Raw genomic sequence first — 70,135 nt, 5'->3', positions numbered from 1 at the left:
CAGCGCAATTTGATTATATGATATACCAGCATTTTCCTGGATCTCATGAGCTCATGAGTCAAAACCCACACTAAAACTACTGAAAACACTGGGAAGTCTATTTCAGGTGCAATTTTTTTGGGACCAACAACTCTGAGGTGTAATCCAGTGGAGGCTGGTGACTCAAACACTAAAGGAGGACACGGTAAAATGGTGTGGCTATTACATCTACTGTACTTAAGACTTAACTAGGAATGTGCAAAAGTCAATTTTTTTCAAGTTGGACTAGTTGGTAGGTTGTCTGAATGATAAGTCAGTCTCAAGAAAGGCCTATATTTAATTAGGCTGTACTGTGGATAGGCTTAAGATGGGAGAATGCTTATCAATTTAATCTTAATTAAGGAAAAGGGCAAAGAGAAATGTAAAAGATCTTTCTGGTCTATTTTTTAAAATCAAAACTGGGGAGTGTCATCGTCACTCTCTGGGCCCCCCTCACCTGAGTGCCGGTCTCGCTCCAGTCCCAGGCCCGGCTGCCTCCAGGCCAGACCTTACAGTCCTTGTAGGTGGAGGAGCATCCCTTCACCTTCATCTGACCCCAGGACACTGATGCTATCTCTGGTGAAGACATGGTGGAGTGGCGCCTCCTGCTGACTGGCCGAGGTAGAGGTGGAAGGCAAAACAGGACTGTTGCTGTGGTGATATGAGGATGTAAACAAGGATGTAGTGGAGAGTAAACCCACCTAAACTCAGCTTATCCAGCTTTTTATTTGCACAATTGAGTTTACCTTATTATTTTAGGCTAACATACATCTTAACAAAAGGGTAAATGAAAAGGGGAGTAAACTATAACCTACAATCAGTGAACCTGTGGTTATATAACTTGCATCAGTTTGATACATTTTACTATGTTGTGCATTGTGACTTTACATCATTAGGATGTAACAGTATGTCGGCCTAAACAAGTTGGGTAAACGCTATTCCACAAATTCAAAGGTGGGTAAACTAAATCAAGTAACGTTAGTATCAAACTGATGATGTGGGCTTTTAAGGGAATGTGCATACATGAATGCTTTGCTGACATGTATTTTTGTAGTTTTTTGCCCCATTTTGATCACTGACTGGAGGCCGTAGTTTACTTTCCTTTCTATTTAGCTTAGCTAACTTGCTACTGAGTTACATTACTGAATGTAACGCTAGCAAAACGGCTTTTAGTGACCGCTGGTGCAATAACTAATAACTGTTTCTGTTGCCAACTCATATGCTATTCAGTCAGATAATAGTACGTGTTGTGTTAGTTATGTAAGCGTTAGCAGGCTACTTGTTGTTTGAGCCGTTATTTCAACAATAACGCTTATTTCGTTTGAGTTACTAAGTTGCTTGTTGTTATAACGCTAACGTTAGTTAGCTAGCTAACGTTAGCTTGTTAGCCAATAAAGCAGCTATTAAACGAACAAAACGTTTAAGTTCCTGTTAAGCAACAAACAACTTTATTTGGCTATCTTTCGGTATTAAAGCAGCATGTTGAAGTCATTAACAAAGAAAATGTCAGAGAGATTTCAGTCAATCGTTTAATTTGGACAGAAACGTAGGCAAAGTCTCCCTCTTACCTCTGGATGAAGTGAAGTCCCACCCAGTTAGACTCTGACCTTTAAACCTTCATAAACTAATCTGACGATATAAAACTCAACAGCAATCTCCTCCAACTATTCTGTCTTAACCTTTCCAACAATTCAAAAAGTGTAAATATTACAGCATATTACAAACACGACCGGCAGATGTTTATATCAAATTATCCGTTCTGAAATTACCAAATGCAGACAGAATAAATGTCACAAGTATCATAACAAAGACAACAGCAGTTTCTTTCAAGATTGTACATTTAAAAAATGTCCCAATGCTCAAAATGGGATCCCAAAACATTTACTTGAAAAAAAGAGCAGAAAAGTGTATAAAACATGTCAGAAACGCACACACCAATGTAAACACGAAATCCTACCACAGTGGAAACTACATGTCATGATAATAATCCACTTACTGCAGCATATACAGGCAGGCAAAATACACAAGAAGTCTGACATTTACAGTGACAGCTGTTTATAGTGTAATGAGATGGGGTTTTCCCTGAGATTCCCAAGCAAATATTATATGAAGAGTTCAATTTCAGGTTGAGACATTCAAATATTGAAAAAAAAAATTTGACACCAACTCTGACAAGTTATTACCTATATTAAGCCCTTTACTATTATGTTTTGGAGGATGTAAACAGCGGTTAAATATTGGGCAATGAACATAGCATTTTCAGATTAAATCTCCCCGTTTGTGCCGCTGTTGGCTGGTTTTATATGTAAAAGAATGATTAACATAAATCTGCAAAAGAGAAAACTATCCTGTACACATAATCTGGCTCTTAAAAGGGAATACCACACAATTTAAGAATTCATATATTATTTTCATAGTCTGGACAGTCCAATCAATATTTGCAAAAGCTGAAAACTCTCCCTTAAAAGAAACCAGAGAACGAAGACTCAGACTCATGCGGTGACATGTAAGTCCACAAGTTCATGTCTTAGCTCTCTGGTTTCTGGCTTTGGGAAAATTCACATCATGTTCACAAATATCCATTGGCGTGTTCTAGACCGTACAACACATGAATATCATGAATGAACTCCTGATTTAGTGGTAATCCCCTTTAAAATCTTTTTATTGAAATGTGATCGATAATCTCACAAAATTGCATTCTCCCAGAATGACAGTAGTGCAAATAAATACCCCTGCTGTTGCCGAAAACCACATAATTGCAATTTTGGTGATTTAGTTAGTTTAGTTAGTTTCATGACCCTTTGGCCATGAAAACCTGGTAAAACCCCCACTGTATACTTTCATTACATGTATGAGTGAATACAGCACTGTTTTCTTCCTCCCTGACAGATGTAGGTGTTGCAGATATGTGGTTTTCTTGCGGCGGCAGCGATACTCCGCTTAGTTCAGTTCGTAATCTCATCAGTTTTTTTCCCCTCATATCATCCCATCGGTTTAGGCAGCAAGGCTATGGTTCATGTCGGACGTGACCAACCTCTCGTACTGCAACAGTATCTACTGCATTTACTGTAGTAGGTAAACAAACATATCAGGGATGTGGTCAAACCAGGAAGTCATGGGGAAAGGAAATAAACAAAAAATCTCTCTCAGAATTAAACAGGTTATCAGTAAAAAAAACAACAACCCAAAAACCCATAAATCTTGAAAAGACCTGAAAAGTCACATCCCTGATAGGTGTATAAAGAAGTACGAATAACATCCTGACATTTTCCGCCAACTAGTTTGCATTCGAAGGCAGGATGCTGAGACGGCCTACTGTAGTCAGTCTGATGTCATTATATCCCATAATTCATAGAGCAGAATAGTCACATCGTTCTCTCTATTTTGCCCTTGGCACCAGTAGTATTTGAAGCATGTACTTCAACTTGTAGCACCCACAGGCTGGGTTCTACATGGTTCCACACATTCGAATAGTACCAAAATGAGTTTTCCTCTCAGTTAGAACCAGGTGTCTAGTAATATTGCCAGACCTTTCTCCTCACTTTATTTACCTTTTTATTTTTGTTTACCAATCACTGTGCCGGGCAGGAGAACGGCCTGGCTTCGGCTGTGAGTAAAGGCAGTAAAAAAAAAATCCAGCATTTCTATTTCTTCAGCCAATCACAATTGAGGACATCATTCAAACCTGGGAGACTAAAAGGTTTTGTTTTTGTGTATGTCAGGCAGTTGAATATCTTTGAGGTGAGATTAAACGTCACCGTGTTGTTTCACTATGTCCGCTGAGTTTTGTCCGCTTTGTTCGGACTGAGTTGTGGGGAAGACGGCCAGACTTGAGCTTCCATCAGCCCCGGATCAGAAGTAGAAATCGCTCTTCCCCCTTGAAACACAGTCTCAATGCCATGCCGGCAGCCAATCACATCGCTCGCTGGCGGACAGTCCCTCCCTCGCTCTGTTTGTTGCCGCCCGTCGTGTCGCTGTTTCCCGGCAGCAATGGAGTGAACTCTGGAAAGAAAAAAAATATTTTGTGTTACTTCAGAACTGATGATGGTCTCTACCTGTTGTGCAATTTCTTAGTTCTTAGTCTTTTTGTCCTTTTTTTTTTTTTTTTTTTACATCAGTGGGCTTCTTTTTGATTTCTTCCTTTTTTTCCAGTTTGTGAGTTCTGGCTGATTTCTTTTTGCCTATGATTTTTGAACCCACACAACTCAGATAAACCTCCTTTATCATAGCACTTTACCTGACTGCTGACATGTCTCACATGCTCTGTGTTACTTCATGGACCAGATAAAAGAAGCAGCAAGTGGGTGTTTCAGTGTTTTGCTTAAAGGCTTATTCAGTTAACAGCATCCATCCATTACTGGAAGGTACAGACAAAGAAAAGGTACCATCTAACCATCTAAATTTGACCATTTTCTTGCCAAACAATTCCAAAAAATTACAAAGATTCAGTATTTCCCCTTGATTTTTATTCTTGTCAGGGTAGAAAAGCCTCTGAAACAGCATTTAGACCCTCATGGGACACTAAAACTCTACATTTAAAGCCAGAGTAATGACATTTCTTTTTAGGTGGGTTAGCAGCTCATTAAGGCAGGGTGAGGCAGGTTTCATTTCAGGTTTTACAGACTGAAGCTGTTGAGTAAAATCATATCCTCACCTCCATTATATCGGCAGGGGAAAACAGCGACTGGCCGATATCCAAGTTTTATCAAAAGGCCAATATCAGACCGATAATGCAAATTGCTCAGGATAAGAGCATCAGCTGAAAAAAATGCCTAAAATGTTTCAATCAGTCATCGAGGGGAAACTCCACCTTCTTCACACTCACCCTTCATCTCAGTTTCTATCCTGCTGTCGTTAAGCGGGGCTGAGTTCGGACCTCCGGCGCCGGTCTTCACGGCTCCAGCGCTGGCTGCTGTGGGGCTGCCGTTCGGGTTGGCTACGTTAGCTTTAGTTTGATCCGGTTTCCCTGTGGCAGCGGAGGCTTTGTTCCCGTCCACAGCGTCCGTCTTCACCAGGCAGAGCGTCTGCAGCAGACCCATGGAGTCAAAGTCTTCTCCGGAGCATTCTCCTCGTCTTCTCAGCAACTCCAGCACCTACAGGGAGAAACACAGTACATTATACAAACAGGATAGATATGTAGGGCTGCAATTCATTTTATAACCATGTATTCCAATTTTAGTTTCCATAGTTAATAATTATATATTGGCAGATCAGCAATAATAAAACATTTAATTTAATATAGAATGTCAGCTGTAGTTGAAAGTAGTCCAGATAATGCAAGAGGGCCTACACATGGATAGACGAAGATGGAAAATATAAAATGTCAATTTAATTTACAATTTACACTTGATTACATTTGATTTAATAAAATAAAATAACAAATAGAAAAGACTGAAAATAGTCAAGCTGCTGACAGAAGACACAAGAAGTTCAGCAAAATAATCATCCAAGTAACCATCAAGACGAATAATCATCATCACAAAATGTAGAAAAACAATCAATTTTGCATTTTAGCCATCATTGTGCAGCTCGATAAATAGGATAGATTAGATTGAATAGATACTTCATTAATCCTTTGGGGGATTTGTGCTGCCGCCAGCACCATGATAAAACACAGCAAAGTAAAGCTGGAAAAAGATAATGAATTATTTTTTTATTTTTTAAATATCCATACAATGGGGTTACTAACTGGGGTTATCCAAACAATCTGACTGTTGAACACACATTCAAACTGTGCGGATAATTCCCTTAAAATATAGGAAAACGACCCCAAAAGACTGCAATAGAAAAAAGTTAATTTCCTGCCCTGTTACTCAGGGTTTCCAGAAATATTTAACAGATTTTATTTGCATCTGTTTGTTTTTTGTTAACTGATAATCTCTCATGTAGGTACTTGTGTTATTGACTTGATGTGAAATTACTGTTATTACACCGCTATTGTGTTGAAAGGCCGTGTTTTAATCGCCTTTTTGGGGTCGACTGTTTCTGTTGGCTACTTTGGGCTGTATCAGAGAGTAGTGCTCCTTGCAAACTGAAAGATATGTAGCTCTACAGTGAGGCAATTGACGAAATTTTGATCAGAATCGATCGCCATGATGGCAAAAATTAGAAAAATAAGACCCAGGTTGAAAATAACTGGAATTAACCTTTAAAATGCTGTCATACCTGATCAGAGTTGACACGGACACACACGAATGCAACACACATACCTTGATGTATTTGTATGACTTGAGTTCGCTGAGGTTCTCCTCCAGGAAGAGCAGATACAGAGAGAGGTCGTCCCATTGGCCGCTGGGGCTGGGCAGGACGCTCACGGTGGGCAGGGATTGGTAGGTTTCCAGGAAGCGGGCGTATCCGTGGCAGAAGAGGGGGCGGAGACTGGCGTAGATCACCACAGGAACCAGCGCAATGAACAAGACCAAGTTGACGAGGCTGGAAACAGAATCAAACACTCAGAATCAAGTCAAGCCCTGCTGTCGTATTCAAACAATATGCTGCGCAGAAAAATCTCATCCCACCGCAAATACCTCAGCAAGGAGAAGACTCCCACGGCGATGAGCTTGCACTGCACCTTTTCGGGGACGGTGGGGTCGGAGGCGAGCAGGCCGGCGCGCAGCGAGCAGCCGAACTCGTCGGTGACGGAGGCCAGGCGGAGGTAGTAGGCCAGGTAGACGCAGGCACACAGCAGGGTGAGCAGCGTCAGACCGCGACACAGCAGGTAGCGGAACAGCAGCACCCGCGAGCAGCGCTTGGTCATCAGGTACTTCTCCACCAGCGGGTACATGAAGCAGCCCTCCGTAGGGTCGCTGCTCAGGGAATAGGGGAGGAGAGAAAGAAAGAGAGAGGGAGAAAGAAGAGTGAACAACATAACTTGGTAGAGGAACACTTGGTTACAGCGTGGTTCGCATTTGGCGTCCAGAGACTGTGAAGTTGCGTCACAAATCTCTGTATGTTCTCTCTTCTCGCGTTCTTGACAAGTTCGTTCTGTCCAAGACAACTTGAAGACAGTTCTCCACGTAGACACAGGTATCCATTCTTGGATTTACTAATCATTAGTGTGTGCCACTGGGTCAGATTTTGCAGCAAATCGGCTGGATTGATTCATGGCACAAACAGTGATTGTTTTATGGCACAAAGCAGGAAGAGGGCGCAAATGGAGCTAAAGCTTTCAGAGTGTGGTCTTAATTTTGAGAAACACTAACACTAACAATTCAACTGGTGTGAGTTAGAGGCTACCATTGTTTAGAGTAATTATACCAAGGTATCACAGCTAATTCGACAAAGAGATGTTGATGTTTATAAAACCGGATCTGAAAAATCCATACATTCAAATCACGACCCCAAACCTGAGCTGGCTGCAGGCGTCCTACCTGTCTGCGGAGGGCAGGCCGGAGGTGGCCATGCGTTTGGCCAGGGTGACAGCTCGGTTGTAACACCGGTCCAGCTCCTCCATGATGAAGCTGAGGTCCGACTGCAGGAGCGGCGCTGCGGAAAACCTCCAGAACAACGCCGGGGTGTACATCATCACCGCCACCAGCAACAGGATGTAGGGGAAGAACTGAGGAGAGAAAATGGGGAAAATACTGGAATGAATGGAGCCAGAAGAGCAAGTCTTCCCTTTACCATAGCTGACTGTCAGTACATGCTGTATGCTCATTTTACTTTACAGATGTAGTTATAATAATTTATTTTTATTGTTAGTGATAGTGGTAATATTTGAGGAGGAAAGGTTGGCAGGAAAGGGTGGAACACAGTATAACAGAATAAAGAGCGGCTTAGTAACAACAAAAACTGTGTGAATATCCATTGTATACAACTTTATGCCTACTTATCAAGGTTTCTCCCTGACTTTTAGAGAGGCTCAGGCGGCAGCATCACCATTTGGGTGGATTTTACATAGAGACAGGGTATTCAGGACTCTTTAATAACACACAAAAACCCCTGAGGCTAAGTATAATGGCAGAAATGGACTCAAAGAGTCAGATGTGGGTGTTTTCAAATATGCCAGTTCTTTTCAAAGGCCCACTGTGCACTTGAAGCATCGAGTGGCACAACAAACCACCTTCACACGTCTGGCTCTGAACTTCGCTCAGTTTCGGAGCGTCAGCAGAGGAACAGAACAAAACGGCTGTTTTTGTGAGATTTCTGGAACTGCAGAGACCTTTCATGTATTTCAAAGCAAAATAACTTATAAAGGTGACACAGTGATTTCAAACTAAGCAAGCAATTTCACAAGTAGCATACAATTGTTCAGATGTATGGACAAAATATGAACACAATACAGTCGAGCTGGTCTTCAAATATAAAAAGCGAACTGCAGATCAGGCTGTGAATCATCTTTTACGTCACTCACTCACGAAAATATGATAATGTAAATTTACCCATGGCAGTGGTGAAATGCAAGTGCCAGCGCTGCTGCCGCTTTAAATCTGCTGCCTGCAGTGTCGCCATGATAGAAGATCAAATTAGGAACATCAAATGACACGTCATGTATCACGTCAATTATCACACCCTGTAATTAGCGTTACCCTTAGCCTACAACATCTCACTCAAAAAATTAAAATAACACACTCAATCTCGACACAAGAGCCTCCTGGCAGGGCTGACTCTGCTGGCTTGAAACTGTATCACTGTCACTCAAATGCATCATGGAGGAAATCTAACATAATCTGGAGAATATTTCACATTTGTATCATTCTCAAAACACTGGCAGGCTGACAGGGAACACCCTGCTTTTATCAGGTTAAACCAGTGGATCCTGTTGAACAAATACAAAAGTTTTAAAAAGGTTTAATGAAGTTGTTGCTATACCTTTATTATTTCCACAAGGCATGGTGCCCCGAAAGACTCATCAAAATGCTTCCTGTTCCAGCAGTAAAGGGCAGTTTATAGTACAACGAGTTATGATCGCCCGATGCACATCACTACAAAGTCACCAACATTCCATCATCGCTCCACTTTGATTTTGGACGCTGTTGCTCATAAAAAGTATAAACACTAGAGCGATTATAGAACGCATCGCAGAGGTTCAGTCATTTGCTCTCATCTAGTTACTTTACTTTGTTACTATAGTTCTAAATAGCAACTAGTTACTTTACTAAGTTAGTCTTTATTAAAAGTAACTCAGTAAAGTGCTTTCAAGTTACCTGCTTAAAAACTTCACAACCTTTATGTCTTCTGGTGATGTAACTTCTCACTAGTAGGCTATAGAAATCATCACCGAGTACACTGCTGTTATCTACTTACCTGTTATCTACTTAGCAGCTTTCATTTATTCGGGGTCTGATCGTCTTTATGGTAAACTAGTATGATCACAGAGGCAGCTTTGATTAATCATGTCTGGTCTAAAAAATAAACAGCAGATAGCGCTCACAACACATGATGTACAGGTAACAATAATGTTTTTACCCTTTTCTTCCATCAGTTCAAAGTAACGCAAATATTCCCAGGTTGTGAAGTGTTGTGTCTGTTCTGAAAGCGAGTCGGAGCCTCCAGACTCCACCGCCTTCAACCAGCTGCTGCAGTCTGCTTTTAATAACGCCATGTAACCAAATATATTTTCTTAATTGCACTAATTGAAAATTTAACCATTTGAAAGGAAAATAATAATAATACAGTTTGTAAACCAGCCTGCAGAATAGCCTAATGTACCTACATGTTATGCAACTGCTTTTGCAATGTTATTTTTCACTCTTTCTTTTTAAATAAGAAGTTTCATTCAAGTAAATCTATTGTCTTTATCCAGGTCTAGATAAATAGCATAAATTGTCTCCTCAGTGTACGTTTTATTCTACAGTCCATTACAAAAGTACGGTCTTCCAGAGCTGTTGATTACTGTTTAATTTGAGCTCAGAGAATTAATCGACGTTAGGATAAGAGAGTTCCATAATGTTGTCATGACAACTGTGCCAGCGATGGGGTCAAAGTTCAATCCAGTTTAAGTCTCAGCGTTGGGCGCAACGACCATCGCAACAATGACAGATTGCCTGTCACTGGAAGTATAAACAACATGTCATTGCGACCGACGATAGAATATGATCATCGCCAGTGGTGACGATCATAAATCGCTGTACTATAAACTGCCCTTAACACTAACTCCCCTAATACTAAATATTATGCAAAATATTGTAGTCTTTAATATGTTTCTGTGTGGTGTGTGCGAGTGTGTGCAAAAGTTAAATATTCAACATAACGACTAACAGTAAAACTTTCAATAGTATGGGTAACCATAACCCTGTGTATGTGTGTGTGTGTGTGTGTGTGTACCTTGTGCAGCCACAGAGGTAGAGTGTGTGTATGAACAGCTGCCCAGCAGTAGGAGTCAACATAAGCAGCCTGTCTCCAGGAGAAGTTAGAAGGAGCAAAACAGCTGATCTGAGTACCTGAGAGAAACACACAGAGGCACAGACAGCATGTAATAACAAGTCACACCCAATTTATTCAAAAAGTGCTTTTAACAAACAGGTTTAATCACCAACTGCTTTGTGAAAACAAAGACCATAAACGCACAAAAATGAGATAATTAAAATGAAGGAGGATAGCAAGAGATCAGGGTTATCAGGTGTGTGAACACTGGGAAAGAGTCAGCGAGCATCGAACAGTTGATTTTTATCTCTATCAGTTAACATTTTGATCTGTAAACTCTTCAAAACATACAAGGCGGGTTGTCTCTTGGATATAGGAAACTGTAATAATCTCCATTAGAAATTCGGGTTTTATGGCCAAAAATGCCATCCTGAATCACATTTGAAAAATCTCATCTTTGTATTATTTACTCTATATTTCCTGCCCAGGGACTGCGGACGAAAATTAGCTCTACAGCTAAATCCAGCACAACAGTGTTGTGCATGGCACCTGACGAATAAACAATAAACTAAACTACCCAGACTGTAAAAAGACAATATACTCTATTCAATCGCCTATCTAATCTGATCACCGCCTGCATGCAAAGCCAGTCGAAGGGGCAGGCTGACAGGTGCAAGTGAAAGCTGTCCTACCATCTTAGCAGCATAGGGATCTGCTAAATTACTAAGTTACTGTGAAATAGTAAGGAAATGTTATTAAGAGCTGGAAATGGAAATGGTTTTAGTGGAAATATTATTAAGAGCTGTTGCGCATTTGCAGCCAACACTTTGTACTTCTGAGGAAGCGGCAGTAACAAGGCTGAAACTTTGAACCAGGCCCGACATGAAGCCAACATTTTTTGTCTGCATCAAAACTGAGGCAAAAATAAACGTCATGTCCAACCACGTTCCTCTTCTCCGGCTTAGTAGAGTGTGTGTGACCGACAGTGAAATACAAAATATAAAGTAGTCCGTGTGCTAAGAGAAAAACAGGCTGAAAAACTCTATTCTTTTGCTTTGTTGTGCCTATTTAGAAGAATTTAAGTTTTCCAGCCTTATTTCCTCTTGGTGTGCAGACTACTTTACTTATACTGTACTTTGTATCAAAACTAAGCCCAGCAAGGAAACAGCGTTTTATGAGTTTGTCTACTCTGACAGCGTGGAGTTTTAGGGATTTACCAGCCACCTGCCTATGGATAAAAACAGTTTAATTTCCTTCCCTGTCAATTATTCATGCCTCCAGTCAGAGCTGCAGTACCTGAGTCCGGTCTCCAGACCATTTTCCTGATGTCTTGGATTTCTCACAGTTTTGTGCTAATTTTAACTCGGACTTTTCTTAATCTTAGCCACTATTGGATGTTGACTCGACCTTTTCCAGCCTATCTAAACATTTTCAAAGATACGTTTCTCTCCACCTGGTCCATCTTTGTGTATTTTCTCCCCTCCACTTCAAACCATTTGAGGGATTACACCTGTGTATGGTATGTAAAATTTATATACACTGATTAGTAAAAACTTTATGCATTAATCAGCTGGATGTTGAAGGGTTTAGAGATGGTTTACAGACGTGTCTTCAGTTTTGTGCCTGTAAAGCTCTCAATACATTTACACCTACTGAATTTCACAGTTCCCTTATAAGTAGACTTGCAAATCTGCATTCTCCTATTTGCAAATTTTGTGACTCTTGTGACTTGTCAGGATCTGAAGGATCTGTGTGAACCTTTTTGGAATGGGAGCAGCCCAGTTTAGCTCATCAACACTTAGCCAATCAGAGAAGACATCAAGAAGAGGGAGGAAGATACCCACTACACCACGACTCCCTGTTTCAAAGTCATTTTGCCTATTAAGTGAAATTTGTGTCTCCCAAGATGAAATTGGGGGAGATTTTTAGATTGCTTACTTGTTAGATTGTTTGTTGGATTTTGCTGAAACTTGGGGGAATGATGCATCTCACCAATGCGTTCTCATATTTTCATAATTACATATTATGGGGGGGGGGGGGCATATTTGTTACTGATTGGCCCAGACAGGGACATGTTTACTGTTACTTTGTTTCTAGCCGTCTTCAATATAGTTTTTGGCAGCGTAGCTAAATGCTTATCATAAACGTTCGTCGTAAACAGATCCCAAGACAGACTATTGAGCATTTGGAAAGACATGTACACTGTTTACTGTCTTTTTTGGACATGAATAGGACTTGATTTGCTCTGGTCTCAGTCTTGACTTGGTCTCGACCCCCTTTGGACCTGGCCCTGACTCAAACTGGTCTTGGAATAGCCTTGGACTCAAACTCAGGTCGCCACTCACCGACAGAGACTTCCTGAGCGAAGGCCAGAGAGATGAGGAGGAGGGGAAGGCCCACCGCCACGCAGGTCACCATCTTGTCCACAGCCAGCTCGGTCCGGACGCTGCGGTACCGAGCCTGGCTGGGCTCCTTCAGCAGGAAGTCGCTGAACACGTACTCTGTGGCCACGTGGGCGATCGCCATCTCTCTGCTCAGGTGTTTACCTGCAGCTGACGAACAGTTACGCCTGCGGACGCAAAATCAAAACCTTAGTTTAAAATATATTTGCCTCATTCTCTGGGCAGGAAATTGACATGTTCACCCACAGTGCCTGGTGGATTCCAAAATACAGCAGCTACTGTCGTCATTTTACCAGCCAAATTTGATTTGTAGAATGCAAAGCAGCCTCTGGACACTGGGTGGTGACTGGTAAAGTGGCTGGTAAAGTAGACAAACTCACCAGGCAGAATTTACCAGTATTTGTCTGGTGGCTATTTGCAGAATACAGTTTACCACCTTTTAAAGCTGGTATAAATATTTATGATGTAATTTTGTTGGAACTGTCACTTTAATTTGTTTATATAAATTATTTGCTATATTTTTAGTTATATCCTATTCTTCTTTGATGGATCCTATTACTACTTGTTGCTGCAACGGCCCAAATTCCCCACTGGGTTCATTAAAGTGCCATCTGATCTAATCTAATCTGATCTAATATTATCTAATCTAGTCTAATCTGATCTAATTAATCCAATCTGATCTAATATTACTTTATCTAATCTAATCTAATTCATAGCATACATCATATCAGGTAGTATCATTGATTGATATTTACCACTGACGATACATCTTAGATTACTTTACGGACTGTCCAGAGGAATTTTAAGAAGGATTAAGGATAGGATGCTGATTTGAAAGACCAGGACTGAAAATAACAGGACAAACAGACTGAGTGGATTTTACAGTGTTGTTGACGAGCAGAAGTGAAAGGCAGGCCCGGTTAACCGCAAATTCAAATCGCTTCTCAAACAAAATTTGCATTTTATTGAATCTGTGGGGTGTGATCAGGTTAACACGAGAAATAAGAAAAAAAAATGCTAGTCCTTATCAAGTAAATGAGACAACAAGACGAATTTCTTTTTCGGGAATCAAACGAGAATCACAAAAAAATGAATCGTTGTGTTTGGCAGGCATGGATAGACAAAACACTTACTTTAGCTCCAGCAGAGTTACTGAGTTATTCACAGGGCGGTTATTTTAAAATCCCAGTAACGTTAGTCAGTACCTCTAATCTGCTGTAATCAAACGGCTAGACAGACGTTAGTATCTGGATCATGATAAAACTTGATGTTGAACTTGAACTCACCTGCCGGCCGACTGCTAACGGCGGAACAACATCACTTCCCTCTGGTTTAATCAGTCTGTTTGACTAGCATGGTTTTAATTAAACAGCACTGGTACTGCAGCAGCGAGACGAGACGAAACACATTCAACAGATGAGACAAAAACAGAACTATCGGGATGAATCTTCTTCCGGTTTGACAAAGAACTCCTTCCTCCTGCTGCTTCCCTCAACCAGTGCTGCTTTCACGGGATCCTCGTCAGCTCCGACTTCCTAGATTTAAAAGTTGCAAATCTTTTTCTTTTTTTTTCTTGTTTCTTCTTCTTTATTTTACTCTTGTCGTGTTAATCTGTATTTTATTTGTAGATGTTCTGTCTTGTGCCGTTGCCTTCTGTATTTTATATTGATTATCTTTGATTACTATACACATTGCATTTGTAATGCAGATTGTCAAAATAGTTTGTTAAAAAAAAAAAAACGTGCAAATTGTCAGTACAGTCATTGAGCATGAGATCATTTTTTGAGAGCATTTTTTGGCCCAAATAAGTAATTCTGGATCCCGCCCCCTTTCAGTCCAATGTGAAAATGAATATGGGTGTAAAATGATGTTAATGCCTTTGACTACGTCCAAGGCTAAAATTGACTATTTTTGCTTTCAGGTTAATCTATTCTGATGGGTTTTGAAGCTGCGATGAAAAAAACAAAAAAAATCGCTAGCCATACTTAGCTTAGCATTCCAGCATTTCATAGCCATGTGAAATGAGGATAAGTCAACATCCGTACCATGGTTGTTAGCACAAAAAAAAAATGTAATTCAGGAACGTGTTAAAATATATAATAACTTCATCATATTTCACTTCTACTTATATAATTTCACCAATTTTAATAATAGAACGACTGGCACAAAGGATCCAAAAATCCCATTCATTTTCCACAGTTACTATTGTTTGTTTGATTATTTATTATAATATTATTAATATTTTCCACAGGGATTCTGGACTACACACCAAATGATCGAGATGCTATCATGGCATACAAAATGACGCAAAAATGACGACTTCTGCTTACGTCCTCCATCCATCTGCATTCTAGTCTTAATTGTGATATTTCCCACGGCCCTGAAGGCAGCATCCCTCAGTGCGCAGCATGCAGCAGTTCAGGTTGGATGTTGATAGTTTTGTATGTAATTCTGCTGCATGCTAACCTGTGTGGCAGGTACAACACAACACGATCCACAGCGCTTTGAGTCACAGTGAGTGCTGTTGACTGATAATGTAAATATAATTTCATTTTCTGGCGGTTAAACACCGCCCCTCCGGGCTGTACCCGCCCTCGCCCCCTTGTCCAACATTACAGCCAATGATAAGTCAGATTTCCACCGGCACCCTCTACGTCACAGCTGCGTCAGCCAGGCCCGCCTCACATGCTTCTTCATAGAAAATAAAAATGTATTGTTTTTTCCCCATACGCCCAATGTATGTTTATGTTTTTACTGTAAATACAAAATTATGAGAATGACAATTAATGAGATGTGTTCATTATCAATTTGTTTTCATACCTTTTAAACGTCACTTATATCAGGGTTATAACCACTGTATATGACTGATAAATACTGATCATAAGAGTCGAATGTATTTTTTTTTCTTCTGGAAACTCTGGGGTTTCTACCTGGAATAAAAATAAAAACCTTTTCAACTCATGATGTTATTCTAGCGCGATGAATTGTGGGCACTTCTCCCTCTGCCCTCCCTGGTCCTCCCAACTTCTCTCAGCTGCGTCAAGCCGTGTAGAAATAAGCAGAGTACGACGGGAAGTTTGGCGACTTCGCCTTCAAAATAAAGGCGGAAAATGTGTCACTTTTGGAAATCTAGAAGAATAAGCCTGTGTTCACACTGTTCAGTGCATGTTGGTAGAAAAGCACTGTCTAAACCACATTTTGTGCTAATAATATGTGTGATTCCCACTTTGCTTCCATAATAACTGCAGTGGCTGAGGTCCAACTCTCAAATACTTAGCGGAAACTCCATCACATTACCATAAAACTACTCCCAACTTTTCTACGCCTTCTCCATTTTCAATCAGCCTTTTGCTGCCTATGCACAGTGAAACCTGCCTCTTCTTCACTGTGATTAATCATCTGACAGAAAAAGTGGTCAACATGGTTAATGTGCTTTTAACAAGTTTAACATTTCTCAAGTTTAGAAAGCACTCTCTGCTCTTTCCATCTACCTTGTGTACGCTCCATATATTTCACGTAAAAAAGGCAGTGGCTATTTGAAAAAAGCAAAATAGTGTGAACATGGCTTAAGTCAGTTAAGGAAAAAATCAAAATGTATTCTATTTGGCTATTCATTATGAGAAGTTTAAAAACTGTGGCCTTCATCTGAGAAAGAAAGGTGCTACGTTTCCTGACCCTGATGAAGGCCATGAGGCTGAAACACGTTGGGCACAGTCTTTTCATACATGAACAGCCTAATAATAAAGGATTTTAAAACTATTGTGCCTTGGATCTGTTTTATTTCTCATATCTAGGAGACCCTTTTCCATAAAGCATCCAACTCTATTATCTTTAAAATTAAAAGCAAAGAGGTTTTCCAGCCTCCTATCTGTTTTCTATTGCCTACGTAAATATAGGGGTGGACCGAGCAACAGAAGATAATCAAAATACTCAACAGAATTACTAAAAAAGACATTTTGAAACATCATTTACCACAGTTTCCTTCTAAAATATATTCTTTATTTTATTTTATTTAGGAAAAAACGTAACCGGAAGTCATATGTGTTCATTCTACCGTGCTTGACACTGGTACTTCGCTCCGTTCATTTCATTCGCAGTCGCATCCTACCAGCCCTGTTTCTCAGCCTGGAAAAATGGCTGCTCCGGCGGCGGTGAGGAGCTCCAGTCCGGGGCTCTGCCCGAGCTTCGCGGTGGTCTGCTCTTTCCTGGAGCGGTACGGAGCGGTGCTGGACCTGCCCGAGATGACTTTCCCGCAGATGGAGAGGTATCTCCGGGAGACATCGACAGGTGAGACCGGGGGGAAGAAGTGGTAGAAAGCTGCGACACTTGAAACCGAAGGAGAAGGGGGCCTCTCTGCCACCACCAGCATCATCATCATCACGAAGAGAGGGAGAGAGAGTGTGTGTGTGTGTGGGTGGCCCGATAGAGCAGGAGATACAGGAGTTACTCTGCCAGCTCCTACGCTTCCTGTCTGGGGGTTTAGAGCTAAGTGACAGGTTGTCGATACATTGGCACGGCTGAATATTGATCTGTAAATGGTAAAGTTGGTGTGGAAGCCATGATGCAGTACTGCTGAGTGACCACACACACAGCCAGCTAACCAGTTAGCTCCAGATTGTTGTCAGGTGTAATTTTTCACCGGCCTAGGCTTGCATTCAGGCTGGAATAACGTCAAAGTCACGGTGTTTATTAGTTGATATTGTGCTCATAATAATGTTATTTTCTTGCTCAGATCCGCGTTTCTGATTGTTGTCAAAGCAGCGAGTGATAAAAACAGTGGATGTTATTTTTTGGCAAAAGGTAGGGTGGCTGTCAACTCTGCGCAGGCGCAGTGTGGATGTTAGCTATTACTGTAAGTTAGCTTGCTGGCTAACTAGCTCGCATTCGGTAAACTTTTCAGACAAAGTGCAACATTCAACACTACAACTAATTTAGCCAAACACTAGTTTACTATTAAAGAACCAGTTCTTACTGTGTGCCATTGATGTTTGGGACTCGTACCAGTGGTATTATTAATATAGGTTAACTAACAGCCATTGTCAGTACAGCTTGCTAGTTAGCTAGCAGTTTTCACCGGGTAAATTAACGTCGGTTCGCTTGCCTAGAAACCTGTGCTGTAATAGTAATAATAATATATCTGTGGGATTTAGTGGATCATTAACTCTACACATCCATCCCCTTTGGTTTCTAGGTCTTTATGATATTTTACCCTTTATTATCAAGTAGAGAATTTCAGTTTGCACTGCCAGCAGAGGAAACAGGAGTTCCCAAACTTCAAGGACCCCAAAACAGAAACAGCAGGCCACAGAGCCTCATTTGATAAGATTTAGTCCTTTGTTGTTAGATATGACTTTATGCACAATTACATAACTCTCTATACTGTAGGTGGACAGATAACCACAGTGGGCAGAGGGAAACCTATAAACAAAAAGCCATCCTTAGATATATTCTCCAATTGAGCTAACGTCTAGGGAGTGGCAAAATAGTGAAAACCATTCCTCAAAAACATTTAAACTAATCCACATTTTGCTGGGGACCCCCTTGGAACCCCCCCAAGGACCCCTGGAGGTCCATGGACCCCAGTTTGAGAACCTCTGACTTAGTAAACATCTTCATACTCAGCAGTGATTGAGCAACATAAAACATTCACAAGTCAACCACAGTCCCAGCTATGTTATTAATTCTGTCAGTGCAGAAAACGCAGTGCACATCATACTTAATACTGAGCGACATATGAAGACTGCATTCACAACTGTTTCCTTTTTATTGTTTGTTTCATGGCATTTCAATTCTCTCTGGTTGCAGCGATAGATTGGCTTTAAGCCCATCAGGATTACACGATTACATGGTTCATAAAAGATTTCTACTTTGAAATCGCCATTGGCCATGACTGGTTTGGGTCTATAAGGCTGCATTTTAAATTCATTCAACTAGACGCATAAATGTGAATGTCCAATTTTTTCATTCAGCATTGGTGGGCCATTTTCCCATTACTGCTACAGGAAATGTGAAATAACAAAAAACACAAACAAGAATAGAACCAGTGTTCAGATTTAAAAGCTGTATCATCATTAAACCTTCTCCTCTCATTTAAAAATGCCCACAGAAGAACAGTTTGAACACTAACAGACACCACAAGCCAAACATGGACTGTAACATGGATGTAGGCCAAACCAAAACCATATTTATCCTCGCCTACCATTATATTGTTTTGTTTGTTTTTTTGTGACACTGTATTGAATTGTATTGCAAAATTCTCTGTTCTCTTGCTCTCCTCCACTGGGGCGGCGGAGGTCAGAGGTCAGGCTCAGCCACAGCCACAGAGCAGCACCTCTGGACCCAGGCCGTCTGGTTGAAGGCCACCTCTCCTCACCCACATGTTATGAGAAGTTATTAGATAAGGAGTGATGTATTTCTAATCGTTCTGTGTGATCTGCAGTTCCCAAGCCGCTGGTGGAGCTCCATGTGAAGCTGCTCAGGAAGCTGGGGAAGTCCGTCTCTGCTGACCGCTGGGAAAAATACCTGGCCAAGGTAAGCTCTCTCTCTCTCTCTCTGTCTGTGTGTGTGTGTGTGTGTGTGTGTGTGTGTGTGTGTGTGCGCGCGCAGGGCTTGACATTCAGGGTCAGTGGCCTTTCAAAATCATTGGCCAAGAATTGACACACTGACCAAAAAGTAGAAAACGATCAGATGTGATTCAAAAAATAGTTTAATGATTAACGTGTTATAATTTGTAAACAAAGTAAACCAATGTTTCTCCAGTCCGGGGAACATAATGTTCAACTACCGGTGCGCGCGCATTGGAAGTGTCATCACATAGTAACAACCATAGCAACGAACCAGTTTGGAGACAGTCAGGTCCAGCGCTGGTTTCAATGGTGTCCATGCACTTTATAAAGACGAAACTAAACTAATACGGAAAGATAAACTGGCACATGGCTCATGTTAATGCTTTCACTTTCTGTGGTCCTAAGAGTTTTATATTTTGAAATGTAAATGTTCGTATAAGTGATTAAAACTTGCAATAATCGTCAATGGCGTTAGCAAGCTGAAAGCGGGCAAATGGCAATGTTGAACCCTGGTGTGTGTGTGTGTGTGTGTGTGTGTGTGTGAAGGTTTGAAGGACTTTATTACCCCCAATCCATGTAACGTGATGTCAGTAAACTGTGCACTTCTTGGACCTAAATGTCTTCTTCTCAGTGTGTCTGGTGGGGTGGCGCTTAAGTTTGGATTCCCCACATCCTGTGCTCCGAGTAAGATTTCCCACCAGTGAGCATACCTGCCACCAGAAATTAATTTGGGCAAATAGGGCGAATCTACGGCGCCTTAATTAGTGGGGATGGGACGCTCTTCTCTTGTCACAGCCCGTCAACAGTATTTTTACGTAAAAATCTTGCCTAATGCATCTTCAAGTAAAGACCGAGGACTGAGATTAGTTTCTGTTTGTGGTCAAGAGACAGAGAAATACTGAAAAGAGAAGGAGAGAGATGAAAAGGAGAGATAAAGTGATAGCTATGCATACAGACTATTATAAAATTTTCCTGCAGGTTTGCCAGGACCTGAACAGCACCTGGGCATGGGAGCTGGAACAGAAGGGCTACCAGGAGATGACCATGGAGTGCAAGTCAAGTATCCTCAAAGTACGACACCCTCTGCCCTTTCACGCAGTATCTTCATTTCATTCGCTACCATGTTGTGTAGTGTTGGCTCATCAGCTATGGTAATATTTTGAAAGCTGAAACATCTGCAGTGAATGCAACAACCACATTAACCATCTCTCTTTCTGTCACATCTTCCCTCCCTCTCCTCTTCCTCTCCTCCCTCCTTTTTTTTTACCCTACAGTATCTCTGCGAGTGTCAGTTCGATGACAACCTGAAGTTCAAGACGGCGATCAACGAGGAGGACCCGGAGAAGATGCGTCTGCAGCCGATAGGTCGGGACCGGCAGGGCCTGATGTACTGGCTTCAGCTGGACCAGGAGCAGAACATCAGGCTGTACACTGAGGAACAGGACGACCTGGACGGGTCCACCTGGAAGTGCATCGTCAGGTAGTACCGGTGTCTTAATCTGGTCTGATCTGGTCTGTTACATGTGGAAGTGTATTGCCTACAGTTTGTTTTTCTTTGGTCCGAACCAGAGTGGAAAAGTTCACTTTGTTGTATTTTTGTATTTGGTTTGTTTAGCTTCACACTGCCCAGTTATGGGCAAACCATGGCTTGTAAGCAAAAGTCACATGACTCACAAGTAGCTTGTTTATTGGACAGAGTTTTGGTAAACTGTCATCCTGCCAGGTTATAGATTTTGATGGCAGGGGGGTCAAAACAAATCTGATTCCAGTCCCTGTAATTTTCGTTCTTCGTCATAATTTTCCTTCTCTGGTGTTCTCCAGGTGAGAACACACAAATAAATAGCTGAATATGAATATGTTTGCCCTCGGTTCATTTTGTTATGCTAGGCTTTCCAAGCATTAGGAACTGCTGGCTATCAGATGTCAACATCCGTCTCCTTTTACCCAGAAAACCTTGAGTTTTAGGGTTGTTTCCTGTAGTTGGTTCAGGTTGTGTTCTCACTCCTAACAAACCGCATCGCAGTTCTCTTGTTAGAGGACAGAGACTCACATTATCAGGCTTCTCGGTGCCGCTATTTTGTACCACCCGAGTTTGAGTGGCGTGGCTCTTGCCTGATGAATCAAAATGTGAGTGTGGACATTCCTAATTTTTTAAATTCATTATGTCAGAGATTCTGGACCCAATATGGATTCAGAAGTTTTTGATTTTAAGGGAGTAAATAAGTTCAAATAAACCGATCCATATGTGCTTGTGTGAACATGGTCTTAACTTGGTGTGTTCTGTTCTATTCTGTGTGAAAATGTATTGTTTGGCCCTGCTGGTGGAGAGGCTGCAGATTCATATCTACTCTACCTGTGTTCTATTCTGCTCTGACTCTATTCTGAATTCTACTGTACTGTAGCATCGTGCTGGTTGTATACTGGCAGTGTTGGTGGTGAAGCCAGCCACTGACCCAGACTTTCTCTCCGCAGAACTCGTAACGACCTGGCTGAGGCTCTGGAGCTGCTGAAGGCCCAGGTAGAGCCGAAACAGAACCAGGACCAGGACCAGGACCAGAACCAGGACCAGATCCAGACCCAGATCCAGGGCCGCTCCAGGAGCGCCAGCCCCACTGAGAGAGACAGCAAGGCAGACAGAGATCCAGGTGTGGGCTGAGGAGGTGGATGGATGGAGAGTTTGATAGATGGATAGATGGATAGATATTGCTTTGTACCATAGAGTTAATATTATAGATGAATGGATGGAAGATTTGCGGATGGACACAGGATGTGTTTAGCAGCAGAGGGTGGCTTTTTGTAGTTGTTTTCAATGTGAGTGAAGCGTTTTACATTCTTTCTTCCGCTCTAGGCGACTTGCGTTTTTGGAAGTTGAAAGAAGTTCAACTAAGAGCAGAAAGGCCCTACGTCACTATCGTGTTTGTTTTCTCTACTGTCCGACTGGCTCAACGGAGAGGCGGGACTTCTCCGGTGACTCTTATGAACAGTAAACATGGCGGATCACATGAAGCTTTAGGACTTCACAAACTGGAGTTACAATGATCCAAACAGAAAACTGCAGCCTGAAGGCAAATTAGTGCTGCACTCTAAATTTCTGGTAACTTATCATGGATTTTTATTGTTTACAATTATTGTATAATTTAGCTAAATTATGTTGACTCACCATCACAATAAACGACAACTGGCTGAGTGACTGACAACGGGGATCATTGGTGATTCTGTCGTTGCCTAGCGACAACATCACAAAAACGCAGCAGGATGCTCTGCTTTGGAGGGTTCAACAAAAAAAGCAGTGCAGCGAACCTGACGTTCAGCCTTCAAAATACATGCTGTGTGATCTGGCCTTATGAATGCATGGAAGTTATAATTGTTTTTACAGCAACAGATGGGGACCAAGACCCCTGCAGTCAGGCAATCTCACCGTAACACGAGCTTTGTTTTTCTAGAGGGGACGACGGTACATCAGAAGAAGCCTGAGGTGGTTGAGGACGAGGCCCGTCGCAGAGACGAGACCAGAGCCAGCACCGACCCCGAACCCTCCAAGAAGGCAGAGGAACACACTGACGGCAAGATGGCCGCCCCTGTAAAGGAAGAGCAACCGCTAAAACAAGGTAATTGGATGAACGAGTGCATTGTAAACTGTTGCAAGGTATCCCACAATTCTTTAATTGTGGGATAAATGCGGATTTAATGCAGAAGATGCCCTTGAGATGAGACTAGATTTGAAGAATGAATTAGAGTCAAAAGACTGTTACATAAAAAAATCTGTAATCAAGATTGTTAAATCTCACCATCTTTGATGTATATCAAGTAGCTAGCTGACTGACACTCAGTGTTTTGTTACTATCACAGCTGGACAGGAAACTTTTTTTTTCCCTAAGCCACTTTGACTATTTTACCTGCCAAATATGAATAGAATAGGAAATTACCTCTTAATGATGGTTGGTCACCTGCTCAAGTGGCTGGTAGAGTAGACAGACTTAATAGCCACCAGCCAAAATTTACCAGCATCTGGATGGTGGCTGATGGAAATTTCCCACTCTGATTACAGGCAGTACAACATTTGATTTATGCTAATATGCTATCTCACAATATGATATCAATTCAATACACGATATGGGGTTAACGATTCGATACAACCACGATACGATGGAATAAATAAAAGTTCAATGACAATGAAGTCTGACTGTGCAGAATTATGTTAAATATTATCTTTCTAGGAATGGAATTGGCTTGCTAGAATGTAAACAACAATGCAAAAATGTCATTACAAAGTGACAAAAATATAATTTGGACGTAGAGCTTGTGAAATTGTGATGGACAAGCCGTCTCATTTGTGATTACTACAGCAGAATAAAATGGAGCTAATATCACGATTCATTTTTGCCCCACGATACGTATTCTCACATTTTTGTATTGCGATATATTGAATTTCGATATATTGTCCCGTCCCTACTATTTATGCTACCTGATATTTGGCCTCTATTAGTCACACCCCTCCTTGTTTTCTGTTCCTAGGAGTCTGACCCCTCCTTGTTCTTTTGTTTCCTAGTGATAAAGCAGGAAGAGGCGGAGTCTGTTAAGCAGGAAAACACTGAGGTTGAAGTGAAGGAAGAAAAGACAGACAACAAAGCAGAGAGGAGAGCTGAGGGGGCGTCGCCGGTCATCGACAACCGCGTGAGCACGATCACCGCCATCGTCAAATCAGAATCCAGGGATGCCGACGCCCTCAGCAACGCTGTTTCTGTCGTCATGGCACCGGCCTCGGTTGCCACGAAACAGGAAGCGAACAAGGAAGAGGAAGCGGAGCGGGCCGTCGTCAGGAGCAACCAACAAGCCAAAATACCACTGAAGAAGAGAGAGCTCAAGCTCGCCGAGGGTTTCCAAGGCAACCGCCATCATGGCAACCACCTTAACAACAGTAACAGCAGCAGTATTATCGTTTGTAACCCTTCGGTGATCCAGACCAAAGACGGTCAGGGGAGAGAGGGCAAGCTGCCGAACTCATTAGCACCGCCTCTTGGTCCGGCTGCCTCACAGCAACAGCAGCAACCGATGGACGCCGCGTCGAGGCAAGAGCTGACCAACGGGAGACCGCCTCTGAAAGACGGGCAGAACGGGGTCATAGGGGTCATAGGTCAAGTCGGGGTCATAGGTCACGTAGGAGTCATCCGCAGCCCGCTGGAGCGTCACAGAGCGCCGGCCGCTGAGCAACAGGAACGAAACGGGCCGAGTTTGGACCACCGGGGCGGTGGGGCTGGGGAGGAGAAGAAGGAGAAGGAGAAGGAGAGGGAGGGGGAGGGGGGGAGGAGGAGGGAGGACATGAGACGGGAGGGGGGAGAGAAGGAGAAGGAGGCGAGCCGGCAGTCAGTGCTGGTGAGGAAGGGGCCCGCTGAAGGGGAGACGGCAGCAGCAGCTCCTCCTGGTGTGCTGATGGAGGCTCAGACAGCAAGAAAACCACCACCACCTTCATCATTATCACAATCGTCATCATCCCTTGAATCTGACAGACTCCCTAAGGTTGTAGAGAGAGACGAGCAGTCGGTCTCTGTCAGCATTTCCTCTCTGTCCCAGTCCAGTGAGGAGCCCAAGACACGGACTGCAGAGGACGAGGGTAAAAAAGCGAGGGAGGAAAGGTTAGGAGAGGGGGGCAAAACTGGGTCCAGCAGTCGTGGAGAGAAGGACAAAGACCCGGGAGAGAGGGAGGAGAGGAGGAGGGAGGGATCAGGGCGTCCCGGGGCAGAGGGAGAGAGTAAGGAGGACCAGGAAGAGAATAAAAGCATTTTAGGAAAGACGGCGGCAGAATCAGAGAGCGCCGTTCCCCCTCTCAAAGTAGACCAGCGGGATCCAGGGGACCAGCAGGTGGAGGGGGCCGACGGAGGGTCGGAAGCCCAGGTTAGGGTGAAGGATGGCGGGCACGGATCGGAGGGCAGGCAGGTTCCCCGGGAGGAAGCCTCCTCGGAGCTCCAGAAAGAAGGGATCAGGCTGAAGATCAAGATTCCTCCCCACCGGAGAAACAAACTGAGGGGAAGAGAGGAAAAGGAGGAGGAGAAGGAGAAGGAGCAGGAGGCGCAAGGGGAGGGGAGGTCGCTGAGGAGATCTGCAAGGATTTGCAGGTACGTGTGTGTGTGTGTGTGCACAGTTTTTTGATTGTTGTCCCTCACGCAATGAAATCTGGGTTTATGGATCAGGCTTTGTCCATCTGTCTGTCTAATGTGAGACTTTATCTCCGGTGATAGCTCAGACACTGATACACACTTTTTTATGAAACTTTGAGGGATGATGCATGTTTGTACTGTGTTCCAGCTTTTAAAAAATTATATTGTTTGGTCTTATGGGGGCGCTATGATTAAAGGTCAAAATTTCAAACTTTTAAAGGCCATAACTGCCACACCATAAGTCAGATTTTTGATGAAACTTGGAGAAATGATGCATCTTGTTCCTGATTGGTCCAATGGGTGCCTGCATCATTTGTAGGAAAGGACATGTTGACTTGTTCTAAAGTTCTAAAGCACGTTATTGTGTTCATAGCTTATGCCATTTATTGCTTTAATTCAAAGCTTCTTACTATATTATGAAAGCATACATACTAAGGGTGATGCCAGTGGAAATTAACCTGGTAGTGTTAGTGCATTTTTTTTACCCATTGAGCCATAGGACCACACTCATGTTCATATATTCATACAGCTGTCATTTGAGGAGCTTCCTTACAACTTGTACAAAGTGAAGTGTGCACATCATGTTTCATTCACTGCCATTAACTCCTGTTCACTCCCATCCACACCTTTTCTCTTGAAGATCCTCTGCTTTGCCGATCTGCAGGCCGAGCTCAAAGGTGGCCGAGAGCCAGAGCAAGAAACAGGACAGGAAACAGGCGCCGTCTTCCCGAACGAAGGAGGAGGACGAGGAAGAGGAGGAGGAAGAGGACGAGGAGCAGAGGTCGACGTCAAAGAAAGACAGAAAAGCAGAATCTGATGGGCAAACCAGGAAACGGAAGGTAACTGATTTCTATGTGTATGTGTGTGTCTCTCTTGACAATGAATAAGTGCACATTGAACTCGTGTGTGGTTTTTGTTTATGTTTTTTGTCCGTCTGGTCATCTCTCTTTCTGTTGTATCTTCAGGGTAAACGGAGGCATCGACGCCCCCGGTGGTCCAACCCTCGGGCCAAGAGACGCAAACTGAACGAGGGAGGGGAGGAGGAGGAGAGAGGGAGGGAACGAAGGGAGGAGGGCGAGGACAAAGGGAGAGAGCGAGGGGAGGAGGAGTCTGAAGGAGGGAGCGACTCCGAAGAGTCCAGCCAATCAGAGGAGATTCCCAATGAAGACGCCTGCACTCACTGTGGCCTGCCCAACCACCCTGAACTGGTGTGTGTGTGTGTGTGTGTGTGTGTGTGTGTGTGTGTGTGTGTGTGTGCGTGCGCGTGCAAGTACTTGCGTAGAAGTTAGGTGTTGTGCAACACGAAACCATTTTACCGGTTATACCAACAATTGTCAAGTATTGTAGCCTAATTATCAAGACTAATAGTCCATATAGGACAGTAGCTTGTGTTGGTAGCATTAATATATTGCTGCTGTTGTGTGAAAACCTCCTAATGTTTTCATCTCAGTTGAAAGATTACATGCTCCTATGGTTGAAAAAATGGTTGAAAAAATTCTCTGAACTCTTGGGCCTATGAAGTCATTTCAAAGCCCATTAATGTCAATGTGCCAATGGCATTAATGCATTGCCATCAAACTAAAAACCAGACTGTTTCTCTTGGCTCCTGAAAAGTTTACATTTTGGAGATACATTTTCACCTGACAGCGATGATAGGAAAAATGTTGTACTTGTCTGAAAAATAAGATGAATTAGTTAAAGAGCCTGTTGTTTTATGCCATTACACCTAGAACAAGTAGATCTCTCTACTTTGTGTGATCTTGACAGCGCACCAAGTGCAGGCGATCGCTGAAGGATCAGTGCTGGACTTAGGAATCTAGCAGTCGCTGTCTGAGACTTAATAAGATAATTGTGAGATTGAAACTGAGCTTTTGAGTGAGGCCTGTCTCTTTTTCATATCCCCAAGTCATTAAGTATTAAAACACGTTTTTGACTTACTCCGTTTTGCAGTCAGGATTTCCTCCAAGGTTTTACATTGTCTGCGTTCATACTGAAGATGCAAGTAAATACAAATGAATAACAGCAACATATTTGGGCTACGCTGTGTGTGTGTGTGTGTGTGTGTGTGTGTGTGTGTGATTCTAGTGTGATTCTACTAAGGTAAAATTATGGTACCATAATTGTGTGTGTGTGTGTATCCACAGATCCTGCTGTGTGACTCTTGTGATAGCGGCTACCACACCGCTTGCCTGCGGCCACCAGTCATGCTGATTCCAGATGGAGAGTGGTTCTGCCCACCATGCCAACATGTAAGCCGTGTGTGTCTGTGTGTCTGTCTGTTTGTCTGTCTGTCTGTGTGTGTGTCTGTCTGTCTGTCTGTCTGTCTGTTTGTCTGTCGGTGTGTCTGAGAGAATGACACAGATTTCATTCCAAAATGCTATAAACATACATATAACAAATTTACACTTATATTAAAATGTAAACCTACGTGTATATATATACATTTTTTTGCCGGAGGGAAACTACCAGATGTTCGTTGATCTGTATATGACAAGTATTGATGTCTACATCCTCTAAAATGTTACTATTTTGTAAGGAAATGCCTTTTTCAGATAGCTGATCGTTTCAGTAATGGTTCATAGTGAATTTTGCTTCCATGTTGGTAAACATTTTGAAAGAGAAGGTGACAGATATCTGGTTGTTTGATTTTCCCTTCTGCTGCTGTAGAAGCTGCTGTGTGAGAGGCTGGAGGAGCAGCTACTGAATCTGGACAGCGCTCTGAAGAAAAAAGAGAGGGCTGAGAGGAGGTAAACACACACACACATACACACACACACACACACAGATTGACTTTCTAATTCTGACTAATCAAGAATCCCAAATTCAACTTCATGTGTATTTTGTCCCTCCTCTCTCCCTGTCTGTCCAGGCGGGAGCGGCTGGTTTATGTGGGAATCAGTGTGGAGAACATCATTCCTGTGAGTAAAATCTTGTCCACTGTGCCATATCAACGTCTAAGAAGGAAAATTTATCAAACAACTTTGTAATAATCCCTGTCAGGTTATACAAGCCTTTTACATTAATAGATTTGCACCCTATTGATCCATCCACTGCGTATAGTACAATAGGAATGAAAAGGGAATGCCAACAGTTGCAGTAAACATTGGTGTTTCTAGGGGAGGAGAAGTTGTTGTAACAGACTTCCCACTAGGAAAAATGCATAGGATTTCCCAACCCCAAAGTTTCTGAGATGCAGTTATTTGATGCTGTAAACGCTGCACAGCATTACTTTAAACATGTTAATAATCCTCAAAATCCTCAAAAAGGTTGATTTTCAGCATTGCACGACCTTAAATTTATCAAAACCTGTGTGGTACATGGCTGAGCTTATGAATTTAAAAGTTCCCAGTTGCTAATATTATTTGCTTACTAGCTAGCTAACGTTCCCAAATATCGTTAACATGGCATTAGCTGCTGCATGGGGAACGCTATTTCACATTCTAAAAAAGAAAAGCACAGAAAGTCTCGCAGGCGTCCATGTTTCTTACCTGTTTATTTCCCCGAGTTATGACCGACCAGCTGTGAATTTCGGACTTCCAACATTAAACGGAACGCAGCATAAAACTCCCCGTTGAAACCAATACTAATGAAATGATCTGAAACAGTATTCAGACTGCGTGACACTAAAACTCTCCATTGAAACTTATATTAATCAGTATTAACGGTTTTAGTTCCTAACTGAGACTGAGACACTGTAAGGGAAACGTTGGTTTACATCATACTGCACACAGTACTGAGAACGATTGTCGTAACTGTCTCAGGAAGGAGACGAGGAGGAAGAGGAGAAATCCGTGAAGAAGAAAGATTCCAAAAAGAGTAAAAACCTGGGCAGGAGGTCGACCAGAACCAGGAAGTGCATCAGCTACAGGTGGGTGTGGTGTTAGTTAGAGTTAGTCTAAAGGTTAAAGAAAGTTGTGATGATTTGCACGTTGAAAAAATGCTTTGGTGTGACTTTTGATCGTGGTAAAATATTGAAGTTTGGATGTTTGGAAAATGGTTAAAATTAAAAGGCTTTGTAATATATTTGCAAGGAAAATCGAATCTTGCAAACATTACTGCGATAGGAACATGGCAAACTCCCAGAGAGAGTCACAGTAGCAATTTGTGTGTGTGTGTGTGTGTGTGTGTGTGTGTTGCAGGTTTGATGACTTTGATGATGCCATCGACGAGGCCATAGAGGAGGACATCAGGGAGGTTTGTGGAGCAGGTGAGAAGAAGAGATGAGGAGGGAAAATGTGTCACAGAGTCACACCAAAAGGCAGAGTTCATGTTGACGAAGCACTGATGAATTGCAGCATCAGAAATGTTTTAGGCATTTCGACACTCTGATCTGGAGCAGCTTGTGATGGCTGAGCAGGTGCGGTGTCTTCCTCAAAGACACATCAGCTGGACATCTGGCTGCTGAAGGACACATTGACTGTTATGGGAGTTGAACCTGTGACCCTCCGGTTACGGGACGGTCTCTCTAACCACCGTTTTATTCATGCGTATCTGGTACACACAAGTCTTTGCTCTAGTTAACTTACAGAAAATCAAACTCAAACAAATTGTATTTTTTAAATGTTTTGATCTTTTGATGAGATATATATATATACTCACCGAGCACTTTATTAGGAACACCTGCTTATTCATGTAATTATCCATTCAGCCAATCATGTGGCAGCAGTGCAGTGCCTAAGATCATGCAGATAGAGGTCAGCAGTTTCAGTTCATGTTCACATCAAGCATCAGAATGGGGAAAAAATGTGATCTCCGTGACTTTGACCGTGGCGTGGCTGTTGGTGCCAGACAGGCTGCTTTGAGTATTTCTGAAACTGTGTATATATATATATATTATTGGCTCGCTGCATTATCCCACTTATTACACAGCTTCTTACCAAGGACATTAATCATTTGACACAAAATATTGATTGATTTTAAATTATTTTATTACAAGGTAATGTAATTTACAAACGTCCACCAAAATCTAGTCCAGCTGGACAGTCTGCAGTAACCAACAATTCTTTCTACCACAAGGGTTTGCTAGTCAATTTGATTAGAAATCAACAAAATCCGCCCAACTGCTGGATTGCAGCCTGATATGATTAGATGTAAAACAGCGGTCTGTTACTCAGAAATCAGAACTGAATATTCAATATAGCCATGTAGTCATTTACACTAACCTTAACCTAAACTTGACACTAATCTTAACCTAACTGGAGACCATAAAAACAAAAAAACAAGCACATAATTCAAGCACGTGGTTTATGATTGGCGCTTGGGGAAGCCAGCATGTGTGAAAAAATGGTTGGATCTCTGGTGTGGCAAACCTATTCTTTACCAACTGAGCTAAACTCCAAGTGATGCAGTTTTTTATTTTTTATTTTGGGGACCGACCGACCGAGTGGCTTCTACTAGCTGCTGGTCGCAGATTAAAAACAAATTGTGACTTTGTGGCTTGACCAGAAAGCGAGAACTCTTTTAACTTTGATTTGCTGATGTAGGTACGGGGCGGGGCAAAGACATGGCCAACATCCTATCAGAGGAGGGGAAGGAGACCCAGCGACCAATCAGAAGCCAGGCTCCTTCTGCCCAGAACAGGAAGAGGCGGAGACTGAACGACCTGGAGAGCGACAGCACAGCAGCTGAGAGCGAAGAGGAGTTCATGCTCAGCAACAGGTAAGACACACACACACACACACACACGCTTAATGTTGCCTTGTTCTCTCTCTCTCTCTCTCTTTCTCTCTCTCTCCCTCTCCACCCACTCTTAACATTTGTTTCCATCTGTGTTTTTTTTTTTCCTTCTTACAGCTCAGAGGAAGAGGAGTTCGTTGCATCGGGGGGAGACGAGGAGGAGGAGGAGGAGGAGGAAGATGCGGGCAGCGAGGCGGGCAGCGAGGCCAGCGGGTCCCGCTCCAGACGGGCGCCAAAACGGGCACCTAAACACCGACCCAGCAAGACCCAACACAGGGCCCGGAAACGGCTTAGACGACGAAGGAGACGCTCCTCTGAGGAAGAGGAGGAGGACAGCGATGAAGACATGGGTGAGTCGATGGAGAGTGGAAACTAGGCTGTGAACCTTTTATTAAATATAATGTGTTATATAATCTTTCCTTTTTGCATTTGGGCTGCACAATTATTACGTAAAATCAAATATCCTGATTTTACAATTAATTGTAAAATCAACTGTAAAAGTTGACAATATTGAAACATTTATTGGGCTCCTTTTGGGCTAAATGAAGGGAAGGGAAACTATATGACGTATTTTGTATCACCTAAAAAGACTGAACAAAAAAAATATTGAAACATTTTATTTTATTTCATTTTGGACGCCTGCTGTAGTTCTCTAAGTTCATCATCAAAACAAATAATAGTGATTAATCATCGTGATCTTAATATCCAGCAAAATAATCAGGATTTCATTCTTACTCTTTCTTTCACTCTTTCCTTCTCTCTTTCTTTCCTTCTCTCCAGACTCCGAGCGGTCGAGCGACATGACTGACAGCGATCTGGACAAGAAGAGGCGGGGCCTGAGGCGCGGCCATCGCCAGCAGGTCAACTACCGCGAGACGTCCGAGTCGTCCGACAACTCCCGGGCCTCCGCCAAAAAGGAGAAGGTTAAAGCCCGCGGCAGACCGCGCAAGCAGCGTCTCTCGAGCGACTACAGCGATGGTCAGTCGCCGCCGGCAACCGTAACCCTTTGCTGCCATTTTGGTCTTTTCCCCTCAGGACTAGAGTCAAATCGCTTTCAGTTCAGTCGATTGAGGAAGTAGATTTTGGAAGGGAGGGAGTAATAACCACAGGATGCGTTTCTAAACTTACGATTTGTCTGTCTTAACATTATGGAAGCAACATGGTTAATTTCTGTGCTGTTTGTGATAATTTCACCACCGATGCATCATTCACTACTTCTGTCAGCATTTCCCCAACCGGGATTTGAACTGGCAACCCACCGGCAAAAGTCTAATTTCGTCTTGTTCTAAACATTTCTCTTCTCATCCTTTCAGCGTCGTCTCCTTCCAGAGACTCAGAGGATGATGATGATTACGAAGAAGAGGAGGATGATGACCGGAGGAGGAGAGTGAAAAGGAGGAGGAGAGATGAGGAAGACTTCAGGAGAAACAGGAGGGTAAAGAGGAGAAGAGACGAAGATGAGGAGGAGGATTACGATGAACGGGAGAGAGGGAGGCGGGTGAAAAGGAGACTAGCGGAGGAGGAGGAGGAGGAGAGAGAAAAGCGAAGGAGATTAAAGAGGAAGGAGAAGGAAAAGGAGGAGGACTTGGAGAAGATGGGCCGGGGGAAGAGGAGGGAGATGCTGTCGCAGCAGCGCCGCAAACGGCTTGCTCTGATGCTGAAGAAACGGCGTCCCTCAACCGACGAGGAGGAGGACGACGACGAGTCTGAGGAGTCAGAATCGTCATCGGAAGAGGATCGTCCAATCCGCAAAAGACTCAACCGCATCGACTCTGATGACGATGAGGAGGAAGAGGAAGAGGAAGAGGAAGAGGAGGAAGAGGAAGAAGAAGACGACGACGACGAGGAAGAGGAAGGGCAGGAGACAACGACCAAAAAGTCTTCAGCCGTTCAGAGGAATTCTCGCGTTGCCGGAGCCGACGACAACGATGACGACGACGCTCAGGAAAAGGGGAGGGGCCGCAGCCCGTCTCCGTCAAACGGACATCGGACCTCCAGAGGCCCAACGAAGCCCGGGGCCGGGAGTCCTGCTGTACCCAGGGACAGTGCAGGGTCGGGCGGGCAGGGCAGGCACAACGGCCCCTTACATCCGGAGGAGGAGGAGGAGGAGGGCCAGACAGACTTGTTGAACTCTGTCCAGAACAGTCCACAGTCATGATGGCTGTTTGTGTGAATAATGCTGGCTAGTTTTTTTTTTTCTTTTAACTGTCATGCCTTTCACCAACAACCACCTTTTTAAAAAAACTGGATATCTCTCTCCCTTCCGATCTCTCCCTCTTCCTCTTTTCCTCTCTCCATCTCTGTTTCTTTCCCTTCTTTCTCTCACTCTTCCTCTTCCCCTCCCCTCTTCCTCCTCGCTGTTGTATTGTGGTAGAGTGCTATCCACCATAACATTCATCACAGTAGAAACTCACTAGCACCCAGTCTCACCCGCCGTCGCCCCTGGCAGACTGTAACAGCCAGCCCGCCGGACCAAAGGCACCCTCACACCAGGAGTGGCAGCACTTCATGTTTCAACGGACACAAACACACACACACACACACACACACACACACACACAGCCAGAGGTTGAGCTACCATCTCCCTAAACTCTAAGTCAGCCCAAGCCAGGTTGCTGTCTGGTGGGTGCACCGATGACAGAATAGCCCAGGATGAGACTAAATTCACTCCGTTTGGGCCCAGAAAGTTTCCGAACGTCTGGTCTAAATGGACACAGCGGTCCGTTCATAGCGTACCTCATTTTAAAGCACTTCGTCATTCTCATGGCACTTAATAACCCGCCAACAAGGCCAGTGAGCGTCCCAGTGTCAAACCGAACACTTGGCTAGTCGACCCTTGGCTCAGGTGGCTGCAGGGTGAGCTAGAGGTTAGAGAGACGTCCCGTGACCAGAAGGCTTGATCCACGCAGCGGCCAACTCTCCTTTCAAACTGTCCTTTAGCAAGACTCACTCATAGTAAGTTACCTTGAATAAGATTGTCTTTAAAATGCCCAAATGTTCCAAAGAGGTCACTTACCACCTTGTTTTTTCTAATTGAGATGTATGTTTACATGCACACTAACAATTTCATCTTAACCCGACTAAGGCAATAGTCTGACTATTGCTTTAACTGGGTTAAGCTCAAGCTCAGGCTTTTCCTTTATCGGGGCATGTGAATGCCTTCGATTTCTTTTGGCTTTTTCAAACTGCGCATGTTAAAGTTCACCAGATGCTTTAACCCAGATGTTGTATTTATAAAGCGAACAACATGGGCGCAGTGCATAGACAGATTATTAAAAAAATCATGTTAACCGGGTTATTAGAGAAATCGTGTTACTTTGAACCTTATAAATGTAATTGAAATATTGCTATAAGCTGATTACCCGCAGTAATCATGGTATTGGTGTACATGTAAACTTACTTGTGTGAACTCTTTGGCGTCATCCCAAAACACATGCACGACTCCGATCATGCGCTCTGATCACCATGCTAGGTTATAGTGATGAGACATCGCTTTGTATTTACTTGCGTCAAGTCCAGACACCGATAATGTAAAACCTTGTAGGAAACTGAAAACGTGCAAGGAGTGGCTGGTCAAAAACTGTTTCTAAAACGATCCCTTTCGCCATGGGATGTACTGCTGCTGTCAGGTGGAAACCACGCATCTCCAAAATGTCAACTTTTCGGGAACTAAGAAAAGCTTGACCACTTTTGAACACTTGAAAGCTTTTCTGTGAACCCATAGAGGAGATTGTATTCCTTCAATTGAAGTTTAAACATGAAAACCAGCAAAACTTAATTTGATTGGGGTTTTCAAATGACAACAGCGATATTAAAAAACAACAGATACATGGAGGGAAATTTTGCACAAAATCAGCTGCAGATTATTAGATTGTACGGTTCCATTTTAGAGTCCAATATTCTGCCCAAACATGGTTACATACATTTGAAGAGTGATACTCTGACAGATGTTTACTGTTCATTTGTGGCTAGTCCAAATGGCCTGTACATGTCAATCTTCATTTGTATTGACTTACAGGTTGAAGCCATTTTTCATCACCGTTTTTTGACCAGCCACTTCTTGCTGAATGGTATGTAATCAAGATTTCCTCAAGATGTAAGTGAACGAACAGTGGCATCTTCAGGACATTTAGGGATAATCCGATTGGTAATTTTGATATTTAGGGCAGGTAGAGGATCCATTGGCCAACTAGTAGACATGTAGCACTAAACATCCAACAGCTAAAGTGTTCGGTTTCAGATTGGTGACTCGACCTTTCCACATTTTCACAAAGCCTTGGGTTGGTTGGCACATGTTTGCTGTACATACTTTGCCTGTATGCTGTTCCTTGTAAGATAATAGATGTTCTGTTCTCTTAGTCCTCTTGTAAAATATAGTGTTATATTTTCTATATGAAGGAGAGGAGGATAGATGCTGCTGTGAGTGATGTGTGGATCGATAGGGTTTCAATTGCAAAAGTTCATCCAACGGTTAGGTTGTTTTGTTTGTTTGAGATTCCCCGGCCGTTGCTTTGTGTTGCGAAATTCGACCAGCGTGGAGCCCGTTCAGGAGCGCAATGTTACAGAACGTCACCGAGAACCGAGTACTGCTCATTTTAAGCCCAGCGTCTTCTCTTTCAAGTTTTTAACATTTCACATCCCTGAAGGAGGGAGATGAGGGAGTCTTGTAGGGATTTTTTTGTAGAAGTAATGGAGCTTCATTTTGTGTCGGACTCATGATAGGAAATTGGCCACCAACCAAATTCTCCCCCGTCTTTGTCATGGCTGGTAGCTTTGTCTCCAGCCTCCTTAGCTGGAAACCAGCCATCGTTTGAAGGTCCTCTACTTTTCTTTGTCTGGTAAAATAGCGAAAGCAGCTGGTGAATTTAAGGATTTACCAGACTCTGTGGCCCGTTGACAGAAATTATTCTCCTCACCTAGTTAGAATGGAAAGATTTGTTTTACTACATACAGTCAAGTCACTGTTTACATTTGAAATAAAATTTTTACTCTGCTGATTTCAAAATCAGAGTCACTGATAGAAAGAGTTTGGCCTGGTTTTACCATGTTGCCGCCTCCATCCCAGAACTAAGAAATATTTGTAACGACCCCCCACCCCACCCCACCCCACCCCCTTAAAATGCCGACGGTCTTTTTCTGTTTCTGTCTCTAAAAAGTCAATTTTCAGGAGCAGAGCTAAAAAAAAAACCCAGCAATGTCCAAACTGTTGTCTGTCTCTGGATCAGGTTGTGATCTCAGGAGACTGTAGATCTTCCTGATTTTCTTTGGATTCACAATTAATGCGATTAATTAGAGAGAGAACCTGCAGGATCGAGATGGTTTCAGATGGATCAGTTTCTCCCAATCTTAATTCTTCCTGCCTCGCTGAATTCTCTCTGAAGCTGTGTTTTTAAGTCTCTGATGGGTCTCTACTTTATATGAGGATGTTTTAATTAGTCCCAGTGAGAGACTAAATGCACTCTGTTTGGGTCCCCACATAACATATTAAGTAGTATGTATTGAGGATGTTTTAATTGGCCTGGGTCCTAGGAACAAACTAAATTTACTCCATTTGGATGAAGCACTGAAATAGTTGAAAGGGAATTTCACCAAAAGTGACCTTGAGGTTTTCAAGCTGCAAAAAAAAAAGCCTTTAATTCTGACTTCTACATATGAAGAAAAATGCAATTGTATGGTGTCATCAGATTGTATTTCCCGTCCATACAATGTTCCTTGAACCATCTCAAGAGGTTAAAGGAGTGTCTTCTGCTTGATGTTGAGAACAAAAAGCACACTCTACTACTAAACTACTGAAAACAATTCATTTTTTTTATTTTTATTTTTTTTGGAAAAGGTCTAGTTTTGTGCAGCAAGAACCTGGAAGACAATTTTGGTGTAATTCCCTTTTTAAGAACCGCTGCGGGGCAGAATTCATGGTCTACTGTCAGTAGAGTTCTGTACAGTCTTTCGGGGCCAGATTGACCAAGAGGAAGTGTATTTTCATAGCTGTATTTCATCTGTGTAAAAATGCATCTGTCACTTGTCACAGAGTTAACAGTGGAAGGATGAGAATTAAAGGTGTAGATGAAAACGAACTGTACAGCTGAAGGTGCACATAAAGAGAAACCGTACGACCGAGGTTTGTACGAAAAGGAGAGAATTTCTCAAGTGATTTTTATTTTCTTACTTCCATTCCATTTTAAAATTTAGATGTGAACTTTTAGTGAGTCTGGCGCTTTATTACAATTGCCTGTATGTACCAAGCATCTCATAACGAGTGCTGATATACGACCAGTAATAGATCAACTCATAGAGAAGTTTCTGTAGGCATGTGAGCTTACCAGTAATCTTAGATCGCGGCCTGAAGCCTAATTTATGAAAAACGTTCTTTGACCGTATCCTAGATCATATTGTATAATCATTTCAAAGAACACGAATTAAAAAAACAAATCAAAATCATGTTTATACCATCAAAAACCTCGGATAATGATAGAGGTTTAGTTTTAGTTTTTGATATATCGAAGAAAATTGGAGAAAATCATTGTAACCTGCTGATTTTCAGTGAGTCAGTTTTGGAGAAATCACACGTTTGGCTCCGTTTTGGGTTGTAAGCGCAAAATTTGTGCATAAGAACCTTTTTAGAAACGAGTCTGCCGGTTTACCAAAAGCATCCCAGTAAGACCATCGCAGTCTATTGGGTAAAAATTGAGTAGAAACATTTTCAGATACTTGGGGTAACTGGGCTGCTCCTGTTTTCCTTAAAGCTTGGTACATACTGGCCCTGCTCTCTCAGTCAGATTAATGGGCTGGAGGCAGACTTGGGTCAAACAGCATCCACAAATAGTCCTTTGTGCTTGTTTTGTCCTGCTTGGAGGACCAGGCGGGTGGTGTTTACCGCGTCGGGGCAAATCTGAGGTTTGAATTGTCGAAGTACACTAAATTTACTTTCACATATTTTCCTATGATTGCCTATAACAGTGATTCTGAACAACAGTCTTTTTCATATCAAGTACACTAGTCCACATTAGGGCCACCGACCCCCATTTGATGAGATTTTGTCTCTCAGACCCAAATCTGAGAATATTTTTTATTGTCAGATATGATTTTCTCCAGAATTCCACGACTATCTGTATTGTAGGCAGAGAGATAACAGTGAAACTATGATCAAAAGTCATTCTATATTCTCTAATTGTGTTAACTTCTTGTAAATGAAATAATGCTGAAGTTAAACAATTCATCAATTTGCTGTGGAACCCCCTCAAGGACCCTCTGGTGGTCCCCGGACCCCACATTGAGAACCACTGGTCTATAATACGGTTTCTGGGACTCATTACATTGTCCTACGTGGAAAACCTCCCGCCTTGTTTGGCTCCTCAGTAGACGACAACAAACCACACAAAGAATACCAAAATCCTGTTTGGCCCGGGTCTGATGGGGTGCATGGATGTGGATTAAGCCTTCTAGATGCCAGCGCGGATACAATATGTGTCTGAAACAGAAAAAGGACAGATGGATGTTTGGGAAAATCAGATTGAAATAAAGTGACTTCACTGCAACTCTGCAGAACTTGGAGTCGAGCCTCTTGAACATCATATTCGGAGGATTTACACTTTCAGTTTTGACCGATATGGGTTTTTGAAGGCCGAGATCAATATCTTTAGACTGAAGTCACTGATAGCTGATATTTTGTGTATTCAATTTGACCATTTTAATGCAAAAAAAATTCTGTATTCAGTGTTTCCCCCCAGAATTTTCTTCTTGTCAGGGTGGAAAAGCCTCTGAAGCAGCATTTAGGACACTAAAACTCTCCATTGAAACTCAGACTAATAACATTTGTTCAGTGGCTATTCAATTGTAGGGAAACTCTGGGATACATTAGGCCTCTAAATGAGGAGTTAATTGACCAAAAACAAACAATTAAATGAATAATTAAAATGTGAAAATGAAATAAAATGTCATTGCAGGTTTTACAGACTGGTTTTCTATAGCTGTGGTCAGGAGGAACCTCCATCATTTAAACCCATATTTAAATGTATTTTTTTACCCTATCTAGGCAGACTTGATAATAACTAATTAATTGATTCATTCCAGTAATAAATGGGGGTGAGCTGATTGGTTTGAACTCCACCCTAGACAGGATCTTGGTACTTCTTCTGCCTGACGGCACCGCAGACTGAACACTTTTTTGTTTTGTGTTTTTTTAGAGGAAATCTGTTCAAGAAGAAAGGAAATCCTTGTCTAGAACGAGGCTTAATCTGTGTTTCGTGCTGCCGGCCCATAATCGCTCCACTGAACCTGATGTAGATCTGTGTTCACTGTTTTTAAAAAAAAAAAAAGAAAAAGAAAAAGAAAAAAGCCTACGCGGCAGATTCTGTTTGTTCAAAATGTCCGGTCCAAATAATGTGGAATAAAAACAGGCACCACCGGGTGTGAATGCGGCTCCTTCCATTTCTATGTTGTACTGTACTGTAGTATCGCTGTAACATAGATGTTTTCTAAGTTATTAAAAACCAACATCCCAAGCATCTCCTCAAAACTCCACCTGGTCTGCGTCTTATTTCCTCTGCTGTTTGTGCCTGTTTACATGTTCATGAATCTGTCTTCTGGTGACTTGGGACTTGACTCTGACTTGTACTTTGATGACTTGAAAAGGTTTCTAAAGTCTTGACTTGAGATCTTGTGTTTGTGTAAATGACTTAGATTGAAAGTGATGAGATTTGTTCCAGCAGACGACTGAATTTAAATTCTGTTTTCTGAATTTGTATGGAGTGATTGAATTTATTGAAGTTGAAACTGATTATAGAAATCAAACTCATGATGCTCTTACCAAGTTTTTATCCTATTAAAACCATATTGCATTGAAAAGTCCTAGATATTTAGTTTTCTTTAAGATATTAAATTGATACTGGACTCTTGATTTGTTCTGACTTGACTTGGAGTTCTATATTTAGACTTGGGACTTCACTTGAGACTTGTACCTCAAGACTTGAGACTGACTTGGGACTTGGTCACACCTCTGCCTTATTTGTTTTCTATTGTCAATTTAACCAAATATGGTCCATTTTAAGCCGAGATGCATTTGTTTATTGTGTCTACCTTGCTTTCTATTGTGGAATAAAAAGAAGAAGAAGCAGCAGCAGCAGCGTCCTCCATCTTGGTGCAGTTGAAAATGTGATTAGATTGGGAGAGTTTTTGTTCCAGAAGTAGGGGGAAAGTGAGTTCAGAAAGCCATAAATCTCAGCAGATATATTTTGGTCATTTTGTGATATGGGACAGTAAAAACCTTCCTTATTGCCGCTTTAATCTCCGGCCCTGCAGTTCCCCCTCCAGCCTGCAGGGGGCGACAGGAGGTGTCCTGTGTGTTTCTGTTAGTGTGTCTGTCCGCTCCTGCCGCCGCTCCTCTGCTCGCGCAGCCAGTTCGCGCTTCCTGTGAACCAGCACGCCAGCCCAGCCAAACAACAGCAAGCTAAAGGAGATTTCCAGACTTTCTGCCTCTCTAATAACTTTCTGAACCACCCAGCCTGGTTGTGTTTAACCCGGAAAAGAAGCGCACAGATCGGCGCTCAGTTTATCCCCCCCAGCTGTCGAGCATTTTACTGAGTCTCACAGTAAATTAGCAAGATTTGTGGCACGAAATAGGTCACAGCTTCTTGTTGACAGCTTCATCCACAACCAAAAAAAAACGGTGCGGTTCTGTGTTTTTTTTCCTCCCAACCGCCACATCCAGCGGATCTAACGGCACGGACGATGGTTTTGCTGAAAAGCGTCCCTCCTCCCACCGAGGGAGTGAAGCATGAGCAAGCCGAAACCACAGCGATCCTGGACGGCAAGGGGCTCGGCTGCGGCACGCTGTACGTCGCGGAAACGTAAGTGATGCTGCTGCTATTTTACCGTCTGAACCACCAACTTTACTTAATTTCCCATGGACTTTTATACATACCCGAGGACCCGAGGAGGTTGTGTTCACTTTGGTAAACGGAAAATAGCGTAAAATCACAGGATACTGCCTCCCCGGGGTGGCCCAGGCCAAGTTAGACCCCAAACTGGGCAACCTGTGGCCCGTTTCCACAGCAGGGCCAGGTGGGGCCTGTCAGCTCCAGGGCATCACGAACTGTTTATAATAATTACAACTCTGTTATGTTATTACACACCATATTTCATCTCACAAACCATATTTGATGGTAACAAAGGTCCAAAAACAATCACAGAGCTTGTTTTGGGATAAATTGTGTTCAGATGTGTCAACTTTACTCGAGTCTCAAGTCTTGAAGCACAAGACTCAAGTCAAGTCCCAAATCTAAAGGTAGATTACATAGTGAAGTCCATGTCATTGATGTCAAGTCTAAATGTAGAACACCAAGATCTTTTGTCAAGACTTTAGAAACCTTTTCAAGTCATCAAAGTACAAGTCAAAGTCAAGTCCCAAGTCATTCAAGTCTCAAGTCTTCTCTTCATGCATCAAATCAAGTCTCAAGTAGTTCAAATTGTGACTCGAGTCCCCACCTCTGATTCTGTCACATCATGAATAACGGAGTTCCCGGAAACCCTGGAAAAGTCATGGAATTTGAACATTTTCTTTTCCAGGCCTGGGAATGTTTGTGAAATTGTAAAACATCATTAAACTTTTGGGAAAAGTCATGACATTTTAAATGATACTACCGGTAAGTGTATCATTTTTGGAAACATGAAAATAAAACTAAATGCAGTTGATCTGCAAACTGGTCGCTGTGATTCTCTAAACGAATTTTCAGTCACGCTGATGATCGACTGTCAGCTTTGGGCGCGTTTGTTTTCCAGGCGTCTGTCGTGGTTCGACGGGGCGGGGATGGGTTTCTCCCTGGACTACCCCTCCATCGGCCTGCATGCGATCTCCAGAGACCTCAGCGCCTATCCGCAGGAACACCTGTACGTCATGGTCAACGCCAAACTGAACGGTGAGGGGAAAACACACACTCTATAATGAGCGAGACACACAGCCAGTATTTCTTGGCAGTATTTGGCCTCAGCGGGGATTTCGTCTGGCAGGTCGGGTTGAAGTGAAAGTGGAAGACATGGTGAAGCGTCACGAGTCGTAACATGCGAGAGATTCTGTTTTGTTTTTGTCTCCGTCTTTGTTGCTCAGCCTCATTGCTGTGGTGTCTCTGCACTGCACTTCCCAGAGATCACCTGTCAATCAAACGGTGTGGGCGGAGCTTGGATGTTCTGTTGATGTTTCTGTAGGTCTCTCTTAGATCCAGAAAGGAAGGTGAAAAGTCATATTAGTGTGTTTTTCTCTGTCTGTTTCTGGCTTTGGGTGTGTCCGTCTGCATGAGTTTCTAATTCTTTGTGTGTGTTTTTACCTTAATTCCCCCCCTCCAGATGAAAACGAGGCGGAAATGGCAGAGAACGCCCATGACGATGATGACGAAGACGCCAGCAGTGGTGATGATGACGATGACGAGGAAGGAGTGATCACAGAGATCCGCTTTGTGCCCAGCGACAAGGCTGCATGTGAGTGGAAACACTGGAGGACAGGGTACAAGGGGGTACTGTGTCTAGACAGACTCTATCTGTCTACCAAACCGCATTTAAATCATCCGTTTAAATTAGGGTTCCACCAATATATCAGGTCAATATTGGTCATGTAGTCCAGTGTCAATATGATGGAGGTTCCTCCCTGATTACAGCTACAGCATAACAGTCTGGAAAACCAATGATGACATTTTATTTAATTTTCACATTTTAATTATTCATTTGTTTGTTTTTGTCACTTAATTCTTCATTTAAAGGCCTAATGTGTCCCAGAGTTTCCCCACTTCAATACCCTCCTTTCAAGAAATGTGAAAAATTTGACGTATCCACACTGACATATTGACAGTATTTGACGGTGATATTTACAGGTTATTGAAATGACCACAGAGGGGCAGCACTGCCATACTGATTAGTATGAGGCACCTGGTGGGGATTCATGTTTTTCTCTGTGTGTGTGTGTGTGTGTGTGTGTGTGTGTGTGTGTGTGTGTGCACGTGCAGTGGAGTCCATGTTCTCGGCGATGTGCGAGTGCCAGGCGCTGCACCCCGACCCGGAGGACGACGACTCGGACAACGACTTCGAAGGAGAGGAGTACGATGTGGAGGAGGCTGGTGAGAGGAACACACACACACACACATACACACACACACTCTCACACACACTCACACACACACACACACCATCAGGACGGACAACCAGGACAGCTGTTTTGGAGCATTGAGTCCAGCACCTAAAAGCATCATTACAGACCAATATGAAGAGTTTCAATACAAAATGAAATATTTATCTTGTTAAAAAAAAGTGAGACAAAACAATAGCTGGTATGAAACTACAACTGAACTTCAACTCTTTAATGTATTTTCTCACCCTGTCCCTGTCTGTCTGTCTCTCCCTGCTGATCTGGATTCATTGATTACAGAGGCAGGTAAGACGATCAGACTTATTACTTTTACAACGTTATTACTGGATAATTTTACAGATAATGTCTTGTACACAAACCTGCTCTGGCAGACAATCATTTCTCCCCTCTTTCTCCTTTTCATTCTCATTCCCTCCTTCCCTCCCTTTCTCCTTCGCTCTCCTCTTTTTTTCCCATCCTCTTCTCGCTTCCTTCTCCCTCTTTTATCTTCCCTGTCTTCCCTTTAACCTCTCCCTCCTTCTCTCGCCTTGTTCCCCCGTCTCTCCTCCTTCGCTGCATCCTTTCCTTGCTCCCTCCTCTCTTTCTCCCCATCTCCACTTTCACACCCTCAACCGCCACCTCCTTCCCTTTTTGTTCCTCTCCCCTCTTCTTTTTCTTTCATTAACCCTCTGTCCCTCTTTTTCTAACCCCTTTCTGCCTCGTTTATCTCCCTCTCTCCCCTTTTTTCCCTCACCCTACCTCCTTTCCTCCCTCTCCTCTCTTTGTCCTCCACCCCTTCCCTTTCTCACCCTCAACCTCTCTTCCCTTTTTGTTCCTCTCCCCTCTTCCTTCCCCTTCATTAACCCTATCTCCCTCTTTTTCCCCACCCTTTCTTCCACATTTATCCCCCCCCCCCACCCAGAGCACGGTCAGGGCGACATCCCGACCTTCTACACCTATGAGGAGGGTCTGTCGGCGCTGACCCAGGAGGGCCAGGCCACCCTGGAGAGGCTGGAGGGGATGCTGGCCCAGTCCGTCGCCCAGCAGTACCACATGGCCGGGGTTCGAACCGACGAGCCCAACGCCGACTTCGAAGGTACAGCTCACACACACACACACACACACACACACACACATAGGGGAGCTTGTTGGAGAGACTGGGTTTGATCTCCTGTCAAAACTGATGTGTTTTTCCATGTCAGAGTGTCCTTGCTGTCGTCTTGATTCAAACCAGTCAAATTTGGCTACCTGGCTAGTGGAAATAGCATAAATAGAGTGTATCTGATGCCCATGTACATTTCTATGCATACAAACTATAAATTAAGTTATTCTAAAAATTGTGTGACTTGTGGGCCTTGCTATGTTCTGTGGCACAACTTTGCATTGAAAAAGATTTCTTCACCATGTGAAAAACATCACGCCTACTCTTACAAAATTATTGCTGTCATGAAATTAAGCACTGTATGGGTTGCTGCGAAAATTATGCATCATCTTAAGACTTTTGCTCATAAAATAGTTAGTTTTAGAGGATACAATCATCTGTTTTTGACATTTAATTATGGATGACTTTCATGCAGCATTTTTTGTGGATTGAGTGTGTTGGTTGTTGTTGTTGTTGTTGTTGTTGACAGACGGTATGGAGGTCGACGCAGGAGCGACGGTGGCCGGTCAGTTTGAGGACGCAGACGTAGATCACTGGTGAGTCTGAACCAGTCCAGACCCGACATGGGTCACCAGCATATCCACCAGTATCTCACAAAATGATGGCTGGCATTAAAGTAAAGCACATTACTGGTTACTGTCGCAGTTCTGAGAGATCTTAAAGCTGCACTAGGAAACTTCCCTTCACTTATTTAGTTTGATTCTCTGGCTGAAGAGGTGGAAGAACCTCTGCTCTCCACACATTACATTTACATTTCAGGCTTTTAGCTGAGGCTCTTACCCAGAGCAGCTTACAGTGAGCACAGCAGTAGAATAAGCTTCACTTCCTGAATCACCAACAGTAATAATAAGAATAATAATAATGATAATAATACATTCTATTTATATAGCGCTTTCTCATGAGTCAAAGCACTTTACAGCTTAAAAACAAAACAGCATTAAAACACCATTTAAAAAGATGTTTTAAGTATACTTAAAAATAACAATGCAATCATAAGTACAAGCAACCAATAGTAAGGAGGTCAAAGGTCAGAGCCTCAGTACACAGACGATAGAAATTCTATATCTCATTGAGGAAATGTTGCTCTGTGTTTTCACCCGGTGTCCCAAACTGCTCCGGTCTGAAACCATTTTGCGGCGGCCATTTTCTGCAGAGTAAGAAATTTGGTTAAATCAGTTTGGGATGCAAATCATAGACAGAGGTGTTTCAGTTTTACACATTTGTGGAAACACTGTAGTGGCAGCTGTAGTCCATTCTGAGAACCAACATGTTTGCACAATCCATCATGCTTTATTCACTCCGTCAATATGTCTTCAAACTCAATCAATAAAACACAACTTCAGAATAAAATAGGCTATTGACAAAAATGTATAAAAATAAGTAAATAAACTACGATGATCAAAATGTGTTTACATGTTGTCCATTCATGTGTCTTATCTGTCTCTCTCTGTTCAGATGGAGCTCTTCTCAGCTGCCAATCAAAGCACCAGTGTTGCATCATGGGATAGGATGAGAGGACAGCAGCACTTCTCCAAGGCTTCCTGAACGCCTCTCGGCTCTTAACTCGTCTTCTCTTCCTGTCCCAACTCATCTCAATAGTCTTCAGTAGCTTCCTAAACTTGTCTGTTTATTATATATTGCATTATAGATCAGAAGTTGCATTCTGTGGTTGTTTTTCTGCTGATCTTCACATCATTTCCATCATGGCTTTGTCCTGGTCGTATTCAGAAAGACGACGGGGATGCATCAAAGTGAACTACTGCAGACTATTGAGACGCAGCCCCACAGGCCCAGTTCCTTCTGTTGACTGTAAAAAAAAAACAAAAAAAAAAAGACCATCTCTCTGTTTTGTGTTTTGTATCTAAAGACCAACTTGATATCTGATGTTCCCAGAAAGGGAGAGCTTTTGTCTTTGTATGAAATCGTCAATAAATGCATAGTTTTTGTATGAAAATAGTTTTTATCCGTCTTTATCGAACCTCTTGTCTTACCAGGTTTAGTCTTATTGAGATCAGGAGTTTCTGAGGAAGACCAAGACAGCAGCAACATAAGTTACAGACACAACAGGAATAAAAACATTGCACAATAACTAACTAAAAGATTATCTACTACACGTTCTCAAACAAAATAATCATTTCTATATAATAAATCCAGCCTATTGCACGGCTTCTTACCATTATGACGTGAATTATTTGACACAAAAATATAGATTTTTTTTTTAAATGATTTTATTACAAGCTGAAAGTAATTTACAAGCTTCTGCCAAAACCTAGTTCAGCAGGACCGTAACCATGGAAACGTCTGTTCGTGTCACAGTTTGATGTTGTGAGACTACAGTATATTTTATCTTACACACAGGAAATGTCATGTTTCCCTTCCATCCTTCCATCAGTGTGTGTGTGTGTGTGTTTAAAATATGTTTAATGAGAAAGTGTGTGATTATAGCAGTAATACATTAGTCTAGTCTTTCTTTACTGGGTGTGTGTTTACAGTAGTGCGACAGGTTTGAATGTGTGTATCGGCAATTATGGATGAAAAGGCGAAACTATTATTTTGCTAGATATTATGATTGAGGTCATTAGTGTTGATGGTTGCAGGAACTAAATTATTCGACGGCGTTGTTGGCGTCTGACATCAACATCTTGACTAGTTTCAATTAGAACTTTCTAAATGAAATGTGTCAATATTGCCGATATGTGAATATTTTATCCTTATTAATCGTGAAAACTAAAATGGTGAAATATGATTAGCAGGGTTTTTCCACAGGTGTAGAAAGAGGCTGACAGTGTGTGTGTTAGTGTAGTAACAGACAGGGTTTTTTTTTTTACCTTTATTTATCCAGGGAAAATTGACTGACAAGGTGAATTTAGGTTCACACACACACACACACATTTTCCCAGCTGGTCCAGGGATTCAAACTGGCAACCTTCTGCCTCTGAACCCCCGGGCCTGTGGGCAGACTGTCCCCGCTGTCGCATTGTTATGACATCATCGTTATTTGTGTTTCAGAGAGACAGTTGTGTGTGTGTGTGTGAAACTAAACTCACCCTGTCTAACCCCCCCGATCAGCTGAGTTATTTCTGCCCCACTAAGGATTTACTCAAATTATCAGATTACCACCTCACTCTCTCCACTCTCGTTTTTTTTCTCTCTCTCTCTCTCTCTCCACTTTTCCTACATTAGCCTCTTTTTTTAATCCCCTTTCCCTTCTCCCTCTCTTTTCTCCCTCATCCTAACTTTACCTCTCCCATCATGCTCACTCTGTCCTCTAACAACCAAATGAATTCACTCTGTATTCTGAGTGTATTCTGTATGCAAAAAAAAGGACTCATATGTATTTCCAAAAGGTGCAAAAGTGACAAAAAAGTGCACAAACGAAATGTTCTATCGGACTATCATCAGTTCTTTGCCTCTTTTGGTTTTGTTCCTTTTTCATCAGTGTGTGAGTTCTTGTTGAGTACTTTTTGACTAAATCATTAAAAATATCCTAAATTATAGGACTTTTCTGTAGAGCGCAGACATCTCTCATCCACTCTACTAAATGTGTATATTAATCATTTCTATACATTTAACATAACATGATTCACCCTTTTTCATTCATCCTCCACTGATCTCCTCACAGTACGTCTTGTCTCCTCTGCTTCATCTGTGCTCAATCTCATTTCAAAATTGTCCAACCTCCAGTTTTTACAAAGAACAGAGATGAGAAGAGTGGAAAAGAAGAGAGGAGAGGGAAGGAGGCAGGAAGATGATGGAAGGTGAGAAAGAGGAGAGGAGTTTTCTTCAGAGGATCTAAAGGCACCAGTTACATCTGTGCAAACTAACCATATACAGTACATTACTGCAGTGTGTGTGTGTGTGTGTATGTGTGTGTGCTTGTCTCTGGAATGTCACATATAAGCTTAACAAAATAAAAACACTTGAGCTGGACCCCAAAGTCCTAAATCCAACATTAGAGGAGTAACATGATCACATTGTTATCATTAATTGAACTGACATCAGGCAGCTAAACTGAACTTTCCAGTTGAAAATAGCATTAATTAGTCAATTAGTTCAAGTAAATTGTGCAGTTATACAAAAATAAAACTTGGCTCAATATATAATATGTTGTGCCTACAATACTCATATGCAGGGCTTGAAATTAACACCAACCAGCAGGTAAATACTGGTGTATTTTGACTGTAGTTGGTAAGTCAAAATTTTGAATCCACTTCAGCTGGTAGCCACATGGATTCAGTCCAATCTTAAAAATGTAAAATTGATCTTAAAAATCACATACACAGCAAAGTTTCCAGTGTTCATAAGTGTTGATTTTTCAGTAACTATTAAAGTAAATATTTGGATATGACTAGTGTTGGATGGAGAGTTTTGTTTCACTGATGTGGCTCTGAGGCAGCTGAACAAAACCTCCATCTAAAAGTGTTAAATTAACTCTGATGGATGCGGACTGATGGAGTGGAAATACTGGCATACTGATGATTTATTTACACTGATGATTGTGCTGTAGGGTTCAACCACTTTTGTCTTTCCCGAAAAACAAATTGGCAGCCTAGAAAAATGAAAACTGGCCTGCGAAATTCTGAATGCCAGTTAATTTCATGCCCTGTTAACATGTGCTTTCTTACATATACATAAAATAATATGCTGATGTTAGTGTCTTTAGTCAGCTGTTCAGCTTCTCAAATGTGCTCTGTATAATCATCTGGATAATCATGGTCCATTTTAAAGAAGAAGACTTATAGGCTGCAGTCTTCAAGAAAAAAAAAAAGTGCATATCAGTGCTGTTCTTCCTTCATTCATGTTTGATATTTGACTGAAATCGTCCCAAAAAAATAACAAGCAGCCATTTAAAAACCTCAGAAGTGCTCCGCAGGTTTAGAGTCTGGAGAGCAGATCCTGTGGGTTTGAAACGCTTCCCGTACAATAAAGTTGTGTTGAATCAGCCGAGTGTCCCATCCGGCTCCACACCCATAGTATCCCATCATGCCTTTGATCTTCACTTCCTCTTCTTGGTCTCCAGGGGGCGGTAGGGAGGCGGGGCGGCCTTGCTCCGCAGCAGAGGGACGACTTTATCGAACAGCAACACGGAGCTGATCATACCTGCAAGAGGAGAAGAATGAACTTCAAGTCTCCAGGAAATCAACTCTGCTTACTTTTCCTTCCTGGAAAACAGAGGATCTTTAATAACAGATTTTCCTCCGCCCCTCTGATCAAATAAAACTGCCTTTCTCTCCCTAACTGATCTCCCATTGGTTTAGACTTTTGATTGATCCCTCACTGTGTTATGTCCCGCCTCCAACATCCTGGTTTAATCAACGAAGTAAAGGAAATCAAGGAAGTAAAGATGCCATTTCATGGGGTCTTTAAGAAATCGATCAGTTATCGATTATTATGGATTAGTAAGACATAAATCACAGAAATGTGAAATAAGGAAGGAAAAGAGTTCAAAGGAATAAGGAGAAATGGAGGAGTGTGATCCAAAGTGCCTACAGTAATATGAAACACCTTCAGTTTGTTTTCTTTGGTCTGAAACAGAGTGGACAAGTGGACTTTGATGCATTTTTGTATTTGGTTCATTCAGCTTCACACTGCACAATTACAAGTGAACCAGGGTTTGTAAACAGAAGTCACATGACTCACAAGCAGCTTGTTTACTGGACTGGTGACCTGTCATCCTGCAGGTTAGAGATTTTTTCAGTTCGTGTAACTTTAGCTCAGCATGGTGAACTTTGCTCTGTATTTGTCTTCCTGTTCATTTTGTTCTGCTAGGCTTTCCAGGCATGAGGAACTGCTGGCTATCAGATGTCAACATCTGTCTCTTTATACCCATAATCCCTTGTCCCTTGTGTTGGCGGGATTATATTCTCACTCCTACCGCACCGCAGTTCTCTTGTTACAGGACTGAGATTTGTATTTTCAGGCATCTTAGTGCCGTTATTTGGTGCCACCAGAGTTCAAATGGCGTTGTTCTCACCTGGACAAACCAACAAAACTAAATGAGTTCACATAAACCATTCAGAACCTGCTGGCTGTGAACGCAGCCTTCGAGCTGCACAGGTAACCCTGCACACGACTATACAGAGAGAGACAAAGAGGAAGGGAGAAGAAAGGAAGAGAGAGAGAGAGAGAGAGAGAACAAAGTGTAACAGAGGAAGGGAAACCTGACACCTGCGGCAGATCACAAACAGGACATCCTGAGTTTAACTCAGCTCTGCCTGACCTCCATTAAACACAGGGCCACAACACACACACACACACACACACACACACACACACACACACACACAATCCTCTTCCTTGTGCCACCCTCTCCCTGGCTGTCTTGGTAAATCTCAGCCTTTGCTCTTATATATTCTCTCTCTCTGTTTTCTCTCTTATCCATTTCATGTCCTTTCAGAAGTGAAAACATTGCATTTAGACGAACAATGAAAAGCAGTTGAAAACGAGCATGAATGAAAGGGGTGCAGGTGTGTGTGTGGGAGTTTTTAAGGTGTTTTTTTTTTGTTAGTTTTCCCTCTGTTTGGTTTGGAAAGGTTTCATTGAAGTGTGTCTCCCTCTCCCTCCTTTCTTTTCCCTTCCCTTCTTTACGTTTCTTCATCATCTTTTGGTTTTATGCAGAGCACTAACTCGACACTAATACCTGCAGATGTCACCTGACACCTGAAAAGCCTGAAAATCTACTTTAAACTGATTTTTACGATTTCAATCCAACACAAACAGGCTGTGCTGACTACTCACTGGGTAATATGGCTCGACAATTACAATCATCACTCTAGTTACCATAATCATACCATAATGAAAACCTATAACAGCGGTTACAGGTACATATCACTAGATGATCCAAGCCTAAATTTCTCAAGATAATATAAATTAAATTAAATTCATTTATGGGGTTTAGAGAGGTATTTAGTGTGTTTCTTAGGTGCATTTGAAAGAGAGGGTGCATGTGTGTGTGTGTGTGTGTGTGTGTGTGTGTGTGTGTGTGTGTGTGTGTGTGAGATAAGTGAGTTGTGAGTTATGTAAGTTAAACAGCTTATCAGATTTGGGTTAACACTTCCAGCATGACCGACTGCCAGAAAGAGACAGAGACAGTCTGACTCTCTCTCTCTCTCTCTCTCTCTCTCTCTGTCTCTCTGACTCTCTCTCTCTCTCACTCTCTCTTTCTCTCTGTCTCTCCCGACCAATATTTGTATGGAAGCTACTGATATTTTGTGCCAGTATTCAGTATCTTTAAATTATCATGCCAAAGAAAAAGAAGTGCAGTGTTTCCCCCAGAACTGTACTCTTACCAGGGTGGAAAAGCCTCTGAAACAGCATTTAGAGCATCGTGGGAAAACTAAAACTCTCCACTGAAACCCACTGATGAAATACTTTTAAGATTTGCAGCTTTAAGGCAGGAAGAATTCTGTCTCCCATCGCCAGAAACAAGACAGAAGAGTTTGTCCCGTCCCCTAGTTTCTATAATATCAAGATGAATGTAAGTGATGTGATCCAGTGTGTGGCGGAGGCTCAGTGGTTGACTGTTGATCAGTTAGATCTAGTTAGGCTCTTTCTCTGTACAGTCCTTTGAGACAGGCGTGTGATAAAGCGCTATATGTAAACAAACTTGAAGTTGATCTTGAACTCACCCAGCAGCGGGCTGAGCCAGTAGACCAGGCTGTAGTCCAGGAAGGAGTTCCCACTGCAGGGGAACTGGGTGGAGAAGGCCAAGGCCGGGTTGAACACCGCTCCTGTCGTGCTGCCGCCTGGAAACACACACACACACACACACACACACACACGGTGGTATTACTGTACTTGTGAGAACCGTCACTGACTACATTAGTTCCCTAAACCCTAACTTTAACCCTCTCCACTACATGCCTAGCCTTAACCTTTACTCTAAACCTAATCCTAATCTTAACCCTAAACTCAAATCTTAACCCTAAACTCAAATCTTAACCCTAAACTCAAATCCTAATCTCGCCCCTTACAGAACTGAGAAGCGGCAAAATTTCCTCGCTTCGGAAGATTTTTCCTCATCTTTCTATCCTTGTGAGGACATTTGGTCAGCATAAGTATAGACACACACACACACACACACACACACACACACACACACACACACAAGAAGCACAGATACAGAGAGAGCAAGGGGGTGGTGGCAGGTTAAATAATGTTTAACTCAGAAAATACACAGTTCCTCCAGGACTGGCTGGTCTTGGGTCAGAAGCACAGAGAGACGCATGGCGCTAGTAAATCAGCATCCAATTTGACATTTTCACCATTTATCAACTTTCTGTCATTAATCATTTATCATGTTAACAACACAGTTGCAGTTTATCATTTAAGATGAGCCCTACAAGGGTTTTAATTTAAAAAGGTGAAAAATGTGAAAAATTTAGATTAAATTGCATGTGAATTTAAACGGAGAGTGATAAATTGTCAAGTGACTTCATAAATTCAAAGGTGATTTGATTAAATAACTGCATGGTGATATCAAATTTTCCTTTCATTCATCATTTGCACTACACCATTGCCATTTATTAATGCATGCAGCCTCGTCATTTTTATTACTTCTGCCAATTTATCATTTAATGTGAGTGATTTTTGTTACTTCTGCTCTCATACCTTAATGTCCATCAAAAATCACGGCCAATAGCAAGCCTCCTTAGGTATGAGAGCGGAAGTAACAAAAATTACTACTATCTTAATAGAAATTCTTCAGTTCACCCTTCTAGAGACTGGAGGTTTCTCTCCTTAAATGATAAATGGCTATTTGCTGTTTAAATGATGAATGTTGCTGATAGAAAGAGGTCATGAATGAAGAAAATGGCTCTGTTTTAATCAAATCACCTCTACTTTAATCAAATTGTCTTTGGATTTACCAAGTCACTTGACAATTTCTCGCTCATTTTTTCAATTTCACAGGCGTTTTCATCAGTTCTATTTTTATAGTGTAATTTTTGTTAGTTCCAGCCTCCACAGGGAATAAGGTCAACGCTCTCTCTCCTTGTTAATTCCCTAATATCCACACACACAGGCCTCACAGTGTGACTCTTCTCATGAAGTTCACTGATGAGGTGAATCCAGGTAAAAGCCATTATCCCTTATTGATTTCCCTTATTAAAGCTATACCAATCACAGAGGAGGAGATGTAGATAAAGAGAAGCAGACGAGTTAGAGAAGGAGTTTGAAGCTTTGAGACAGTTGAGATGTGGATTGTACAAAAGGGGTTCAAACTCAATATCAGGAAAACATCTCTACTATTTTGTACTTTCATTGTATTTATCAGGTAAATGATGTACACCAGGTCCTTCTCTATGCCACGGGGAGTTTGGATGTACCCAGTCTAGGATTTCTATATCTATGGTCTGTCCATTCTCTGATTATTTGTGAGAGACAGAGGTGTAGTGGTGTAGATGTGTAGTGGAGAGTTTAAGGAGTGTAAGTACGATGCCTTTCTCTCTGTGCATATAAGATATCCCCCTTTATCAGCATAATTAACACTGGAGTCACAGTTAATTAACACTAAATATAGAGCAGCACTGATAATGAAGGCCTGGTGGTATATATCTATTTATACATAAATAGATAGACTGTCCATCACAAGTCTCCACCCTGCTGAAGTGTCCTTGAGCAAGATGTTGAACCCCTACCAGCTGCAGAGAGGCTGCTCTGTAGCTGACCTCTGACCTCTGACCTCACATTATCACATTATCACATTATTACATTATCAGTCAGACTAATCACCACTGCAGTCACATTGTATTCATCTACTGATAATACCAAGACACACAACACTGATAATACTATTCAAACCTCTGACTGAGTAGGAATATAATAGAATAGAGCAGAATAGAACAGAATAAAAATACAACAGAACAGAACAGGATATAATAGAGCACAATAGAATACAACAGAACAGAGTTCAATAGAATAGAATAGAATAGAATAGAATAGAGCAATATAGAATAGAATAAAGAGAACAGAATAGAATAGAATGCAATAGTATCAAATAGAATAGAATAGAATAGAACACTGTCATACCTGCATAAACCACTGTTGTGATGACAGCAGCTATCGCGTGCACCCGGTATTTCTCCTCCACCGCTCGCGTGTGCGTGACAGCGGTCTGAACCGCGAAGGCGCACGCGAGCTCCACGGCGGCGGCCTTCGGCAGCGGCGCGTGGATGGGGCTGAGGCACGGGAAACCGAGCAGCTTGTGTCGCAGGTGCAGCCCCGACAGCCCGAGACCCCAGATCACCGGCACCGCGGCTCGCGCCACGCACGCCGCCGCGAACTGGCACGCGATCCGCTGCAGTGCGCACCTGCCCGTGAGCCTCGCATGGTATGCGTGCTCGAGCGCGCCAGAGGGGTTTCCGATGGCCCCACTGAAGGTGAGCGCGTGGACAACGGACGCCAGGTACGTCAAGGTGAGAGCGAGTCGAGGCTCGATCCCGCCCACCTCGGCCAGCAGCTTCAGCTCGTGCGTGCAGCAGCACAGCTGGAAGGTGGACACGAGCTCCATCGCGTAAACCGCGAGCCCGGTGTCCGCGAGAGCCCGGGCCAGCAGTCTGCGGGTGGCCTCGCTCAGCAGGACGATCCCCGCGAGCACCGACAGAGACACCGCCACGTCTGCAGTCATCTCCCCGGCCGGTGTGCTCTCTCTCTCGGGGACTCTCGGTGCTTCTGGCCGGTGGGAGGCGCCGATACACCGGGCTGCCTCTGTCTTCTCCCCGAACTTGCCTGGTCTCTCTCTCGGTGTCTCCCCCGGTCGTCGGGATGCACGGCTCTAAGTACCGGGCCGCTGGTGTCCTCTCCACGGCCTTGTCTGGTGTTTCTAACCCGGTGGATTCGCGACTGCACCGGGCTGCGGCTCTCTGCTCTGCCCGCAGGGTGTGAAGTGCAGCGGGGAACAAATGAGCTGCAGCCCCGGTAGCTCACATGGTGCGGAAGTGACTGAGCTCTGCACTTTGCCTCCTCCTCCCTCTCCTACTCCTCTGCTCCCCCTTTTATCCCTTCTCTTCTTCTCCATCTCCTCCGCCTCTTCTTTTCCTCCCTTTATTGTTCTCCACCTCCCTCTCATCTTCTCCTCTTTCGTTTCTTCTCCTCATCCTTCTCTTCTTCTCCTCTCCCTCTTTCCCCCACCTCCCTCTCTCCTCCTCCTCCTCATCTACCTCTTTCTTCTTCTCCTCTCCTCCACCTCTCTCCTCCTCCTTTTTTTCCACCCTTCTCCTCCTCCTCATTCTCTTCACTGCCTCCTCTTCTCCACCTTCTCTTCTCATCCTCTCTCTCTTCTTTTCCACCTCATTCTCCCTCTCTTCCCTTTCCTCTCCACCTCCCTCTCTTCCCCTCCTCCTTCCTCTCTTCCCCCTCTCTTCTTTTCCACCCCATTCTCTTTTCCTCCTCCCTCTAGTTTTCACATCTTTCTTCTCCTTCTCTTCCCTTTCTTCTTCTCTCCATCTTCTCCTCCTCCTCTCTCTTCTCCATCTCCCTCTTTTTTCTCTACCCCCTCCTCTTCTTCTGCATCTCCTCCCTCACTTCTCCTCCTCCCTCACTTCTCCTCCTCCCTCTCGGCCTCCTCTCTGCACATCCTCTTCTTTTGTTTAAATCCCAGTGCACATAAAAGATTCACCTATTTAGATTATTAAAGAATAAATTATTTTGGTGTGTCTGTACTAAATAGTAAGTTTATAGTGGCCTTATTGTATTTTATGTTTTTTTTTTTTTTAATCTCCTATAGTATCACTATAATATTCCTATATTTTTTCTTAGGGACTTATGGTGTATCTATGGCACTCAACAGTGAGTTAGAAGTGGCTTCATTGTAGTTTGTTATATTTTATCTCCTATTAGAGATGCACCGAGTTTTTTTAGGCTGATACCGATATGCATTTTTGTAACAACAATCTTAATACCAATACAGGTGCAAAACAGATTAAGCTTTAGTGTTTTTTAAAAGAAGACCAAGTTAGTTAGGGTTAGAGTTAGGGTTTATTCTGTTGCTAATTTGACAGTGGCATCCAGTGACACATTTCCAGACAAAAAGGTCACAAAAATGTCAATTCCAGTGAAAATAATTTCGGGCAATACGGATAGCATCACCTATGCTATCACTATAATATGGGGGACATAATATAGGGATTTTTAGTGTGTCTGTGGTGAGTTTATGGTGATATTTTCATACTTGATTGTATTTTTATCTCCTAAGGTATCAATATAATATTCCTATGGTATTCCTATATTGGAACTTAAAGTTTTGCTATGATATTTGTATAGTGTCCTTCTAAATTTCTTATTCATAAGGATTACTATATTCTTTTTCATAAGGGATGTTGGAAATTGAGAAAGTTAAGCCTATATTCTTCTATTGCACTTACAGCAAGTGGCTTTGTCCTTCATTGGAGTGTGTACTGTGTGTTTTGGAGCCCTGTCATGACAGAGTGCATATTTAATTTCTTTTGCATTTTTAATTTAGAGTTTTGTTCCCAAATGAGATATCTACCAATTGAAAAAACAAAACACGCTAATCAGTTACACCATATTTTTCATTTTTATTTGAAGAATTATGCATTACATGTCATTTCAGAGCAGGAATTTTATTTACAAAAACATTTCTCTGAATCAGAGCAGAAATAATCTTATTGGTTGAGTTAAACCTCAATGGGCGGAGCCAAAGAACCACAGCTTTTCTGAGCGCTAGTTAGCTAACTGGCAAATTTGAATGGAAAAGAAGGAACTATGATCAGAATATAAATAAAAATAGGAATGGCAATAACTTTTTTTTCATTCATTCTTGATGTTGGAAGGTCAGCAGGTTAGCTAACTAGATAACTTAGCATGGCTAGATTGCTTTTTTTCAGTTTCAACAGCGCTAGGCTTCATAATATTAGCTTCCTCCTCTCTCTTATCCCTTACCTTTTTCTCTGGGCTTCAGTCAGCCTGATGTCCTTCAATTTTGTGAAATCAGCACAATCTCTTAAAATGGAAATATGTGCTCCGTGCATAAAGAATTAGGGAAATACATGTTCCCACCATGAAAGGATTACATGAATGAGGCACGTTAACGGTGAAAATGACGTGTCCAATTGATGCTGTTGTCATATGATCATATGTGGTGGAGGAACGTAATCTTAACATCATTTGTGTCCACAACATATAGTCTGTATTTCAGAGTTTGTGCTCATTTCACAAAATTTCATGAGATCACAGTGGTGTCAGTGTGGTTTAACTCAACCAATCAGATTATTTCTGCCTCCAGAGCAGCTCTGCCTCTGAGAAATGTTTATATAAGTGAAACTCTAATCTGCCATTTCAGAAATCAGAACACTGCATTTGGATAAAGAATGAAAAGCAGTGTCATTTTATTCACAAAAAGCAAAGCAATACAGGCCCTTGAAAATGAACACAAATTAAAAGAGTATTGGTGGTGTTGGAGTGGATGTTTGTTTTGTTATGAGAGAGATGTTTCATTAAAGAACATCCTCTCTCTCTCTCTCTCTCTCTCTCTCTCTCTCTCTCTCTCTCTCTCTCTCTCTCTCCATCACCCCAGACTCTAGACTGCTGAAGTCTGCTCGCCTCTCCTGGTCTTCCAGATCACGGCAACCACAACACAAGTCGCCAGAAGAAGACTGCTCAGCAGCGAGGACCATACTGCATAGAAGGTGGAGTAAATCCCAAAAGGGTCTCTAGCGACTAGGAGGGTCTTGGCTGTCGTCACACACTGCACTTCGTCCCTTGTGCCAATAACCGCACACCAAGACCTCCGGCAAGACGTTAGAGAGGACCAGGCTTGTGTAAGGGAAAGACATGTTCACTCTGCCTCTCAGATCTTCGTGGATGTGAGTTTTTTCTCCATAAATAGGAAAGACGGTAAAGATAGTGTCTTCCACCTTGTCCGTCTTCTTGAACCAAACGAGCCAGACATCCTCGCGCAGACTGTGGTTGCATCCGAGAGTCACCTCATCTCCCTCTGAGAAGAGCTGTACGGCGGGTGGGGCAAGCTCAGGACACCCCACCAGGAAATAAGGTCTCCAGCTGTGAGATGCTGCGATGCAGCTGTAAACCCCCGTCTGGTTGAGCATCAGCGATGAAAAGACCAGGGAGTCCTCCTCCTTGGTCGGTCAGGTTCCTGGAGAATTCTGACGTTGTTTTCATATTGGACCAGAGCCAATGTCTCGCCTCGTCACCGAAATCGAGGTCGCCGCAGTGCAGCGTGGCCCTGTCTCCTACGGGATGGTAGATATAGTCGAACTGGAACTGAACATCTACAGGGTGACTGCTAACACACTGCTGCTTGTCCATCACTAGACAGGTGTACTTGTCAAAGTCCTCCGTTTTGAAGTTGGAGAAACAAAGAGAGGAGGTGTTCTTCACCACTTGCAGTCTCCCTTCAATGTTGTCTATCAGGGGTGTGTTTTCATCCCCCAATAATCTAGTCCAGCCATTATAATGATGTACAGAAACGCTCCGGAGCCACTGGACCGTCAGATTGTCCCCTGCTCCCTCACATGGCAGCTCCACTGTCTCTCCAACACTCACCAGGGGAGATCTTCCCTCTGCTATGGTGCTGCAAACAGTAATAGTGATGTTTGTCTGGTATGTCACGTTGCCGTCCGTCCAGCACTCCATTTGGTACAGGCCGGAGTCTGAGTGAGTCAGACTGTGGATCTTGTAAGAGGTAATACTGAGCTGGACACCAACCTGCAGGCGTTCCCTCAAGTCTTCAGGCAGCGTTGAGCTCTCGAGGTCAGAGGTGTCCCACAGCATCAGCATCTCCTCACCGACGGATCCGGAGATCAAGCAGAAGTTGGCCTCCCTGGGGGACTTGAAGGTGTAATCGTACCCTTCCCTCATGATAGGTGATATTCTGTTCTGCCTGAATGCCGTCGATGACAGCAACAAGCAGGACGGCTAGCTTGGCGACTGCAGCCATTCTGCTCAAAGGCTTCCTCGCATTACAAGAGTACAGTGCAAACACTCGAGTCACTGCTAGCTTCATGTCCGCTCTTTCAGCCCTTATCAGCAGTTTCTCAGAAATATACAGCAGCGGTTGGAGGAACACACCTTGTCTATCTGCACCCCATCAAGGTAAACTTGCTATAGTGTCTGACTACTTCCTGAACCATTGCCAGTCGAAAGGTTGGAAACTCTTCTGTAGTTATAATAAATCCATCTTGAAAGCCCCCAGTTTTTACGACAAATAGTATATGCCGTATATTGCTGGGTTACTTTCAGGGGATGTGTGAAATACCATATAGAGTATTACACAGGCAGAGATGCATTTAAATTGAAGTGATGTTGAAATAAATCCACTAAGAGTTGACAATCCTGTCACTTTAAAGTTTTCCACCAAACATGACTGTTGGACAGGTTGTTGCCGCAGTTCCCTGCTCCTCATGGGCGACAACCCGCGCACCCAAGGGAGAAATTCTGAAAAGCGTTGAATCTGATTGGCTAGCTCTGTAGCCATGTCCCGCCTGTGGCCATGTGCATACTCCTTGACTGACAGGTACGATTCCTGCACAGCCCGCACCTCAAAGAATTGAGGCCATAATGCAGCGAACTGTAACTGAAAAACACTGAAACATGTGCACTTGCAAGTCATTTTCTTCCTGCTGTGTTCTGCTCTACTCTACTCTACTCTACTCTACTCTACTCAACTCTACTCTTCTACTCTGTACTCAGCTCAGCTCTGCTCTACTGTACTCTATTTTACTTCACTCTGCTCACCTGTACTCTGCTCTACTCTTCTCTGCTGTGCTCTAATCTGCTCTAATCAACTCTTTTACTATACTCTGCTCTACGTGACTCTACTGAACTACTCCACTCTGCTCAGCTCTACTCTTACTCAACTTTATTCTACTCTACTCAGATCTGCTCTGTTCTATTCCATCTGCTCAACTCTACCCTGTTTTACTCTGCTCTGCTCGACTCTACTCTAGTGTACTCTTGTCTGCTTTGCTGTGCTCTACTTGACTCTACTTAACTCTACTGTGTTCTGTTAAACTCTCCTCTCCTCTGCTCTATTTGACTCAACTCTACTAAGTCTAGTACTCCACTCTGTTCAGCTGTACTGTACTGTACTCTACTCCACTCTGCTCAGCTCTACTCTAATGTACTCCACTACTAATAATAAATGGGAGCAGACCATGATGAAGGCAGCAGAAACATTTGAGAAATGCTGGTGGTTTATCTCATATTTCCTGACAAACACCATGTTGAAATAATGCCTTAGAAGCCAATACCACTTACATTTTTTTAAATAATCAATGTACATTCACATGTGTTGGCCCACAGCCCACCACCCATGTTATATTTCATCCCTTTGCCCTCCAATGTAAAAAGCAAAAAGTTAAAGCACACCCTATTCCAGCGGTTCTCAACGTTTTTGGCTCATGACTCCTTAAAACAAAGTGATACCTATTTGTGAGCCCCATCACAGGCTGCATATGATGGTGAATAGTTCAGCCAAAGAATGATTTTCCCTTTTCAGGTCATTTCATTTGATTTAGTATCAGAGGAGGCCTAGAGGCTGAAAACTATTCAGTATTTCACAAGAAAAGAGCAGAAATTAGTGAAAAATCTGAAAAAATAAACATGATAATACATTTTGATAGTAAAAATAGTTTTTTTTTCTTATCCCAATCTTAATCTTGTGACCCCCCCAAAATTATCTTGCGAGCCCCTGGGGGTCCCGACCCCCCAGGTTGAGAACCAGTGCCCTTGTCTACAGTGAACGCTCCAGTGTGTTCTTCACTCTCACCACTAGATGTCGCCGTCTCCTCAGTTGTGTTTCCTCAGTCTCCGTCCAGAACAGATTATGAGTCTGGCTTCTGTTCTTCATATAATAGCTTAATGATGACAAATTCACATTTTTCCTCGTGGTTTATTGAACTGTGTACGAGGAAACAACGCATGACGTCCATACAGATTCAATTATGGTGCTCAAAATTAATTTGTTTATTGATTTGGCATTTGGTGGACAGGCTATCTGCATGACATATGGGTTTCCACTGCACATGTGGGTGACAAACTGAAAATATTTCTAATAAAGGTTCTCCGCTTACCATCAGGCCATTTGAAGTCATGTATGGGGGATTTTCCATTCCTGTTTTAATTAGTTTTTACCTTTTTTTCTGAATGGGCGGGTTGGACCACAACAAATATGGAAATGGACTCTAATCTTGAGCTTCACAAATCCTGGTTCCTTCAAAATGAATAAATCCCATCCACCAGGCCATAACCATATGTATTTATTTATTTTTTTTACTATTATTTTCTCTTTTTAAAAAAAAAAACTTTTTTAGTCACCCTTGTCATGTTCTTGTTGTTCCCTATGTTAAATTGTATCGGATTTCATGTACAGTGGTCTTTATGAATATAATCTTCTATGAATATACTATGCAATAAAAAAAAATTAATAATAATCGTCTATCTTCCGGGTTTGATTTACCAACAAAATAGCACGTGAATGCAACGCCAAGTCCGGAATGTCGGACCTTCCCAGCGGCACGTGAACGCACAATCACTCTCCCTGCAGAGCCCCGCCCCTCCTTCAAACAGACAGCCGAACCAACCAATCAGCAGCGGGCTGGGCTGAAAAGCGGCCAATGGCGTGTCAGGAGCCGTGTGCGGGGCGGGTGTTTCTGTGCAGCAGGCTTCTCTGTGCCTAACAATAGCCTGGGATTGGTACGTTTGCCATAAAGAAAAAAAAAAGATAAAAAAAAAAAAAAAAAAAAGCCGAGGCAGGGCGACAGAGCAGAGCAGAGTTGGCTGGATTCATGAGACTGAGCGTGAGCCTGAGTCGGGAATTTATCACCCAACACCCCGGGATTCACATTTCCAACCGGACAAGTGGTGAGCGAGCCTTCCGACTCATTTTATCATCTAGTGTTTCTATTCATCTATTCATCTCCAGAGCGGCCGGGTTTCCATTTTCAGGGCTGCTCTCAGTCTGGCATGGTGCGTTGTACTGGGGGGACTGGTGGAGAACAGGAGAGGGTTACTGGTTACTGTAGGCTGGGGCACATTATTATTCCCTTTGCTGGTTTTACCTCCAGATAGACACGCCGGCCCCCGCAGGCCCGCCGGCCCGGCTCCATATGGACACACAGCAGAGCTATAGGCGACCACGACGGGTTTATTATGACTGGAGTGTGTTTATTATTTCACCAGTTTCCTCCCAGTTTACCCAGTCTGCTTGGATAACATCGGAGTTTACAGGCGAATAGATAAAGCAGGAGGCCGGTGCTGTGATATGGGCTGGAAATGATCTAATAACACTGAATAGCCTGGGCTTTGAATGAATGAATGAATGAATGAATGAATGAATGAATGAATGAAATGGCTCAAATCCTGCCATCTAATATATTGTTTTTGCTAAGAGAAATACCTCTGGCATGATTCACACAGTTTGTGCCAAGCCCAAGCCTTCTGCTGTAGTCCAGTCTATAGTCCAGGAATAGACAGACTGTGCTCTCTTCTCACTTAACAGCCTATAATCCCTTAAAAAAATACTCTATTTTAAGTTTATTCTGGGTTGAATAAGCGTTAAGTAAATAAAAGGATCAAGATTTGTATCCTTTTATCTGCCAGGTATGGACAGATTGTGCGGTTAGAAAGCGAAAATCCACTTTCCCCTAACGAAAATCCAGTGTAATATTGCTATAATGTTCCTATAGGGGCTTGTAATGTGTCTGCAGCTCTCAGCAGTGAGTTTAAAGTGACCTTATCGTGCCTGATGGTTTTCCATCTCCTTATGCCATCACTATACCTATAATATCCCTATAGTAAGTTTTCTATAATATTTGCATATATCCTTCTGGAATTACATCTCCTATTTCCCGCAGAATCCAGGTTATTCCCTTTGACAGTTCAGTCAGTTTTTATGCACGCGGACAAGTAGTGTAAATTGTGTTGTGGAGTAGATTTTGGGGTGTGAATGGAGTCGGTAGGTGAGACAGTGTGTGTATCTGCTGTGTCTTATTGATTAGAGACAGACAGACAGAGGCTCTCCCAACTCTGACTTGGCATTTTCATCAGAGGAGAGCTGGCAGTGTAGTTTCACTCTCATTACCCGTTGGACCTTCAAATCAGCCTCATGTCAAACCCAGCTGGAGGAATAAACTTGTTTCTCTGCCTCTGCCTGCCTGCCTCTCTCTCTCTCTCTCTCTCTCTCTCTCTCTCTCTCTCTCTCTGCCTCTCTCTCTCTCTCTCTCTCTCTCTCTCTCCCCCCTCCCTCTCTCTCTCTCTCTCTCTCTCTCTCTCTCTCTCTCGGGCTGCACTGGGCTGACGCTGCCCTTTGCTCCCTGTTATAAAAAACTATCCCTTCATTTGAATGATTTCCTGGATAATGAAAAGCTGTAAGTGGGTGAAGCTGATTAAAGTCTTGGTGAACTGTTTGTGCTTAGTAATCACAGACAGACAGACAGAGAGACAGACAGACAGACAGACAGACAGGCAGAGAGACAGACAGACAGACAGACAGACAGACAGACAGACAGACAGACAGAGAGACAGACAGACAGACAGACAGACAGACAGACAGACAGACAGGCAGAGAGACAGACAGGCAGAGAGACAGACAGACAGACAGACAGACAGACAGACAGGCAGAGAGACAGACAGACAGACAGACAGACAGGCAGAGAGACAGACAGAGAGACAGACAGACAGACAGACAGACAGACAGGCAGACAGACAGACAGACAGGGCTTCTCAAGCATGTAATGCCACAGACCTCCAAACTGACACACATTAGACCCCCATTGCATAAGATTTCCCCATGTGTTTTTATTGTTGCTGATTCAGCACTGAGCTGTATAACTGTACTTGGGGAGATAACAGTGGATAGAGTGAATAGACATTTGTATTTAGTCTGGACGGTAATTATCGTTTTATCATCTTGGATTGGAATGGTATCGTGTGATTTTGGGATATCTAACCTGATAATAACAAGCACATTTTATTTTAAACCTCTGACCAAAGGAGGTATGAAACATTATATGGAATTATTATTTGAAAATTTCAGTTTTGTTTGATATCACACCTAACAATAATAATTCGGTTCAATGGGATGAACATTAATTCGATTATTTAACATGTGATTTTGCATAATGTGACCTATATCGTGATATATATCAATATAGAAAAAAATCCTTATGATTATAGTGATACTGATTTCAACCATATCACCCAGCCCTAGTTGGTGTATATTCTCTAACCGGGCTAATTCCTAGTGAATTAAACCATAGTGACATTAAACTTCTCCTCATTTTGTTGGGGGGCTTCCTCTCCCCCCACACCCCACTTTGAAAACCACCACAGCACACAGCCTGCAGTAGAAGTGGCTCCAACGCCTAAAACAGAAAACAGAGTACAGCTTAGTTAAAAAAGCATGAAACAGATAGAGGGAATTATTAGTCTGTAGTCCAGTATCCAGACTGGCACCCTGGCTAAAACTGCAGCCTAGTTTAAAAAGGGGTTAAATGAGTGTGACAGTGTCAGAAAGCAGGCCGGCAGCCAGTCCCTCCATTCAGAAACAGAAATGGAAACTGTAATTTATTTGCTAATGCAGCGGCGTTTATTCTCAATTAAACTCCAGTTAGCCGAACACAACTGCCAACAAAAAGCGTTTCGATATCCAAACGCCGAAGGAGGGGGGGGGAGGGGGGGGCGAGGGATTCACTTCCTGGACGGGCTGAGGTGACAGGGGGAGTCGAACCCGGTTGCCATGGCGACCTGGGCGTGGCTAAGCGAGTGTTTTATGGGCCTTGTGGAGCCTCAGGCCGCACAGTTGTCACTTTGACACCTAGAGAGCCTGACAGCAGAGAGAGAGAGGGAGAGGCTGTGAAGAGTTAATGGCCCGTTTGGCTCGTGTGGCTTTGGGCTTGGCTAGCTCAGAATAAAGAGGACAGTGTGTGTATATGTGTGTGTGTGTGTGTGTGTGTGTGTGTGTGTGTGTGTGAAAGAGTGTGTGTGTGTAGGCTACTGTATGTAGCACCTGGCTGTGGATTAAACACTAACTAGGCTACAAAATAAAACTTTGGAGACTTGTTTGGTCTTTGTGCTATTATCTCGCGTGTGTGTGTGTGCTCTTGCTTGTGTTTGTGTGTGTGTGTGTGTGAGAGACAGAGAGAGAGTGTGTGTGTGTGTGTGTGTGTTCCTCCTGGTCAGTGTTCAGGCTCTGTCTCACCTGTCATCAGATTTATTTTTAACCTGCAGACAGTTTGTTTGGGCTTGGAGTGAATTAGACCTATTGACCTGCAGCACTAACTAGCTGCTGCAGTAGACACACACACACACACACACACACACACACACACACACACACACACACACACACACAGGCAGATAGTCATTTAGTTTCATTTTCAGTCTTGCAATAAAATTCTGCAAACAAGGTGAGTGAATTCCACTGTTTCCAGTGCAGTTTTATGTTTCAGGGGTTTTCTACAAGCCAGTGTCAGTCTGTTGGAATAGAGTAAGAACAGAGAATAGAGAAGAAGGCAGATAACAGATTACTGATTTGCTTTGGAGATAATTAGGGCTGGGCAACAAATTGGGGAATATTATTTGTTTCATTGTACTTTATATCACCATGCAATTCAGTACGATCATCATGATTTTGTTTGCATATCGTTTCTGTCGGGTGAAAACCTCATAAACCTAATTTTGTTGATTTTCATGTTTTAATTTTAATTAAAGGATTAGATGCTCCTCTATGGGATCAGACAGTCCCACTCATTGGATAAACTCTTCTTTTCTTCCTGAAAAATTGTCATTTGGAGATACAAGGTTTTCACCCAACAGTGACGATATATTAGCAGATATTGTTAGATATCAAAATAACATTTTAGGGATTATTGTGATATTAATTGTTTACACATTGAGACAAGTGCAATTCTCTCACCCCATTGGGAGATTTTATCACTTGCTGCTATAAGAAAAATAAGATTTTAAGACTCAATACTTGACTGCATGACTTACAGTGGATATCTTTTGCAGTATAGACACACACACACACACACACACACACACACACACACACACACACACACACACACACAGGACCAGCTACATAAATAGTAATAGTGGCTCCTGCCAGCAGTTGAATAATGGATCCCCTGTCTGCCCGGCAGGCCGGTTGTGCTGCTGAGCGCTCCGTCTAGACGAACAGCGAGAGCAGAGAACTACAACCGCCTGCTCCTTTCCTCAAAACACACCGAGTCCAGATGAAAGCCACGATCCTCTGTTGGTTTTCACGAGCTAAATCCACTTCGGTCAGGAGGAGAGAGGCGGGTAGAAGACGGACGGGACGGTTCAATATCAGGAAGATGGTCTTCATTATGATCTGAGCCGGATAGAGCAGAGAAAATATTCCACTCAAGTGCTGCAGCTTCAGTTTAATTTGACTTGAAGTGGCAGTGAGAGCTCAACTCCACTCAGGAATTTACCAAGTGAAAGGAGAGAAGAATCTTTTACAGATGTAGTCCGGTGTAGTTTTAGTTTTTCTGTGTCACCGTTTGTGAAAGCAGAACCAGCTCGTACGTCCTCCGTCATGTTAAACGGCTCGTGTGTTGTATTTTTTCCTAACGAGGCTTTATCACGCAGCTAATTATTGTGTTTAATGGAGCTATTTTCACTTCTTCTTCTTCCGTTACTACGCAATCTTTCTTTCTTCTGGTGGCAGCGAAGAGGCGAAACAACACTTTTCGACTATTCAATATTAACTAATATCGCAATATTTCGTGAATATTGTGACTTTTCCCGCGATATTGAATATGCTCCCCCACCGCCCTAATAAATTAATACATAATAATAACAATTATGATAATAATAATGATAATATCCTAGAAATTTGATGTAATTTAGAAGAAATACAATAAAAGACCAAAAACTAAATGGCGATAATATCGTATATTGCGATATTTTGGCAGTACGGTATCACGATATTACATTTTGGATATCAACCAAGCCTAATTATAAACCGCAGCACACCTGCTGTTCAACATAATGTGCTGCGTTCATCAAGGCAGCTGTTTTGTCTCTGAGCTTCAAACCTGCAGCAGAACAGACAGCAGCAGCTTCTGACTGTGGGACTTTGCTGCTGTTTACCGTTAATATATGTAATATGTTCTATAATGAAGCAATGGCTCCACCCACTTTTCCCCCTGTATATACTGTCATTGTAGCCACTCTATCCTGCCTAGCTGGGTGTGGAGAGTCTTGTTTTTTTACCCCCATCAGCTGATCAGGGCAGAGTTTGTATGGTGAGCAGGTTATTGTTGTTTTGATGTCATTTGGGATGAATTAGAAAAAAAGGTACATTTACACACTTTGTAGAATAGATGGACAGCAGGTGCGTAGGAGGAAAAACGTGCAAATAATATAGAAAAGACTCTGTATGTACGGTGTCCATCGTTGAAGCTTTTGTTGTTTTTAGATTGCTGGACTGTGTGGTAAAAACCGTGTGATCTCCTGTCACCCAGCATCATTTACTGCTCCCCTGTGCCCCGACCTTTAACCTTCCACAGCATCTTATTTCCTTTGTGCTTTAAGTTTTAGATAGCTGTGGATGACATCAGCTTTGTTAGGGATTCAGATGCAGCCTTTTCTAGTGTGTGTGTGCGCAAATGGATCTCGACTTCACCGATCAGCACATTGTTTATTTCTAATATTGTGACCTATTCATTTATTTCAGCTGCTCAGTTCATTACTCGCTCTCCTTGTGGAGGGAAAAAGACAATTGAATCGTTAATTGCATTTATTTGTGAGACAGTAATCGTCATTACAGAGTTTCATGATGGCCTCGGCCCAGCGTGATGTGTGTTGTTTGGTTTTCTTTTGGCAGCGAGACCCGGCTGGTAGAGGCGACAGGAACATGCTCGTTACAGTCAGATTTGGCAGATGGGTCACATACAGCCTCGTTTCAACAGTCTCTACCGTCAAAAGACAGAGCGATGTTTGGTTTGTTTTTATTTCTTCTGGCACTTTTTGCTTTATTTAACAGTTTACATTACAGAGACAGGAAAGATGGGAGAGAGAGGCATCATGGGTACGCAGTTTTCGCCTTCACCCACTGAGCGAAGCTGTTGTTGGCCATGTTGGATGAGGCAATTCCTCTCCATCTAGACTTCTCCGACTTCAGTGCCAGACTTGGGGGGCGTTCAGGCGGCTTCCTGGTGGGAAAGTCCGATATCCGATAATCCCGACGGCACACGAACGCACCGTTAGACGCCTGTCAGGCCGGAGAACCTGAACGCCTCATGAAAATATGAGTGAGGTCAGAGCAGCGCTGACCTGCTGTGAGGACAGAGGTGACGCAACAACCAGAGAACTCAACACTGATACCTCAGCTTCTTAACAGCTGACATCATCTGTGTGTGTGTGTGTGTGTGTGTGTGTGTGTGTGTGTGTGTGTGTGTGTGGAGCCCAGAGACCATATGGTGGAGGAACCACCCACTCATTGGGACCAACCACACCTCCCAGTACACACACACACACACATACACAACCTTCCTGTTCAGCTACACTTCCCAGTATCACATACACACACCCTCAAACACACACAAGAATCCAAACCTCGCAGTAGCATGAGAGTACAGACACTCACACACACACACACACACACACACACACAACCAACTACACCTTCCTGCAGCAAACACAGAATCAGCTACACCTCCCAGAATCTCTCTCTCTCTCTCTCTCTCTCTCTCACACACACACACACACACACACACACACACGTGCACACACACACCCAACAGAGAGAACTGAGAGTTCTGTAGTGTGGTAACAAAGATTGGTGAGATACATGTATAAATGTCCAGAGAGAGAGAGAGAGAGAGAGAGAGAGAGAGAGAGAGAGAGAGAGAGAGAGAGAGAGAGAGAGAGAAGGAGAGAGAGAGAGAGAGAGAGAGAGAGGAGAGAGAGAGAGAGAGAGAGAGAGAGAGAGAGAGAGAGAGAGAGAGAGAGAGAGAGAGAGAGAGAGAGAGAGAGAGAGGAGAGAGAGAGAGAACTAGAAGTGAGAGAGCGAGAGACAAAAGAGTGAAAAAGAAAGATATATATAAAAGAGAGAGGAAGAAAGAAATAGAGAGAAATGGCAGTAGAGAGAGAGAGAAAGAGAGAGAGGACACTAGAAGTGAGAGAGCGAGAGACAAAAGAGTGAAAAGAAAGGAAGATATAAAAAGGAAGACAGAGAGAAAGAAACAGAAAATAGAGAGAAATGGCAGTAGAGAAGGACAGAAAGAAAGAGAGACAAGACAAGAAAATAGAGAGACAAAGAGGGAAAAGAAAGAAAGAGAGAGAGAGAAAGAGAGAGAGAGAGAGATACTCCTAAGTGAATGAATCATGAATGGATAAAAGTGGAGAATGGAGTTGGAAAGTAGATCCACTATTTTGAGGAAGGTGGTGTGTCACAGTGTGATTTATCAGCCGACTATGCAATGTGTGTGTGTGTGTGTGTGTGTGTGTGTGTGTGTGTGTGTGTCTGAATGTTTGAGTGCTGAAGTATTGCATTCACACCCTGCAGCCTTGGATCCATAGAGAAATGTGTGGCCAGGATACTGTGTGTGTGTGTGTGTGTGTGTGTGTGTGTGTGTGTGTGTGTGTGAATGCACAGTGGAAGGAACTGTGTGTGTGTGTGTGTGTGTGTGTCTGTGTGGGCTGAGCTGACCTGTGTCTGACTGTGTTTGTTTGGTAAACACAAACACTCCAACACATGGACAAGGTGACTGGGTTCAAGTGTGTGTGTG

The 70,135-nt window shown here is 42.8% G+C and overlaps 5 protein-coding genes across 5 annotated transcripts in view; 2 read left to right on the top strand and 3 right to left on the bottom strand.

The window, feature by feature from the left end:
- LOC139916886 (mth938 domain-containing protein-like) overlaps nucleotides 1–1,597 on the bottom strand; it is a 4,532-nt gene extending 2,935 nt beyond the window's left edge. Inside the window, exons 1-2 of the mRNA XM_071905904.2 lie at nucleotides 1,587–1,597; nucleotides 476–669 (exon numbers count right to left, since the gene is read on the bottom strand). Coding sequence (XP_071762005.1) covers nucleotides 476–607 — 132 coding nt within the window. The 5' untranslated portion in view covers nucleotides 608–669; nucleotides 1,587–1,597. The remainder of the gene's footprint in view (nucleotides 1–475; nucleotides 670–1,586) is intronic.
- Nucleotides 1,598–3,889: 2,292 nt separating this feature from the next.
- LOC139916881 (pannexin-1-like) lies at nucleotides 3,890–14,167 on the bottom strand. Its single transcript, XM_071905898.2, has 8 exons — nucleotides 14,012–14,167; nucleotides 12,669–12,892; nucleotides 10,285–10,400; nucleotides 7,389–7,576; nucleotides 6,546–6,824; nucleotides 6,228–6,450; nucleotides 4,844–5,111; nucleotides 3,890–4,020 (listed from the first exon to the last, which is right to left on the bottom strand). The coding sequence occupies exons 2-8, from the start codon at nucleotides 12,847–12,849 to the stop codon at nucleotides 3,932–3,934; spliced, it is 1,344 nt and encodes a 447-aa protein (XP_071761999.2). The 5' UTR covers nucleotides 12,850–12,892; nucleotides 14,012–14,167; the 3' UTR covers nucleotides 3,890–3,931.
- A 2,667-nt stretch (nucleotides 14,168–16,834) lies between these two features.
- On the top strand, nucleotides 16,835–34,900 carry rsf1a (remodeling and spacing factor 1a). The gene is made up of 19 exons (XM_071905887.2): nucleotides 16,835–17,012; nucleotides 19,165–19,256; nucleotides 20,270–20,362; nucleotides 20,566–20,771; nucleotides 21,764–21,936; nucleotides 22,735–22,899; nucleotides 23,841–24,539; nucleotides 24,630–25,404; nucleotides 26,111–26,285; nucleotides 26,412–26,654; nucleotides 27,591–27,695; nucleotides 28,114–28,193; nucleotides 28,316–28,364; nucleotides 29,208–29,314; nucleotides 29,586–29,653; nucleotides 30,930–31,104; nucleotides 31,240–31,472; nucleotides 31,903–32,100; nucleotides 32,436–34,900. The coding sequence occupies exons 1-19, from the start codon at nucleotides 16,859–16,861 to the stop codon at nucleotides 33,278–33,280; spliced, it is 4,635 nt and encodes a 1,544-aa protein (XP_071761988.2). The 5' UTR covers nucleotides 16,835–16,858; the 3' UTR covers nucleotides 33,281–34,900.
- Nucleotides 34,901–40,535: 5,635 nt separating this feature from the next.
- Nucleotides 40,536–44,933, top strand: clns1a (chloride channel, nucleotide-sensitive, 1A). Its single transcript, XM_078284199.1, has 7 exons — nucleotides 40,536–40,967; nucleotides 41,899–42,035; nucleotides 42,460–42,591; nucleotides 43,113–43,223; nucleotides 43,532–43,537; nucleotides 44,154–44,327; nucleotides 44,863–44,933. The coding sequence occupies exons 1-7, from the start codon at nucleotides 40,849–40,851 to the stop codon at nucleotides 44,931–44,933; spliced, it is 750 nt and encodes a 249-aa protein (XP_078140325.1). The 5' UTR covers nucleotides 40,536–40,848.
- Nucleotides 44,934–47,839: 2,906 nt separating this feature from the next.
- Nucleotides 47,840–55,020, bottom strand: aqp11 (aquaporin 11). The gene is made up of 3 exons (XM_071905899.2): nucleotides 54,423–55,020; nucleotides 52,022–52,138; nucleotides 47,840–49,493 (listed from the first exon to the last, which is right to left on the bottom strand). Exons 1-3 carry the CDS (start codon nucleotides 55,018–55,020, stop codon nucleotides 49,390–49,392), a joined length of 819 nt encoding a protein of 272 aa, XP_071762000.2. The 3' UTR covers nucleotides 47,840–49,389.
- Between the last annotated feature and the right edge of the window lie 15,115 nt (nucleotides 55,021–70,135).

This window comes from Centroberyx gerrardi, chromosome 6 (genome assembly GCF_048128805.1).
Source record: "Centroberyx gerrardi isolate f3 chromosome 6, fCenGer3.hap1.cur.20231027, whole genome shotgun sequence".
Lineage (NCBI taxonomy): Eukaryota > Metazoa > Chordata > Actinopteri > Beryciformes > Berycidae > Centroberyx > Centroberyx gerrardi.
This window is presented reverse-complemented; position numbering and strand designations above follow the sequence as displayed.

What these genes read in the sequence shown, in the direction of transcription:
- clns1a (XM_078284199.1), top strand. Translation starts at nt 40,849, where the DNA reads ATGGTTTTGCTGAAAAGCGTCCCTCCTCCCACCGAGGGAGTGAAGCAT. An exon ending in GGTCAACGCCAAACTGAACG is followed by an intron (nt 42,036 to 42,459) that starts GTGAGGGGAAAA and finishes CCCCCCCTCCAG; the next exon opens with ATGAAAACGAGGCGGAAATG. An exon ending in GCCCAGCGACAAGGCTGCAT is followed by an intron (nt 42,592 to 43,112) that starts GTGAGTGGAAAC and finishes GTGCACGTGCAG; the next exon opens with TGGAGTCCATGTTCTCGGCG.
- LOC139916881 (XM_071905898.2), bottom strand. Translation starts at nt 12,849, where the DNA reads ATGGCGATCGCCCACGTGGCCACAGAGTACGTGTTCAGCGACTTCCTG. An exon ending in GGCCTGCCCTCCGCAGACAG is followed by an intron (nt 6,825 to 7,388) that starts GTAGGACGCCTG and finishes TTCCCTGAGCAG; the next exon opens with CGACCCTACGGAGGGCTGCT. An exon ending in AGTCATACAAATACATCAAG is followed by an intron (nt 5,112 to 6,227) that starts GTATGTGTGTTG and finishes TTCTCCCTGTAG; the next exon opens with GTGCTGGAGTTGCTGAGAAG.
- aqp11 (XM_071905899.2), bottom strand. Translation starts at nt 55,020, where the DNA reads ATGACTGCAGACGTGGCGGTGTCTCTGTCGGTGCTCGCGGGGATCGTC. An exon ending in CACAACAGTGGTTTATGCAG is followed by an intron (nt 52,139 to 54,422) that starts GTATGACAGTGT and finishes GTGTGTTTCCAG; the next exon opens with GCGGCAGCACGACAGGAGCG. An exon ending in CTGGCTCAGCCCGCTGCTGG is followed by an intron (nt 49,494 to 52,021) that starts GTGAGTTCAAGA and finishes CTCCTCTTGCAG; the next exon opens with GTATGATCAGCTCCGTGTTG.
- rsf1a (XM_071905887.2), top strand. Translation starts at nt 16,859, where the DNA reads ATGGCTGCTCCGGCGGCGGTGAGGAGCTCCAGTCCGGGGCTCTGCCCG. An exon ending in AGATCTGCAAGGATTTGCAG is followed by an intron (nt 25,405 to 26,110) that starts GTACGTGTGTGT and finishes GCCGATCTGCAG; the next exon opens with GCCGAGCTCAAAGGTGGCCG. An exon ending in GGACAGCGATGAAGACATGG is followed by an intron (nt 31,473 to 31,902) that starts GTGAGTCGATGG and finishes CCTTCTCTCCAG; the next exon opens with ACTCCGAGCGGTCGAGCGAC.